The 71,476-nt window shown below is 45.0% G+C and overlaps 2 protein-coding genes across 3 annotated transcripts; both read right to left on the reverse strand.

Annotated features, from left to right (window-relative positions):
• Positions 1 to 19,771: 19,771 nt before the first annotated feature.
• On the reverse strand, positions 19,772 to 36,216 carry LOC111158926 (zinc finger protein 354A). 2 transcript variants are annotated; one of them, XM_022521256.1, is made up of 5 exons: positions 35,057 to 36,216; positions 30,017 to 30,143; positions 29,181 to 29,276; positions 21,025 to 21,700; positions 19,772 to 20,862 (listed from the first exon to the last, which is right to left on the reverse strand). In XM_022521256.1, exons 1-5 carry the CDS (start codon positions 35,087 to 35,089, stop codon positions 20,142 to 20,144), a joined length of 1,653 nt encoding a protein of 550 aa, XP_022376964.1. In that variant the 5' UTR covers positions 35,090 to 36,216; the 3' UTR covers positions 19,772 to 20,141. The 2 variants fall into 2 exon arrangements, with proteins under 2 accessions (XP_022376964.1, XP_022376963.1); XM_022521255.1 differs by having other exon boundaries at positions 19,772 to 21,700.
• Positions 36,217 to 58,721: 22,505 nt separating this feature from the next.
• LOC111158848 (olfactory receptor 1361-like) lies at positions 58,722 to 59,663 on the reverse strand. Its single transcript, XM_022521132.1, has one exon. The coding sequence runs from the start codon at positions 59,661 to 59,663 to the stop codon at positions 58,722 to 58,724; it is 942 nt and encodes a 313-aa protein (XP_022376840.1).
• Positions 59,664 to 71,476: the final 11,813 nt, after the last annotated feature.

A 71,476-nucleotide genomic window follows, 5' to 3' on the forward strand; every position in this document is an offset into this window, starting at 1 on the left:
CACAAGAAGGCAGAGAGAAAGGCAGAGAGAGAGAAGGGGAAGCAGACTCTCCGCCGAGCAGAGAGCCCGATGTGGGGTTCGATCCCAGGACCCTGACATCACGACCTGAGCGGAAGGCAGAAGCTTAACCCACTGAGCCACCCAGGTGCCCCCCACCCTTTTTAAAGATCTTATTAGAGTGTACACAATTGCAAGAAGGGGGAGAGTCAGAGAGAGAGGGAGAAGCAGGGAGCCTGACGTGGGGCTCAATCCCAGGACCCTGGGATCGCGACCTGAGCAGAAGGCAGACACTTAACCTACTGAGCCACCCAGGCGCCCCCAGGTTTGTTTGTTTGTTTGTTTGTTTTTTAAATTCCCTGAGGAACTTCAGGGCTTTATGAAAATCCCACTGCTTGGGGCAGAGTACCTGAGCCTGACCTGGAACCTAAAGATGGACTCTAGAGGGGTGTGTGGATTTGATAATCTGTTCTTCAGATGTCTGTAGGGTGGTCTCCTAGGGGCCATGTGAGGAAAGGCTGTGCTCAGCTTCAAAGCTTACAGAAAAATCATCAACATAGGGGAAATTGTTTCTATCCTTCAGGGTACAGCAACATTGTCAGTGAAATATAATGCAATTAAAAATACTTCGTGGGTAAATCGAAGTTTTTCAGCTGAGCATTAGAAATAGGGACTCTGGTGTTAGTATCTTACAGGCAGAAGTACTTGAAGTGAGTTAACGTGCTAAGTTTTCTTGGAGGAAGATCTTCAGGCATCAGAATTGTGAGTGCCTGGGTGAGCCCCAGGAGAGTTGCTGAAGTGCCATGGAAGTAACTAGAAGTGTTTCCAGAAGTAGATCATCACCTCAGATTCTTGGATGGCATAAAGAAAATTTTAGGAGTGACCTGTCAGAGGGATAGAGATTGGAGCAGAGAGAGAACACAGTGATCGCTGGAATGTTTGAGGCCATTTTAACCCAAATGTGTGAGTAGAGGCTGAGTGTAGTGACATGGGGTCTGGGGAGAGGGGTTCAGACACACAGTTACTAACTGGGTGCTATTGGGGACTCCCCCTGCCCCTCCCACCAGAGGCAGCCTTGCCTCCCCCATTATAGACCTTCCAAGCCCTGGGGTGTCTCTGCTGCCCCCTGGTGGCCGCTGACTCCTCCTGCAGGTCTCTGGGAAAAGCGGGGACCAGGAGGCCCTGATGTCTGCATCTTCCACGTCAGAACCTGGGTTGGAGCGGCTTCATGTTCAGTCCTGTCTTCTCCGATGCTTCCTGAAATCTGAGGGCAGCAAGCTGTCTCTGGAGGCCTCCGAGTGGCTGGGTTGGGGTGTGTCCAGCCTACCGCCACATTACAAGACACCTTTGTCAGACAAAAGAGGGGAACACAGCCCCTGGGGGGCCTGGGGCTGCTGCTGCTTTTCTGTGCCCAGAAGGTGAGGACGTAGAGCCCAGGCATAATCGGGTTCAGGCACCAAGGCCTCTGCTTACCTAAGATGGTGGAGGAGGGAGGAGGGAGTCCAAGATGGGGTGGCTGTGCCTGCGCCTGTGTTGGGCTAATCTGTGGGGTGGATTGCCCATCCCCTCCGGTCTCTCTGCCTGGGCTTTGACCCACAAAATGATGCCTTTCAGGGGTGCCCTCTAGGGACCAGTAAGCCACCTCGGTTCTCCTTTTTTAAATTTTCTTTTAAGATTTTTATTTATTTGTCAGAGAGAGAACACAACTAGGCAGAGCGAGAAGCAGGCTCTCCACTGAGCAAGGAGCTGGATGTGGGACTCAGTCCCAGGACCCTGGGATCATGACTTGAGCTGAAGATGTTAAAAAGAAGTGTTGAAAAGAAAACGCTTAACTGACTGAGCCACCCATCTCCGTTCTTCTAAAGCTTCCATTCCCCACAAAAGGCAATATTCATCAAAGGATAGCACTCCTCCGTATTTTGAATAATCTTATTAGTAAAAGTAGTGTGAATTGTGCATAATAAGTTTTTCTTTTTTTTTTTAAATGATTTTATTTATTTATTTGATAGAGAGAGAGATCACAAGTAGGCAGAGAGGCAGGCAGAGAGAGAGGGGGAAGCACACTCCCTGCTGAGCAGAGAGCCTGATGCAGGGCTTGATCCCAGGACCCTGAGATCATAACCTGAGCCAAAGGTAGAGGTTTAACCCACTGAGCCACCCAGGTACCCCATAATAAGTTTTTTAAGAGAAAGACTGGACTAAGTTGGGATCTACAGTAGAAGACAAAAATTCATCAACTTCTAAGAAATGTGGAGAAAGATGTGACTGAGTGACCCCTTGTACACATAGACTACAAAGAAAATATTCCCCCAAGTCTGACTATTAAAAAACTTCAGCTCAATTTTAGCAGGAGGATGAGGTCCAGTACTGGTCAATTAGCAGACAGCGCTGAGGCAGGGTCGTGGGGATTTGCCTTCAGAAGGGACCTTGTTCACCTTCCTGTCACTGGGACTCTGGGCAAAGAGAGCTCAGGTGCACAGAGCCGTAGGCCTGCCCCCCTCCGCCACCCGGAGTTGCCCTGTGGCCTCGGAGGGGACGTAAAAAACTGGATAACCCCATTGCTAGCTTTCCAAAGATCAGGAATGATTGCTCTATGGACCTGAGAGCCAGTTCTATGAAAGGCAATCGTGGAGGAAGGTTGCGCTTCCAGGAGGGTAGGAGCACACTTGGGCAGGTGCAAGGCTCTGAGTGACAAACCTACCTTTGGTAATAAAGTATTAGAAGTGTTTCTTTGGGGCGCCTGCCTCTCCCTCTCCCACTCTCCCTGCTTGTGTTCCCTCTCTTACTGTGTCTCTCTCTGTCAAATAAATAATATCTTAGAAGGAAGGAAGGAAATTAAAAAAAAAAAAAAGAAAGAAATGTTAAAAGAAAAAAAAGAAATGTTTCCAGAAAATAAATAAATAAATATTTCCTTTGGGTAACAGGAACTAAGAAACCAGTAGCAACCTACTTGCCCAGTGAATTTAAGGTGAGCTCTATGTGGAAAATGGCATGGTCAGGTCTTCCGGCTGGTTGTGGTTTATCTTGCGTATGTGACACCCTGGGTTAGGAGTCCATCTCTGTAATCTTGCTAGTGGATCGTCTTGTGGCTGCCACAGTCTGGTTTAATGATTATTCAATTTTTTTAAAAACCTGTTTTCTTTCTACCTTTGCGGAGGAATTGTTTGGGGTGGCAGGAGATCTTGTTTTTAACCTTTTCCTCCCACAGGAAGTGGGTATCCTTGTGCTAGAGGGAGCCCAAGACTTGACCCACAGAAACCTTTCCCTCCTCCTGCAGTGGCCAACCAGTGCCCAGGATGGGAGGCCACCCCCCCTCCCCCGCAGTGGAGTCTGCTGGATCAGGGACCTCTGGAAGGCAGCCTGGAGCAGCCTGTCCCCTCCTCCTTTCCTGGTTGTTCACCTCTTCCTGCTGCTCTATGGGAGGCCTCTGGGATCATCAGTGTGGTCCCCTTGATTCTTGTGATAACAAGATGCCCCTGCTTCTGTTGCTTATAACTAAACCAGAAAAAAATACTACTGGACAGTGTAAGGGACTTCTACCTGGTTTTGATACTTTTAAAAAAAGATTTTATTTATTTGACAGAGAACACAAGAGAGCACAAGGAGGGAGAGGAGAAGAGGGAGAGGGAGAAGCAGGCTCCCCACTGAACAGGGAGTTCCAACTTGGGGCTTGATCCCAGAACCCTGGGATCATGACCTGGGCCAAAGGCAGATGCTTAACCGACTGAGCCACCCCAGTACTTTTTTTTTTTTTAATTATTATGTATTTATTGGGTTTGCGGATGGGAGAGCAAGTCATTGGGATTGAGAAGTACGACCCTCATTCTCTTTCAAGTGGACTTGGGACCAAAGTCAAAACAGTGTGATGGTTCTGGGTCTGGTTCATGGTTCTGGGGTTCAACCACTGCTGCTGGGAAGAGAGGCCTGCCTGCAGACATTCAGGAAACAAGTTTGGAGGTGACCACAGAGGACTCACAGTCCAGAGCACCCATCCTGGGGCCTGAGCATCCCCAAGGAGCTCTTCAGTGGGAGCACCCACTGCAGCCTCTTGGGGGAGCATGGATGGGCGGGGCTTAGAGCTGGCTCTTGGGAAATGGGGGGAGAGGGAGCTACCTAGAGGAATGCTTTCTAGAACATGTCTGAGGAGGGGTGGCTGGGGTCTGTTGCCTCTGGCTCCTTCTTACCTGCTGGATCCAGGAGGAACTTCCTCATTTCTAGCCTTAGACACATTGGCTGGAACAGAACCCCATTGGAGCCTTCTTGGGGGTATTTTTGGGGATCTCCAGGTTTCCTTCTGGGGCCTTGGGGATAAGTCTCCTGGGAATCCTAGGCTCAGTCACCCAGGAGGCTCCCTCCACCCCTAGGCCCTTTGAGGGCATCTCTCTTAGCAGGGAGTCCAGGCAGCTGGAATTTTCGGGAACAGTAAGCCCTCCCTTTCCTCTCTCCTCATCTTGCTGAGGCCACAGTCTCAAGAGAGCCTGACCCCAAGGTTCCACGCTCCTGCACCCCACCCTCCCATGTTAAAGCCAAGTCCTGGGCGCCACTCCGTTCTGTCCTTTGTCAGGTCCCAGCAAGCCAGTGAGGGACCTTGGGAACAAGCCCCTGTGCACCGGGGACACTCCCAGCTGGCTGGGATCACTTTTCTTGCAGAGCAAAGCCGCTAGCCAAGCAGCAATCCTAGATTCAAATGAGTCCCAGACACCAATAGCCACCAAATCGGACCTTTCTCCAACTTTCCCCCTCATTTTAATGCTAAGAAGCGACTTGTGATGGACCTCTGGACCCTGTCCTTGTTCTGATCGGTTACTAGATGACAAAGAGACTACCATCCTCAGTAGAAACCCCAGACCCCAAGCAAAGAGGAGACACTCTCTCCTTTCCTTTCTGAGTGTCTCAGGTCCTCTGTCTGTCCCTGCACTCTCTATACCTTCGCTAAAGCTGCTCTCACTTCCTCTTGGCTGGAGTTTGATTTCTTTTATTTTATTATTTTATTTTATCTTATTTTGTTTTGTTTGGTTTTGACAGAGAGAGACACAGTGAGAGAGGGAACACAAGCAGGGGGAGTGGCAGAGGGAGAAGCTAGCTCCCCACTGAGCAGGGAGCCTGATGTGGGGCTCCATCCCAGGACTCTGGGATCATGACCGAGCTGAAGGCAGACGATTGACTGAGCCACCCAGGCACCCCTGGAGTTTGATTTCTGTCCTGTGAGAAGCCAAGGGCCCTGTGGGCTGGTCCTGCGGGACCACCTCTGGGTCCTGAGACCCAGCCTGCCTGGATCACTAGACGTGTGAGTCACGCCTTTCCCTTACCTTCCCCAGTAGAGAATTTGGCTCATTCTGGTTCTTGTTTCCAGGTAGGTAGGAGTTCTCTGTTCCTTCTGCACAGGAGGGCAAGGCCCACATATGCACAAAGAGAGGTTAGTAAAATCATCTGGGTGACCTCAAAAAAGAAAAACATTTTGCTAAAGAAATTGCTAGGCTAGGGGCGCCTGGGTGGCTCAGTGGGTTAAAGCCTCTGCCTTCGGCTCAGGTCATGATCCGAGGGCCCTGGGATCTAGCCCCGCATTGGGCTCTCTGCTCAGCAGGGAGCCTGCTTCCCCCCTCTCACTCTGCCTGCCTCTCTGCCTACTTGTGATCTCTCTCTGTCAAATAAATAAATAAAACCTTAAAAAAAAAAAAAAAGAAATTGCTAGGCTAATCAAAGAGCTGAAAGGGCTTCAAATGAACTTGCTGGCTGGCCTCTGGGGCCTGGGAAAGTTCTGGTCCTTTATTCCTCAAGGTTGATGGTCTGTCTGGTGTGGATCAAAGGACTAAGGTCAGCAAGTACGGAAGGTGCTAAGTTGAAGCACGTTAACCCTTAGGACAAGTCAAGGTGCTATTACTCTCCCCCCCTAGAGCAGTAGAACTAAATCACTATTTGGGGGGCTTGCAGGGCTTATATCTGTCTTTGTACTAGTCCTTTTTTCTTATACTCCTCCCTTATGTGACTTTTGTTTTTAAGTGTTTTCTTTTGGATTAACCAAATAGATCGTCTCATTCTATTTTCTTTGTATTCACCTGTCATATATACGTTTCTTTACTATTTTATTTTAAAATATATTCCAAAGAGTTTAGAATCCTAGGACAATAATTCACTTTTAGTACTTTAGTGATGTCTTTTCAATGCTTTTTTTTTTTTTTTTTTTTGGTTTCCCTTTTTCCTTTCAGAAGTTCCCCTGTCTTCAAAATTCGATTCCCCCTTGGTCTTTCTTGTTTCATTGGATTCAATTTAGCACTTATGAGTCATGCTGCAGAAAACACTGGGGTGCGCTTATCTTTTTGAATTATTATTTTCATTTTATTTTGGTAAATAGTAGTAGAATTACTGGATTAGGGGCTCCTGGGTGGCTCAGTTGGTTAAGCATCTGCCTTTGGCTCAGGTCATGATCCCAGGGGCCCAGGATGGAGCCCCCTGTCAGGCTCCTTGCTCAGCAGGGAGCCTGCTTCTGCCTCTGTCTCTGCCCCTTACTTGTGCTCTCTATAACATAAAATCTTTAAAAAAAAAAAAAGATAAAGAGAGAGAGAATTAGTAGATTGCATGGTATTTCTATTAATTTTTTGAGGAAACTCCACACTGTGTTTCCACAATGTTTGCAACAATTTGCATTCCCATTAACTATGCCTAAGGGTTCCTCCCCCACCCCTCCCTGCATCCCTGCCGACATGTGCTATTTCTTGTCTTTGTTGATACTAGGTTTCTTGTCTTTGTTGATACTTTGTTGAAGCAGTAGCTCATTGTAGTTTTGATTTACAGTTCCCTAATGTTGAGTGATGCCGAGCACCTTTTCATGTGTCAGTTGGCTATCTGGGTGTCTTCCGTGGAAAAAGTCTATTCATATCCTCTGCTCATTTAAAAATCAGATTTTTTTTTTTTTTTTTTTTTTTGGTGTTGGACTGTGGAAGTTCTTTATATACTTTGGGTATTAACCTTGTTATTTGATATATCATTAACAAATGTCTCCTCCCACTAAGAGACTAACTTTTTATTTTAAGATTTATTTGACAGAGAGACAGCTAGTGATATTTATATGTTTATATATAAATAAACATTTAACATTTTAATATAAATAGATTTATTATATATTATATATAAAAGAAAAAATAAATAAAAATAATAATCTTCCAATTAAATCTCAGTTTCAAGTCTCAGTTTTAGCGATCCTGTCAGTAGGGCCAGGAGTGACCCAAGTGTTTCCCCAGTGGTATAACTTTTTGCCTCAATGCCCTGTACTCCCCCTACCTGGTTACGGCATTCCCAATCCATTTCCTTGAAGCCCTGATCCCTGTTGACTGTTTTCTCCTCCTTGGTGAGACAGAAAGGTTAGAGGGAGGAATGTTCTTGCCCCAGCCAGCATGAAAGTCTGGTCAACTTTTTCCCCAGGAGTGTAGGGGTTTTTTTTCTAGGTAGATTTCACAACGATGACCCTGCCAGAGCCCTAAGGAGATATTTCTTGGGTTACCACCCTGTAAATCTACATGGATTTCTGGAGCTAATGGCATTGGATATGTGGGGGAACTCTCACTCTCAGGCTAGCCCACACTCAAACCTCCAATAATTCGCCATAAGTATCATTTGAATGTTCTGACATGTTTATGGCTCCAGCAGTTTCTGCTCCGGATAAGCGGACCTCAGCTGTACCTCTCTGGATATGTCTGTCTTTTGAGACCAGTGTTGCAGTATGCCTGGTAACCTCAGTTCTTGGGAAGGGGAAGTATTGATTTTCAGCTTGTGCAGCTTCTTCTTAGAAGTGACGATTTTAAGCTGTTTACAGGTCATAGCTGAAACCGGAAGTTCAAATAAGTTTTTGAATGCTAGGTAACTGAAGAGTGTTGAATAGCAAACAAAGTCACAAAAATTAAAAAAAAAATTTTTTTTTTAAATTAAAATCACAAAAATCCTGTAACTACTCAAGGGTTGCAACCTTTTCCTGAAAATTGCTTCAGTGTCAGTAGCAATGCTATGAGATGTGGCCTGCAGCACTAAGTAGAAATGCAGAATATGGGCAGAACTACCATTGTTTCCACAGAACCCATGATACTTTGTTTCAGTTTTGAAGAAATTATCTGTACTTTCTGCACAAACACTAAAATTTGCATTTGTATTATCTCTACCAAAAGCAGTCCATGTTTCCTTAACTTACTGAGTTTTCCAATTCCAAACTTAGAGTTTCTGCAAACATTTTCTATTTTTGAAGTCTCGCCTGGAAGGGATTTTACTTGCAATCCTTTCTTTTTTAAATTATTTTTTTCAATTAAAAAAAAGATTTTATTTATTTATTTGACAGAGATCACAAGTAGGCAGAGAGGCAGGCGGAGACAGAGAGGAGGAAGCAGGCTCCCCACTGAGCAGAGAGCCTGAGGTGTGACTGGATTCCAGGACCCTGGGATCATGACTTGAGCTGAAGGCAGAGGCTTTAACCCACTGAGCCACCCAGGCGCCCTACTTGCAATACTTTCCAAGCAAGGCTTTTTCACAAGAAACACATTGCACAAGCAAAGGGACTTTTCCCCTGCAATTATGATTATCTGTATCTTGGGCTATGTTGTAACGAGATGAAGCACTTTAGATCTTTAATAAACTCTGAGATAGTAAATACAGCAATTACATTTTCATTACTGGAGTAGTTTATGCGGATACTTGAAAATTCATTTGTAATTTTAGGATCAGAAAAAAACTGGTATGTGCGATCAGTCATTGGTGCTAAAAAGATTGATGATACGGTGTGGATAATCATTACAACCTTTGATTATTTTCATCTGAATTTCTTTTAATCAGAAAATTTGTTACTTTATCCCTTCACAGGTGAGGTGATCATAAATCTCTTATGTTTAGCTTTCAGTATATGCTGGTTTATGGCTTTCTACTAATTTTGATAGTTTCATACTGTGAAATTTTCATTTAAAATTTTTTTCTTTAAAAGAGTGAGAGAGAGCATGTGGAGTTGGGGGGAGGGGAAGGGCAGAGGGAGAGAGGGAATCTTAAGTAGGCCCAGCAAGGAGCCTGATGTGGGGCTCCATCTCACCACCTTGAGATCATGACCTAAGCTGAAATCGAGAGTCAGACACTTAACCCTGTTAAAATTTCAAAAGGACACTTCCTGATTTAATAGACACCTAATATTCTGAGAATAAATGAAATTTACACTTGCATTTGGGTTTCAAATACACAAAACACAGACAACAGCAATCTCTATAAAAATAGGAAAATATTGAATATGATCATCTCATGGCCTCTGTTGGGTGCCCGGCTCCGGGAATTCAGGAGGAACAATAAAAATGGCCGCTGGGCCGTCATCTTCCAGGCCGCCCTCCTCCTTTACCAACGACTCTCCCGCCGGAAGGACATATGCCCAAGACAGGTCACCATACCTACGCAGGAAACAGGAACATCAGGACTCCCCCTACCCTCCAATCAACAAATACCTTACCTTATATGGCTGTGAACCTATGCCCTGTCTTAACCCAAATAAAAGACCCACCCAACCCTTCCCACTCGTGACTTCCCTGACTCTCCCTCCCTCCCCTGCCCAAGGGCACCTTTAATAAACCTTGCCTTGCGCCTATCTCACCTGGTGTGTGTGTGTATCTCACCTGTAAAACCTTACAGCCTCATTAGTGCATTTGTCGCTCATGTGACTCAGGTGGTAACAGCAAAGAGGGGTTGAGCTGTTGAAATGGTGGCAGACTAACAATGGATTGAACTTGACATGTAATGCCGAAAAGGAAAACATGTATGCCTGCTAGGGAAAGCTGTATTTGCAAGAAGAACCTCCCTGAAGAAAGCCAGAGCCAATCTCCTACAACGTTTGGAAAGCTTCATCTAGGGATTGGTAGATTTTCAAAAGTCGGGGTTTATAGATGGACAGACTTTCAACTGTGTTCGCGTGAACCCTGGAATAAGGTTGTTACCGACTGGCATGCTTTCTCTGGCCACTGGAGTGTGGCATTTGCTCATCGACTGTGTAGAGTCAGGAGATGGTCTCTAATTGGTTGACATTCAGAAACTGGGGTCTGTCATTAACTTGCTCACTTTCAGAAACATGGCTGCGTTCCTGATTTTCAGAGCACATGTGCTGACCTAAAGTTATCTTTAAAGATTTTATTTATTTATTTGACAGACAGAGATCACAAATAGGCAGAGAGGCAGGCAGGCAGAGAGAGAGAGGGGGAGGGGGAAGCAGGCTCCCCGATGAGCAGAGAGCCCAATGCGGGGCTTGATCCCATGACCCTGGGATCATGACCCGAGCTAAAGGCAGAGGCTTTAACCCACTGAGCCACCCAGGTGCCCCTAAAGTTATCTTTAATTAACAGTGATTGTTTACAACTTGAGGCTTTGGAAAAAAAAAAAAAAAAAAAAAAAAGTCATAGCCTTCTTTTAAGATAGAAAACAAGACTTGCCATTTTCAGACACCTCCCCCCCACCCCCCTGCGTGGTCTTGCCCCAGCCAAAACCACAGAAGACTTCAAGCATCATTCAGATCTTTCTTTGTGGAGGTATGAGTTTCAGTATTGCCATTGATGTAACTTACATGCCAATAACTGAGGCAGAAAAAGAGCTCTAACTGCTGAATTTTCATTATGGGGAGAAAAAAAATCCCCCACAACTGATTACAATAAGGGCAACCTGCCAAAGGATGCAGGACAAAATCGTTAAATACAAGACATGTCCTGGGACACCTGGGTAGCTCAGTCGGTTAGGTAACTGCCTTTGGCTCAGGTCATGATCCCAGCATCCTGGGATTGAGTCCCACATCGGGCTCCTTGCTTGGCAGGGAGCCTGGTTCTCCCTCTGACTCTCCCTGCCACTCTGTCTGCCTGTGCTTTCTCTGACAAATACATAAAGTCTTAAAAAAAAATACAAGACATGTCCTATATAGACAGCGTATTTGGCACCCCTACCTGGGTCAGCTTAGCCTCTTTGCACTCACCAACATCTATGTGCTGGTGAACACCATGTCTTACTTGTTCAATGCTTTATGGGTCTCCTGTTCTCTGTCCATCTGTCCTGCGTGAGTCTGGTCTCTCATTCATATATCCCTCAAATTACAATAGTCCAGATTTCTAGGCATCCAGCTGCGCAGCTTTCTTCAACCCTCTAAATCCATCTTCTACACTTTGTTGCCAGAACAATTTCCACTAATTTAAGACACGGCTGACTTCTTCACATGGCAAACAAGCCATGACTTATCTGGCATCTGCTTCAACTCAAACCTTAACAGGTCACTCTCCTGCTCACTAGTTCCATCTTGGCATCTTCACGAAGGTGCCATACTGTGATCCTCCTGTACTTTCATGCATACAGTTTCCTCTTACCTAGAATGGTCATTTCGCCCTCTGGAGGGTTCCTGTTCTAAAACCCAGCTTAGCCATATTGCCACCGGATAGCCTGGTTTCCCAGTCTCCTCGGTTAGGCTTGATCTCCTCTTTCCTTATCCTGCGCAAATCCCTAACACTCCCACACCAAGACATGCTGCTCTAACTTACCTCTTTGCTTGTTAAAACCACACTTATATACTGTGATAGAGTAACCGGCTTCCTCACCGCTAGTTCCTCAACTCCATCCCCTTTCCCCAAACTCATGGCTTCTCTAAGGGATCTTTCTTCTTAAGGCTCCTGGTATGCAATATAGCACCTGCCGCTGAGCTAGGGTTAAGAAAAACAAAAATTACTGAGTTTATAACCACTTTTTGTTTTTTTGAAGTCGTGTGACCCATGAGAACACCAAGTAAGGAAAACCTACTTCTTAGTGTTGGGCCGGTGGGGTCAGGGGACCCAGGAGAGACAACAAAATGGTGTCCGATCCTCCATCTTGCCGCCTTCACCCTGGGACTTCCCCCCAGACTTTCTGCCACAAGCGGTTCCCACGTCGAAGGACCACCCAAGGACATGTCATCTGGGGGAAAACAGAAACTGAACCATACCTAACCCCACCCTCACCCTATAAAAACCTGCTTGTATCTACCCTGGGCGCGACTTCCCCGGCCTTGCTCCCTTGTGAGCCCGGGAACCTCGTCCGAGGGTGCTTCCATTAAAGCTTGCCGCAAGCCTACTTGCCTGGCTCCTCACTTCCACTTTCTTACTGCTGACTCAAACCTGACACTTAGGTCATAAAATAATCGATGTACCTTTCAACATTTTGGCACACTTACTAGATTCATTACATTCCTTCTGTTCTGAATGTAAGGGCCTGCTTAGCCAGAGGGAGTCATTTTGTGTTTATGCAGTGAACTTAGATTGACCCTGCCCCTCCCAGAGGAACTTACTTGCAAAGCCTAGATACAAGGGCGGGTCAGGCCAGGTGAAGACATCCAATCAGTGGGGTGTGCATATATCTACTAGGGTAAATTGAAATTCAATTGGCCACACGTGTGTAACCTAGCATGACTGTGCAGTTTTCTGTGTGTTGCAGACCTAGCATGACTGTGTTTTCTCCGTGTATTGCAATCTCATTGGCCACCTGTGTATAGCCAGGCTCAACTACCTCTATAAAAGTTAGTCTGTGAGGCTTGGAGGGGTCGCCTCTTTGTAAGAGATGGCCCCGACCAGTCGGTTTGGTTCTCGACTCTTGGCGCGAAATAAAGCTTTGCTTGACCTTCACTTTGTATCAGTCTCGCTCCTTTGATTACAGACCCTAACACTGGGGGCTCGTCCACGATCAAATGACGAGAACTGAGCCAGCATCAGAATTCCTGGGAAAAGCCTCCGGAGGTAAAATCACAGGATCCTGTCTGTCTGGTTGCGGAGCTCCAGGGTATGGCCCGCCGGGGAGAAGCTGGATGCAGCCATGCTCCCCAGGGCTGGAGTGGATGCGGGGACGCCCCTTCCCTCCACTGGTAAATCGTCAGGGGGTTCGAGTCCCCCTAGAAAGTCCCCACTGGTAGCAGGACCGCTGGGCCTGAGGTTGTCTTTGTCTTGTCTTTTTGTTGTCTGTTGTGTTGTTTGCTGTGTTTGAAGAAATGGGGCAAGCAGAGAGTGAGGGGACTCTGACTTTAATGGCTATAACAGGAGCCAACTGTGGTTAGTCTAACTCGAGACAGAGACTTTAAGGAATATTCCCAAGCAGCTGTCGAAACTCCCTTTGTTTCAGGGAAGTTCCTGTTTTCTCTGGCCTGATATGGACTGCCTAGCCCCTCCCCTTTGCTGGCGGGAAAGCCTGGTGTCTGAAGTGGAGTGGGCCCAGGTGGAATGTGAAATCTGTTAACAAAGAGATGACTAAACTGATGGTTAATTGTCTGTCTCAGGGTTTTAATGGGTAATTGTTAAAGTAGCTCTCAAAGTCTTTGGTAACCTGAAACTATGAAGGGTTGATTGAATGACAAATGGAATTAAATTTGTTGGACATCTAGGTCTTAACCAAATGGGATAAAATGCTAGAGCGTTGGTTGCTGGAACTGGGTTTGTGCTTTTGAAATCTGTAGGTGAACATGTTTTGTGCTTAACTGATTCATAAATTTGCCTTCTAAGAATTCTCTTGTAAAATGACATTCGCCTTAAAGGGAATTCATATGGGGAGACTTTCAGGACAAATACAGGTCTTTGATATGTTCAAATCCTGGAACTGAAATGGGTAAGAATTTCCAGAAGTAAAAGCTGCATTCAGACTAAGCCAGAATTAGTAACATAGGACTAGTTGAACTGAAAGATTGTAATGTTGTATCTCTTGATGTTTTGTCTTATTTTAAACATGACTGGTTCTGTAATGTTTGCTCTTCCAGACTAGGAAAACTTTTTCTTAAGTTATCTGTAATTTACAGAGATGTCAAAGTAGTCATTTGTAAACAAATCAAGGTATTCAACTCTTTCTCTCTCTCTGAACCCTCGGAAACCAAAAGGTCTCAGCAAGTATTCTTTTTTCCATGGCAATCAGTCATTTGCATAAGTTCAATAAGAATCTGTTCTCCTTGTAACAGGACACCATTGGAAACACTGGTTATTTTACCAAGGCTTTGACTGGAATGTCATATTTGAAAAGACTCAGATATGACTAGACAGCTTAAAGGAACTAAGGTTCACTTTATAATACCTGGAACTGTAAAGCCCTTTGGAACTGTTGGCCTGATACCTTGCTTACAGAGTTTCCAGCAGCCTCACCAAGTGAGTAGAGGATGTCACTTCCTGGCAGGTGCAGGAATCTCAGGATACTTTGGGGACCTCAGGAAGAGGAATTCACCCAAATTGACAGGTATTGCAGGCAGGTATGATGGCAACTACATGGCTTGGCTTCTGGCCTGGAGAGGCTACTATAAGTTCAACCTAGAGATTGCTTATAAGAAGTTCCAGCAAAGCAGATACTAAAAGGTCTATATGATCACTCACTGTTCTTGCTGAATTTATGTAAATAATTAGGCCAGGTTTGTTAAAAATGGACTTGTTTTTCAAATAAATTAGTCCTAATTTGGCTATCTCTGGAAAAGGGTTATTTTAGAGAGAAAAATTGTGTTTTAATAACACACCTTTATGGATGTTAAATTCTAGATTTGATTGTCTTTAAATGTTTGTTTACCTAAGCTAGACAACTTGAGGTAAACTTCAGGGAAGTTGCACAATAGCTCCTTTAGACGATCTTGCTTTTGCCAGTCAGTAAGCCCCAGATATAGGGAGGAAACTTCAGAAGATTGAAGGATTTGAAGGGAAGAATCTGACTGAGTTAGTGGGAATAGCAGAAAAGGTGTTTAACAACAGGGATGCACAGGAGGAAGGTTTTGGCATTACATGAGGCAGGGAGGGGATGGTTAATGGAAGGAAAAGCCTAAGCACAGAGAAGGCAGGCAGGAAGACTTAGATTCAGATCAGTGCGCTTACTGTAAGGAAAATGGACATTGGGCCAGGGAGTCCCCAAAAGGAAGACAGCAATGCTGGCCACCAGAGACTGAAGGGGCCATGTTTCGGAGCCCCTCCCTGAACCTCGGGTAAAAATTGAAGTGGAGGGGAAATTAATTGATTTTTTGGTGGACACAGAAGCCCAATTTTCATCATTACTTAAACCTATGGGAAAACTATCTGAAGAGGAAGTCTGGGTACAAGAAGCAAATGGCACAGAGAGACATAAATGGACAACAGAAAGGACTATAAATTTGGCCTTGGGAGTAGTTAAACAACAATTTTTGTCCTCCCTAATGCCCCATATAACTTGATGGGAAGAGATCTCCTCCACAAGTTACAAGTTACAAGTTACTGAACTGGCATTCAGTTCTCGGAAGGAGACATGACTGTAACCTTGGGACAACCCACTGTGCAGGTGTTTATGCCAGCAGTAGATGAATACCTCCTTTACGGGCCAGTCTCAAAACCAGAGGAGACAAAGGGGGGGCACCTTCTCCAAGCCCTACAGGTCGACTTTCCCAAAGTCTGGGCAGAACGGAAGCCCCCTGGCTTGGCCAAGGGACAGCCTCCAGTGGTGGTACAATTAAAAGCGACGGCTACGGCTGTTGCGTCCGGCAGTACTCCCTCCCCCAGGAAGCAAAGGAAGGGATCAGAAAACACATTAACTGCCTCCGAGGAGATGGGATCCTAGCTCCTTGCAAATCTCCATGGAACACACCTTTGCTGCCCATCAAAAAGGCCGAGACTGGGGAGTACCAACCTGTTCAGGACTTGCGGGAAGTTAATAAAAGGGTTGAAGATATCCACCTGATGGTGTCTAACCCCTATATCCTACTCTCCCTCCTGGGCCCCAAAAGAACTGTGTATGCCATCTTAGATCTCAAGGATGCATTTTTCTGCATATCTTTAGCAAGGGAATCTCAGCCCCTTTTTGCTTTTGAGTGGTCCGACCCACAGGAAGTATTCCAAGGCCAGCTCACCTGGACAAGACTTCCCCAAGGATTCAAGAATTCACCCACTATCTTCGACGAGGCCCTACATGAGGATTTGCGTGAGTACAGAACCTCCAATCTGGGAGTCACTCTATTACAGTATGTTGATGACTTGTTGATAGTTGCTGAGGACTGTGAGTCATGCTTGCGGGGGACGAGAGCTCTCTTACAGACTCTGCAGGAAAAAGGGTATCGGGTGTCAGCAAAGAAAGCACAGCTCTGTCAGAGCCACGCCACTTATCTAGGCTTTGATCTCCATGAGGGAATGCGTTCACCGTCTGAGTCCAGGAAACAGGTGATCACCCCATACCCCCGCCCCACCACAACCCGACAAGTGAGGGAGTATCTTGGGACGGTGGGCTACTGTAGGCTGTGGATACGGCCGTTTGCGGAGATTGCCCGACCTCTCTACAAACTGGCAAAAGGGGGGCTCACTATGATAGAGTGGACAGCTGAGGCAGAAGGAGCATTTCGGGAATTACAAACAGCCTTACTGAGTGCCCCAGCATTGGCCATCCCAGATGTTACCAAGCCCTTCCACTTGTATGTGGATGAAAAAGCAGGGGTGGCCAAAGGAGTTTTGACTCAGACTCTGGAGCCTTGGCAAAGGCCAGTAGCCTATCTTAGCAGGAAACTAGATCCGGTAGCAGCTGGGTTCCCCCCTTGCCTCTGCATAATTGCTGCCACGGCCCTCCTGGTCAAGGATGCAAGTAAAATAACTTTGGTCAAAATCTCATCTTGACCACCACCCACGCTATCGAGGGCCTTCTCCGGACTCCACCAGACCGGTGGATGACAAACACCCAAGTGACGGGATATCAGGTCCTCCTCCTCAACGAACCAAGAGTGATCTTATGCCCCCCGGCGGTGCTAAATCCAGCCATGCTGCTGCCAGAGGAGCTGGCTGACCACCCACACGACTGCAGGGAGGTCCTAACCCAAGTCACAGGAGTAAGGCCGGACCTCAGAGACATTCCCCTCCCAGATGCAGAGATGACTCTGTTCACAGATGGGAGTAGCTACATGGTCGATGGAAAGAGGTATGTGGGGGCTGCGGTGGTTTCCCCTGAGCAGGAACTCTGGACGGCAGCCCTGCCACATGGAACATCGGCACAAAAAGCGGAGCTGATTGCACTCACCAAGGCACTGAAAGGTAAAACCGCCAACATCTATATGGACAGCAGGTACGCCTTTACCACTCTCCATATACATGGGGCTATTTATAAAGAAAGGGGCCTATTAACAGCAGAAGGAAAAGGAGTTAAAAACAGAGGAGATATATTGGCTCTCCTCCAAGCTATTTGGGACCCAAAAGAGGTGGCCGTTATGCATTGCCTGGGACACCAAAAGGGGACTGATCTGATTTCAAAAGGAAACCAATTAGCAGATCAAGCTGCAAAGAAGCAGCCTGAGAAACTGCAAGAGCTGGTTACACTCCCAGCTCCAGCCCTACCAGAAAAACTGAACTATTCAGGAGAAGATTTAAAGTGTTTACAGAAATGGGCTAAATTAGACTATGAAGGGAATTGGGCTAAGACCAAAACAGGAAAGTTAATTCTTCCTCGAAAATTAGGTAAGAAGTTAGTAGACCAGATACATCAGGGTACTCATTTGGGGACACGCAAACTCAAGGAGCTTATAGGCAAGCAGTTCCGGGTTTCTAAATTAGGGCGTATGGTTCAGGATGTAGTTGATAGATTTGCTCAATCCCAGGCAGTTAATGTGGGAGGAACTAGAATGGGAAAAGGGAAAAGAGAAAGAGGTAAGGAACCAGGAATTTATTGGGAAATAGATTTTACAGAGATGAAACCCAGAAAATATGGGCACAAGTATACGTTAGTTTCTGTAGATACCTTTTCAGGCTGGGTAGAGGCTTTTCCCACCAAACATGAGATGGCAGGAGTGGTAGCCAAAAAGCTATTAGAAGAAGTAATTCCTAGGTTCGGGCTGCCTCTTGCGATCAGGTCAGATAACAGACCTGCATTTGTGAGTTCAGTCTCACAGGCATTGGCCAAGGCTGTGGGCACTAATTGGAAACTACATTGTGCCTACTGGCCCCAGAGTTCCAGGCAAGTAGAGAGAATGAACCGGACTCTTTTTTTTTTTTTTAATTTATTTATTTGACAGACAGAGATCACAAGTAGTCAGAGAGGCAGGCAGAGAGAGAGGAGGAAGCAGGCTCCCTGCCGAGCAGAGAGCCCGATGTGGGGCTCGATCCCAGGACCCTAGGATCATGACCTGAGCCGAAGGCAGAGGTTTAACCACTGAGCCACCCAGGCGCCCATGAACTGGACTCTTAAAGAGACCTTGACAAAGCTAATTCTGGAGACTGGCGGTGGATGGTTGGATCTCCTTCCTTTCGCCCTCCTCAGGGCACGATGTACACCCTACTTAAGGTGACCCCATTTGAAATAATGTTCAGGAGACACCCCCCCCGGCTCTGCCTCGGGTACAAGAGGTTGTCCTAGCAGAAATGACTTAAGTCTGTACTCCAGTCACTGCAGGCATTATAGTCTGTCTTTAAAAAAGCCCACACAGGTATCCAAACTGCCCACACTGAGACAGAGACGGAGGTGGAGCCACATCCTTACCAACCCAGGGACTTGGTTTGGATACGCCGCCACCAAGTGGGGAACTTGGAGCCTCGCTGGAAGGGACTGTTTACTGTCATCCTGACCACCCCCACAGCAGTAAAATTAGAAGGCATCAGGGCCTGGATTCACACAGGTCACGTCAAAAGAGCCGAGGACGAGGACGCCCCCCAAAGATGGAAGCCGCAGCCAATGGACCCCGCTGACCGTGGACTAAAGCTAAGACTCAAAAGACTATGAGTTCATTGTTGCTCCTATTGTTACCTGTTTGTGTAAGAGCTTCTGAGTCACCTCATAAAACAAAAAAATAGTATAAGTGGGAAATTAGATGAACAGAATTAGGAAAAATGGAAAAGGTTATACAAAGCGGTGAATGGCTAACTCATCAGCCGACTGTGCAGGAGAACATAGAACTAGCTGAAAAGTCAAGGATTTGACTAATCTCCAAAGAAAAGGGGGGACTGTAAGGGCCTGCTTAGCCAGAGGGAGTCATTTTGTGTTTATGCAGTGAACTTAGATGGACCCTGCTCCTCCCAGAGGAACTTACTTGCAAAGCCTAAATACAAGGGCGGGTCAGGCCAGGTGAAGACATCTAATCAGTGGGGCGCGCATATATCTACTAGGGTAAATTGAAATTCAATTGGCCACGCGTGTAACCTAGCATGACTGTGCGGTTTTCTGTGTGTTGCAGACCTAGCATGACTGTGTTCTCTCTGTGTATTGCAATCTCATTGGGCACCTGTGTATAGCCAGGCTCAACTACCTCTATAAAAGTTAGTCTGTGAGGCAGGGAGGGGTCGCCTCTTTGTAAGAGACGGCCCTGACCGGTCAGTTTGATTCTCGATACTTGGTGTGAAATAAAGCTTTGCTTGACCTTCACTTTGTATCAGTCTCGCTCCTTTGATTACGGACCCTAACAGTGAATTTATAGATATTTAATTGCTTTAAACTTGAAATAATTGCCTATTTTTCCATTTAATGTACCTAGGATGACAGCTTATGGTATACAGCTGGTATAACTTTTTCATAAATGACCTCACGGCCAAAGAAATTTCGAGAACAGCACTAACAACTGGTTAAAAATTACCAATTGACAGCAATTACTAGAACACAGGATGAAGAGAACAGATTTTTATTTCTATTTTTAAATGAGATCCATGCACAGAGTTGACATCAGGTTAGGAAAAGGACAAACCCCAGAAACGGAGAGGTAGTTTGCAGCTCTTTTTTAAAAAAATCTTTTATTTGGTCCTTTTCTCTAAAAGTGTATAATTCAATCACATCTTTTATATGCTATTAAATGTTTGTTGTTTAAAAAAAAAAGTATTACTTAGAAACTTAGAAGTTTCTTTTTAATGAGAAATCCAGTGCACACCTCCCCTCACCCAGATGTTTATGACAACCACATATGGTATCTCATGTACACTGCCGTAGAAAGAGAATTATTTTACAAATGCCCAAAGTCCATGTCTCCAGTTGTGAATTTTTCATTTCGGGTTATTTTCAAGAGGGCCTGGCAGGCATGAACACTTTCTACTTTCCTCGTTACCTATTACATAGTCAAGGCTTGTCCTTGGAATCTGGTATCTGGTGAGGCCTACATTATGGAAAGGTTTTTCCTATCCATTACTTTTGTGATACCACTCTTGTGTATTTTGATGAGCTTTGGTTTAAGGCTTTCACACATGCAAATCTACTTCCTAGGGGTTCTCTTCGATATGAATTTTATAATGATTAGTAAGAGATGACCTGTGGTTGAAAAGTTTCCCACAGGTAGTACATTCATAGGGTTTCTCTCCAGTATGAATTCTCTGATGGGCAATACGTGATGAGCTCTGTCTGAAAGTTTTCCCACATGTATTACATTTAAAGGGCTTCTCTCCGGTATGAATTCTCCGATGCTGAATAAGAGCAGAACTTTGGCCGAAAGAGATCCCACATTCCTCACATCGGTATGGTTTCTCTCCTGTGTGGATTCTCTGGTGGTTGCTAAGGGATGAGTTACACCTGAATGTTTTCCCACACTCGTTGCATTTGTAGGGTCTTTCTCCGGTATGCATCCTCTGATGCTGAATGAGAGCTGAACTCTGTCGGAAGGCTTTCCCACACACTTTGCATTTACATGGTTTCTCGCCAGTGTGAATTCTTTCATGAATGATAAGCGTCGAGTGGGAACTTAAGGCTTTACCACACTCATTACAGTTATAAAACTTCTCACCGGTATGAATTATCCGGTGTCTGTTAAGTCGTGAAATAGAAGTAAAACCTTTTCCACATTCGTTACATCGATAGGGCTTTTCTCCAGTGTGAATTCTTTCGTGCTGGATAAGAGACGCGCTCTGACTGAAGGCTCTTCCACATTCACTGCACTTAAAAGGTTTCTCTCCCGTGTGGATCCTCTGATGATAACGAAGGGATGAGCTCGACTTAAAGGTGTTGCCGCATTCATTACATAAATAGGACTTCTTTCTGAGGTGAATTCTCTGACATCCGGGAAGGGATGTGCTGGCTGCCTTCCTACCTGGATTGTATCTATGGGGATTTTCTCCAGCGTGGATTTTTTGATGTATAAAAAGGCCAGACCTTCTGCTGAAGGATTTACCACATTCTTTACATCGATAGGATTTCTCCACAGTGTGGGTTCTTAGGTGTTTGTAAAGGGATGTACTCAGAGTGAAGGCTTTCCCACATTCTTTACATACATAGGGCTTCTCTCCAGTATGAGTTATTTGATGCTGAATGAGAGCTGAACTTTGGTTAAAGGCTTTTGAACATTCTTTGCATTTAAATAATTTCTCTCCACTATGGTTTTTCTCATGTTTGCGAAGGGATGAAGTGTTAATGAAGGTTTTTTCGCATATGCTACATTTATAGCGTTTCTCTGTGGTGTTGATTTTTGGTTGATTAAGCAAATATGGATTCTGTTTGAAGCTGTTTCCTTGTATTTCACATTTTGGTGGTGTTTTTTCTCTGGGAACCATCTGCTGCCTAACAAGGACCGACTTTGGGTTGAAGTTTTGGCCAAAATCATTATTTCTACGGCTTCTTTCTACAATGAGGATTTTTTTGTGGCTGCCTGCAACTGCCTGAATACTTTCTTTTTTCTCCTGCTTTTTCTCTAATCTCTCTTCATAAATGTAGGGTTTTTCTGATTTAAAGTCCCAGGGTCCATTTCTTCTGGATCTTCTCATTATCAGCTCCTGAAAAGAAGAATCTTGTGTCTGAGTTGACTTCGTGGTTTTGTGACTGCTGTTCCATCCTGGAGGGGGAAAAAAAACTAAAGCTGTTTCATGTGATACGGTATTTAGCTACATGGACTAAACATAGAGAATAAGTAAGTATTGATGCTATTTATTTATTTGTCAGAGAGAGAGAGAAAGAGAGAGCACGCACGCACAAGCATGGGGAGTGGCAGACAGAGGGAGAAACAGGGAGCCCAATGTGGGACTCGATCCCAGGACCCCGGGATCATGGCCTGAGCTGAAGCCAGAACTTTAATAACCAACTGAGCCACCCAGGCATCCTAAGTATTGATATTATTTAAATATGGTTTTTATCTGGTCAGCTATAAGAGGAAAACATAAAAGATTTAAGCAAGAGAGAAAGAATCAACGGGAACTGAAGTACTAGGGTGGAGAAAAGATTAGAACAAGCCCATTTAAAGGTGAGTGTCAGAGCAACCAGGGGATCATGAATTGGGAGAGCAGTCTGGGATCAGTCCAAAGCCATCCTGGACTCTGAAATTATTTTCATGATATTTCTCTTCATTGTGTGTAATCTTCCTAATCTGTAAAGTCTTCCCCACCTTCCCTCATGCCCAATTCCTTAGCATCCTTCAGATTCAATTCAAATGGAGTCCCTTCTTGAGTCTGAGTTTCTACAGTCCATTCCCCTTATTATAGCACTTAACCACAATATTTAAAATACGTGTTACGGGGCACCTGGGTGGCTCAGTGGGTTAAGCCTCTGCCTTCAGCTCAGGTCATGGTCTCAGGGTCCTGGGATCAAGCCCCGAATCGGGCTCTCTGCTCAGCAGGGAGCCTGCTTCCCTTCCTCTCTCTCTCTGCCTGCCTCTCTGCATACTTGTGATCTCTGTCAAATAAATAAAATCTTAAAATAAAATAAAATACGTGTTACATACCTTTGTATTATATAATTACATTCCTACCTACATCTAAATATATTAGATTCTCCTTTTCTACCGTAAGTGTTCTTTGCAAGCAGATTATAGCATGCCCTATTCACAGATCCTCTTGACATCACCTGAATTAGACACAAAATGTTTTGTTAATTTCCCTTAATTACTTATATACTCCTAATTTGAACAATGTCAAATAAGTCTCAATTCCTTATTTCTCTCTCTCTCTCACACACACACATGCACACACACACACACACACACACACACGACTGAAACACCCGAGGCTGCCTTCCAGGACCCGACATTACATGAGTGATGGGAGATCACCATATGGGTGATTACAGTCTCGGCAGTTCAAAGAGGAACGAGTTATGGAGCTAATCTAGAGGTGCTGCAGGTAGGCATGAAGCCGACAGGTGCAGGCCGGGAATGGCAGCCTTGCTCATGCATCGAGCAAAAGAAACTATCCAGCAGTGTGGAAAAGAGTTGAAGATAAATGAGATGGGCATAAATATAAAAAGGTAAAAAAGGGCTAGCATGACAGAGTGGTAGAAAACACAACGGAACTCAGTCACTGGGAGAGGATGCAACATATCAACTATTACGTTTTGCCAGGGTAATGCCTGTGTGTGACATGTCCTCCTGCGCTGGAGAGAACCATTTAAAGGGCTCCCCTGCATCTCACTGTGGTGGAGATTCCTGTCGGATGTTCCCTTTCTCTCCTGTGTACGAATTTTCTCTGCTTGGTCAACATACTGTATTCTGCTTTCTCTTTCCTACCAGCTTTCCTTCTCAGTCTCCTTCCTCAATAACTTTTTCTTTTCCCTCTAAAATCTGGAATTTCCCCCTCCACTCTGTACACCCTCCTTGGATCATTTTACATGCACTCATGTCTTTATGATTTTTTAAGATTTTTAAAAAATTTATTCATTTGAGAGACAGCCCATGAGTGAGAGCACGAGCTGGGGGGAGGAGCAGAAAGAAAGGGAGAACCGGACTCCCTGATAAGTGAGGTGACCGATCCTAGAACCCTGGGATCGTGACCTGAGCCAAAGGCAGACACTTGACCAACTGAGCCACCCAGGTGCCCCAGTGTCTTTAATATTTAAGAAAGGAAAGAAGAGTGTTTTACTTTCTGCCCAACACCCTCCTTGTTCCTTCCCCAACCAAGTCTTGCTAACAGGTACAGCTTTAAATCAGCAATCGTACCATTTTATAAAATGTGAGCCCGAAGTAGGCCTGCAGGGCTAACAGGATCCAAAGCTGCGCATACAACAGGTCATTCCTAGCTCCTACCCTGAGAGAGGAAGCACTTCATAGGCGGCCATGGAGAGTTTCAATAGACACCAGGTGACAGGGGCGAAATGATGTGCGCTGTGCAGTCGGAGCGGCCAAGGGAAAACGAGAGGATATACAGAAATGTTTGTATGTGCACAGAAGAGCTACCCTTCTCCACATCCGCTCTTGCTCAGTATCTCACACCAGCTCCCCTCCTCCTGCTCAGCACCCCCTCGGGCCCCCTTCTGGCTCCTGTCGTCAGCCACCCTTGCTAAGGCAGCCATGACCTCCAGGTGGCGGAGACAAAATGCTCTGCGGTTCCCACCGGACCAACCTGTTGGCAGCAGCTCACAGTGACCCCTCGTTTGCCTTGAGCGGCCCTTTTCCTAGGGTCCAGTGCCCCCCTGCTTTGCTCCACATTGCTCTCCCTTCCCACCAGCCTCAGCCTCCTCTGTGCACTCCTGTTCCTCTGCGTGACCTTCAATCATGGGGGGGGTCCCTCAGGGTTTAGTCCTTGGACCCCAATTCCTTTGCTCTGTACTGTTCCCACAGGCCAGCTTTGATTCCAAACATATATGCGAGGCAACACTTCTCTCCACACCAGCCCACTGAAAATAGCAGCTTAGATGTCTTGACAACTCCTCAGATTCAACACACGTAAACGTAACTGAATTTGTGATCACTCCTTACAACCCGTATAACCAAACCCTTGTCTCTAGAATAGCATGAGTTCTGAATCAAAACTCTAAGAGGTGTCCTAAATACCTCTCCCTCAGCCCTCAGCTAATCAATTTCTAAGACTTGTTTATTCCGCCATCTAAATGAGTCACAAACTCCTCTGCTTCTCTCCACCTCTACTGCTCCTATGCCCATTATAAGCCTTGACTTATAAGCCCACAGACCTCCTAATTTTTCCTTCTGCAGGACACCCACTTCTCTTCCCTGTGGGCCCATTTCTCTCTACCTGGCCACAAGATGCCAGAGTTCCTCAAGATTGAGCCCTAGGCTTTTTCTTGCTCTTATGGTATTCTGGACCCACTCTACAGGCTAACTCAAACTCACCCATTACTCTGGACTGACCAGGGTCTCCCACATTCACATTTCACAACCAGTCTGTATTTTGAGGGGAAAGACTCCAAATCTAACCAGAGACTTGACCTCTCCCCTGGGATAAGTGGGTCAACCAAAGACAACTTAATTCACCCAAAACCCAATTTCTACCAACTCCCAAATCTGACCTCCTTGTGGTGTCAGTATCTAAATGAATGAGATCTCTGTCCAACCCAGTACCACAAACCAAGCCCCCTTGATAATGCACCTCCTTTATCTTCATATTAAATCCATCTCTAAGCCCAGCTTTTCTTATCTCCTGAGTATCTCCAAGACAGTTCACTTCTTTCCATCTCCATCACCACCAAACTAGCCAAGTCATTCATGCCCTCATTAACTAAAAGTCTACTCTGACCAGGCACTGTTTTAGGTACTGGGGAAATGGGAACACATCAGACAACCCAGAGATGAGAGAGATAATGAATGAATATATATGATCATGCAGGGACAAGCATCCTGAGGGAAAATAAAGCACGGGGAGGGGACAGAGAATGTGGAAGACGGAGGGCCATGTTTTGGATGAGCTGAATCTGTTTGAGAAGGTACCATCTGAGCAGAAACCTGGGCTACTCAAGTAAAGGTCACACAGGCTCGCGGGTGTCAGGAAGAATAATCAGGGGAGGGAAAGGCAAGCATGGGGGCCCTGAGGTGAGAGTCGGGCTGGCCTGCTGGATTAGAGTGATTAGAGTCCTTGAATGAAGGGATGAGCAGAAGGAGATGAAGAGGGAGACAGGGCCAGACGACGGAGACTCTGGAGGCCACGCTGGGGACTCTGGATTGTGCTCCGTGTGACTGGGGAGCAATCATACAGAGCACAGTTGTGTAGGGGAGTGAGATGACCTGATAAACCTTTTTTTTTTTTTTTTTTTTTTAAAGACTTACTTATTTGTCAGAGAGAGAGAAAGCACAAGCGGGGGACCGGCAGGCAGAGGGAGAAGCAGGCTCCCCACTGAGGAGGGAGCCCGATGTGGGGCTCGATCCCAGGACCCTGGGATCATGACCTGAGCCAAAGGCAGATGTTTAACCAACTGAGCCACCCAGGCGCCCCAGATTTACCTTTTAATAGAGCATTCTTGTAGCTATGGGAACAGAGGGAGGGAGGTGCAGGGCCAGCAAGGGTACTGCTGGGGAGAAGGGGTTAGGGGGCAGGGGAAAAGGACAAGACTGACCAAACACAGTAGAGGCACCTATGAGTACCCGCTCTCCGCTTTCACCTCCTCAGAGATTCCTTCTTAAACCCCCACCTGCTGGGTCGCTGGGCTGCTAAGGGCAGCACCTTTGTGCGAGTTAGAAAGAGAGGCCCCACCCTCTGTGTTGGGCAGCCCCCAGGGACCCCTCCGCTGACCATGCAGCACGGATTCAGTCCCCCCACCAGGCTTCTTGTGCTGAGATGACAAAGGAGGAGAAAATGACAGGAAAGAAAAGCACATTTTCACTGGAAGATAATGGTTTACCCAGATCATCCCCGCATTTTTAAATTTTAGATTTCAGGACTATTTCCGCATTTGGGCATAGAGCTAACTCATGATGTAGCGGCTGGTTTACAACTCTTCTGGCAAAGCCCCCCGACTCCCCTGCAGGTGTGCTCCCTTCTCAGCAAGAGACTCAGAGGAGAGGCACACCCCTCCTGCCAGCGCCTTCCACCTCTCACTTCAAACATCCCCCCATGACCCTTTGTTTTTCTGTTTTTCCTATTTGCGAATAGTTTTGAAATTTAAAAAGAAAAAAAAAAAAAAAGAAAAGAAACTCAGAGGCCGCTAGAGGTGCTAGGAGTCCATGCCTGAGCACAGGCTTTTCGGTCACCAGTTGCGGGAGGGGCAGATTTCAGGTCTGGTCCAGAGTTAACACCTGAGCTACTTCCAGAACGTCCTTCACCTGCGCTCATGGGGAAGTGACCTGCACTCCGGAGGGAAGCTGTTCCAAGGCCCCATTAGTCCGGGCAGATGGAGACCCGCCAGGGGTGCTGGATGGACAGAAACACGCAGGCACTCCCGGGGCACCCCGGGGTGACTGCCATCTCTGCAGGAGAGGAGGTGCATCCTGTCCAGGGACGTGCACATACCGGTCAGCTGCGCTGTCCTTCCTTCCTCCCGGCGCCCGCCCGTGGTCCACCCTCAGGGACATGTCCCTGACGCCGAGAAGGAGGCTGCTGAGGACTCCAGCCCTGCTGCCCGGGGGCCCAACGCCTCTCAACACAGCTCCAGACTCCAGACTCTGGTCACACTTTTACTCCCCGGAACCCACCGATGACTTGCTTCACTCAGAGAGATGCATTCCTGGATGGGAGGCTCCTGAGGCGCGGGGAAAGGGACGGAGCCTTCCTTCTCTTCCTCAGATCTTTCCTGCCAGACTCGGCCCAGACGCCGCCCTGCCGAGCCTCGGCTGATTCACGGACTCCTGCCTGCTCTGGGCACTTGATGGCGGCTTCTACCCACTTCCCAGACCTCGTGTTTTCTCCCAAACCAGAGTAAGATAGACATACAGACACGGGTGGTTCCCACAGCAGAAACCTTAGAGTATGGTGGGAAGAAGGCTCCCTTGGCCTGGGGGCTTGGGGAGGGAGAGCGCCCGGCCTGCAGCTCCTGTGCGGGGCCCACGGAATGAGAGGCCATCACTGACGCATCTGGACCCGACAACAGCGGGGAGTAGCCCTCACTTCCATGCCAACAGGCCCCCCACGGCCTGCAGGCTGCTCTCAGCAGTGTACACCTGGGGCCCTGGTCAGGCTACTTCCCAGTCCCCAGGCTCCTGGTCTGGCTCTCAGACAAGACCAGATCCTGTGTCCAGGCTCCCCTCCCTGGGAGGGATCTGGTCCCCGCAGCGCTCTCCCGGCTCCCGGCAGCACCCACTGGCTTCCTTTCTCTGGACTCAGGCAGCCCTTTCCTGTGGCTGGACTCGGCTCCACATCCTCGGATCCCACCTCCTCGGGAAGCCTCTGCCCACACCACCCCTTCCGCTGTGCACGCACACACACTCTGCAGCCATTGTATGGGGTCATTCTTTCCTAACCCACCTTGTAAATGGTGAGGTTTCCTGGGATTCTGTCCTCTGCTCTGTGCCCTCACCTGGTTAGCTCAAGGTGTCAGATGCCACCATTGTGCAGAGGGCTCCCTGACCTCCCTTCCGAGCTACCAGAGACCTCATACAGCTGTTGACCAGCATCTCTCCCCGAGCATTCCACTCGCTCCCCAGTGAGACCCATCCCATAGCGAACTCGCCCTACACCCTTAACAAGGCGACCCCCTTCCTCCCACTGGACCCCAGTGCCCGTGCCTTTGTCCCGCCCTAGAAACATCTTGCCTACCTTACTGCAAGTGTCTCCGGGAAGATTCCCCATCAGCTTTTCCCTCACTTTCAATCTATCCCCCACCATGCTCCAAAGTGACCATTCTTATTCAACTCAAATTACATAAGGATTTCATCAATCTATTCTTTACGAAACACTAAGATTACATATAACTAAAGACCTCTTTCGTCCTGCCCCTTCTCAATCCCATTCCATGTGGAGCTCCTGGCACCAGCTCAGGTGTGTCCCCCGCCAGCCTCTGTCTGCACTTCCGCACACATTACAAACACACACATAGCCACGTCATCGCCCTTCAGCATCAACAGTGACACAGCAGTAGCTGCCCCCCGCCCCCTGCCAGCTCTGTCCACACCAGCTGCTCTTGTCTCTGACAGTGGCCCTCAATGCCAGAATAGGGGCTTGCTCCAGAGGACATTAACACAGTTTCACATTTAAGCCAATTTTTCTAAAATACCCAGAACTCCAGTCTTCTGCTAAAAATCTTTCATTTCCATGGGACGGTCCCATGCTGGAGACTTGTCAAAGCCCAGTGTAATGCGGCTTTGCTAGCTTTCTGACACCCTTTCCTTCCTCAGCTCTTTTTCTCCTATACCCTGAGCCTTGGTCAGATGGATTCTCTGCCATCCCTTAAATGCACTGTTCACTGACTGAATCCCTGAGGTGCAGCCCTCCTGTGAAAACAGGAACGACTAAGAAAAGCTCCCGAGAGATTCATTTGGTAAGTGATTACCAGAGAATAAAAGGAAGCTCATGTCTGGGGCCTAAGCGTCCCCTCTCCGCCGCTTCTGGAAGACAGAGGCCCTGGAGAAACCTTCCCAATCGACATCTCCGAGCCGCACCATCCACTTACCCCCCAGACTGTTGCCCACACCCACCCACCGCCTCTCGGTCCCACCCACTCACCTAGAGAGGGGCCTCCAGGACTTTCTTTCTCTACCTTCCAGGGATCTTCTCCTTCCTGCAACAGGGAGATCACTCTTGGTTTGGAAAACAGGAGTCCTGCTCAGAGACAAGAAAAAAGAAAAGAGAAAGATAAGACTTGGTTTTCTTTTGACTCAAAGACGCATCATGGATCTGAGTGGAAAACGCACGGGATGGTACAAAGAGCTCCGGTGGGGTGCTCCAGCCGTGCCCCCGCGACGTGAGGGCATGTGTGAGGGGAAAGGCAAGGGGCCTGTAGGGTGTGGCTGTGTGGGAAGCAGCTGTAGGTTAGAGATGCTGGATACACAGGCAGCTCTAGTTACTGGAGTACCCACGGCTTTCCACGGAAGAGGGAACGTGTTAGATTTACAGACTAAATGTTTGTAAACAGGTACCCATACCAAGTGCCCTGTTTAAAATGAGAAAGCACCAACTGACTCCCTTTCAAAGATGGATTATACACATTTGTCAGGCTGGAAGGGAGAGTTGGGAAAGGCTGGCGGCAGGGTAATGAAGACAGCTGAGGGATGCTTTCTGCTGTGAGCTGAGCAAACAAACCACAGAAAATCAAAGCTGGAAAATGTTGCCTGAACTATGAGGGAATTTCCAACACACAAGTATGTCAGCTGTCAATGTGTGGGACAAATCCATGCCTATAGGGGGAAAGAAGCTTTAAATACTTATTTATTTACAATGTGCACAACCCCAAGGCCAAATTCAGCTGAAAGTTCCTGATGCCCCACAGCTTTTATGCAGGGAAGCAGGTGCTGACTTATGCTACTGTCTGACTTTTTAATCTACAGGGAAAATTCCCTTACCCAGTGAGACCAGGTTACTGTAGTTCTCCAGCATCACTTCCTGGTACACGTTTCTCTGAGAAGGACCCAGCTTCCTCCACTCATCCCGTGTAAAGAGCACAGCCACATCCTCGAAGGTCACCGACACCTGTAATGACAAGCCATCCCAGCTCACCCAGGACCTCTCATCGCACAGGGTAAAGGTGGTGGCAGTTGCTGGGGAGGATGGGCTGCCATGAAGCTTCGGGTGTTATTCTGGTTTCTGAAGGTTTCAGGTCATTTGTTTAGTGGACATTGGCCAGTGACAACTAAACAGCATGAAGTCTTACCCAGGCCTTGCATTAACTACCATAAGGAGATGTGGGCAGGAAGTAAGACCGTTGGTAAGAGTATTAGAATTAGAAAAACCTTTGGTAGGTGTGTTAATTAGAAAAATCTTTCTGATGACGATTTGACAATACATATTTAAAGCTTTAAAATGTGCATATTTTGGGGCGCCTGGGTGGCTCAGTGGGTTAAGCCTCTGCCTTCAGCTCAGGTCATGATCTCAGGGTCCTGCGATGGAGCCCTGCATGGGGCTCTCTGCTCAGCAGGGAGCCTGCCCCCTGCCCCCGCCTGCTGCTCTGCCTACTTGTGATCTCTCGCTCTGTCAAATAAATAAGTAAAATCTTAAAAAAAAAAAAAGTTCATATCTTTTGTCAGTTACTATATTTGTATCATAACAAATAGTGCACAAAAACACACATCCAAGGGAATTTATGATAGTGTTAGTGATCAGAAAACAACGAAAACGGAAAACAATGTAAAATCACTGATGCAGGCTAGGTTAGCTAGCTTAAGGCACTCTCTGTGTGCTTATGGAATTAAAATAGCTATCATTTAGGGGTGCCTGGGTGACTCAGTGGGTTAAGCCTCTGCCTTTGGCTCGGGTGATGATCTCACGGTCCTGGGATCAAACCCCACATCGGGCTCTCTGCTTGGCGGGGAGCCTGCTTCCTCCTCTCTCTCTGCCTGCCTCTCTGCCTACTTGTGATCTCTCGCTCTCTGTCAAATAAACAAAAATAAAATCTTATAAAAAATAGCTATCATTTATTGAATGCTTTCTTCGGAACAACTACTGTTTCTAGAGGTTTTTACTAACTGTTACTATAAATATGTATCTTTACAACAATCCTATAAAATAGGTACTATTACTGCCCCCATTTTACACAAGAAGAAACAAAGAGAAATCAGTCCAGGTCAAACAGCTGGTGTACCAGAGACCCCATATATAGGAGGCCCTGTGCATCTCCAGTCTATACTACAATACTCCTTTACTTCTGACCCCAGACATGTGGGTTTTTCACATACCAAGTGGTTGTGTGACACCAGCTAGGTGTCCTACAATTGACCTCAATTCTCATGCCATTGACCTGGAGAGATGGTCGGATCCCACAGGTTAAGGGCTCAGTCCCATAGGACCGCCCCAACTTCAGATGCCAATTTCAAGTCCAAACTGTTACCTATGCTTCCGACCAACTGGCTATGAGTTGGGGAGGTTTCTACAACCCCTACCCTCAGGTTTAATTAACTTGCAAAAGTGGTAAATGCAGGAAAAGTACCACAATGCAGGAAAGCATTTACTTACTAGGTTACTGGTTAATTACAGAAGGAGAGATTGCAGGGACAGCCAGATGGAAGCAATGCATAGGGCAGGCTATGTGGGAAGGGGTGTGGAGCTTCTGTGCCCTTTTGGAATGCACCACTTTCCCCATCTCCAAGTGTTCACCAACCCAGAAGCTCTCTGAACTCTGTTGTTTTGGTTTTTTTTCCCATGACTTCATGACATAAGCACAATGGATTAAATCACTGACCCAGTGTGGGCATGACTGGCCCTTGGGTTGTGGGGGAGAGGGCCCAAAAGGTCCAACCCCTCTAATCCAGATAGGTTCTCCTGCCAACCAGCTCAGATCCTTAGGGATTTTCTAAAAGTCACCTCATTCATATCAAATCCGGCTTGGTTGAAATGGATTGTTATGAATAGCAACACACACCCATTTCACCTTTAATGCTCTTAAGTTTCTTCAAGAACAAAACCCCAATATTACGAATCACTTAGCTTCCAAAACCCTCATAATTTCCTCTGTGCTGGGAACAGTGGTGAAAACCAAATATGTATTTCCTATTATAAATCACAGTGTTGCAGCTGGTCAGGGGTAGAGGTAGAATTTCAGTATGGAGGAGGCCCAAGGCTCCATTCGTAACCACTTGGCAAAATTGCCTCTCAATGCCTACCTCATGGTGTTAAGAAACAAATGAGATCATCTATATGATGGAGACAGGTAGCGGTGACAGCTGTGCAATGATGTGAAGGTACTTAATGCCACTGAGTTCAACGCCCCGAAATGGTTAAAGCGGTGAATGTACGTCATGCTTATTTTATCACCCGAGAAAAGTTAAAATGGTAAAATAAATGTGTACGTATGTGAATATTAATACACATATAAATAAAAAACAAAGATAAATAAATATGAGCCTGATGGACATATACCAAAGCGGGGGACAGTGACTATCTCTAGATACTGCGATAAGAGAGATTTCACTTTCTTCTTTATGTAGATTTTTTTTTTTTAATATTTTATTTATTTGACAGACAGAGATCACAAGTAGGCAGAGAGGCAGGCAGAGAGAGAGGGGAAGCAGGCTCCCTGCTGAACAGAGAGCCCGATGCGGGGCTCGATCCCAGGACCCTGGGATCGTGACCCAAGCCAAAGGCAGATGCTTAACCCACTGAGCCACCCAGGCGCCCTTGTAGATATTTTTTATGCTCTGAATACCTTTTCTTTTTAAAAAAGATTTTACTTATTTATTTGACACAGAGAGAGGCTGTAAGAGAGGGAACAGAAGCAGAGGGAGTGGGAGAGGGAGAAGCAGGCCTCATGCCAAGCAGGGAGCCCTATGCGGGGCTCGATCCCAGGACCCTGGGATCATGACCTGAGCCAAAGACAGATGCTTAACGACTGAGCCACCCAGGTGCCCTGATGCTCTGAATTTTAAACATGAGCAGGTCATACATGTATAACAAAGTAAATTACTCGCATATGAGGGGAATGCAAGAAATAATCTTAGCCCTCAAAATAACATAATTCAACTGGCAGACAAGGTAAACATATGACATAATTTGATCAATGAAAGAAAAATGTGTAGGTGGACAGGACCATATACCATCTCCCAGTTCAATCCGCACTTTATTTTATTATAAAGATTTTATTTATTTATTTGACAGAAAGAGAGGAAGAGTGCAAGTGGGGGAGGGCAGCAGGGAGACAGAGAAGCAGGCTCTCACTGAGCAGGACTCTGGGATCATGACCTGAGCTAAAGGCAGACTCTTAACACACTGAGCCATCCAGGCGCCCATCAATCCTCATTTTAGAGATAAGGACCAGAAGATTCAGGAGGGTCATGAAACCCGGGCCACATACCTTATCGGTGTCAAAGGAAGGACAATAATTAAAGTCTTCTGTTAAGCCAGCACTTGGTATATTCTCTCTCTGGTCTTAAATGCCCATCACTGGGCTTTACCCACAAGCCCATGCAGTAGGGGCACATGGGAGCAGGTGAGGTTAGGGAGAATGCCACATGCATTCACTCCCCTGCAGGGATGGAGAAGATTCTGGGCAAGAGAGCAATGTGGCTCTGTGGGAACAGGAAGGGAAAGCTTTACAAATATGCACTGGCCGGTCCCAGCCCGAAGATCAACCACCACCGTGTTTCGAGGGCCTCAAGACAACACGACAGCGAAAAAGAGCTCTGGGAACACGGGGGCTGGGGCTGCCCTGGGATCCAAAAGAGGCACCAGGGGAATGGCTGCGCAGTGCTGAGCCTGGACCCAGAGGCCAGACACACTGGGGTTTGAATTCAGGTTACTGGACGTCTCTGAGCCTCAGTTTGCTAGTGTGAAACATGGGGATGATCACTGCTGCGCCCGTGTGAGCATGAAAACAAAGGCCACGCCCGCAGGCAGACCCCCAACACTGTGACTGTCAGATGCAGATGAGCAGTGAAAGGACAAGTGCCAGCACCACGGTCCCATCTGTCGGCATGAGTAGTGTCAGCGCTTCAGTAACACCATCCGGCTCCCACGACCACCCCTTGTTGGGCGTCTGCTAGTGCCCAGCCCTGATCCAAACACTTCCCATGCACTGACTTGCGTGACCCTCTCACCTGCCCCATGAGGTCGGCATGTTTGTTGTCCAGGCGAGGAAACGGGCGCATCTGTCCAGGGCCCACAAACAGTAACCAAGGAGATGGGTTCAAGCCCAGCAGTCTGGCTTCAAGCCCCGCTTCCTACCCACCGGAGACCCTGCCTCTCCACTCCTGATATCCTATACACCCCTCCCTGCTCCCTCCGGGGGAGTCTTCTCTCTGCCCTTGGAGGCCAGAGATCTCTCCAGCTGTGTCCCCTCCAATACGGCTATTCCTTGTTCAGGCACTGGCTCACCTGGACCGGGTCCCTCTCCTGTTTCCAACAATGGAAGGATGAAAATAGCAGGCCCAGAACAGTTTTCAAGAGAGTACAGAAACAAGGAACATAATCCACATAGAGGGAGAAAAAAGGGACAATGATGGGTTGGAGTAGCCTAGGGAGGGTATCCTAAAGAAAAACCAAGGGTAGGGAGGGAGACCAGGGTGAGCCAAGGAAACAGGGCCAGAAAGGAGCTGCCGAGTGTGTGTGTGTGTGTGTGTGTGTGTGTGTGTGTGCATGTGTTCTGTCCCCACGTGGCATCTGACTTGTCAAGTTAGTAACCATACACTGAATTGAGATGAATGAATAAAAAGAAGTGTCTGTTAGGAAAAGAAAAGGGAAACACTAGACATGGATTGGCAGGGAGGAGGCAAATATTCCCTACAGAATCCACCCTCCCCCTGGGGATCCACCCTCCCCCTGGGTGGATCGACTCTTGAAGGAGGAAAGGGCTTGGGCTCCAGGTCCTGCAGAAGACTGCATACAGCAGAGCACTTCAGTTTGAGAAGTTAAAAAAAAAAATATGTTTCTAAGACCAAAGATGTCAATGAACTCACTTGAGACGTTGCTTCCCTCGGTCCAATAGCCATATCTTCTTTCTGGGCTCTTCCCTGAGGATAGGTGGGGTCTCCAGAAGGCAGATCTGAAAGAGGAAAAAGGGAGCCAGGACGGAGAAGCCCCTTCTGCTTTCCACCCTTGAGAATCACCAGCTCTGAAATCCTTCCACCACCTGAGACTGAGGCCACGTGCCCTCGGAGAGGGAACTCAGAAGGAGCTGGAGCTGGACAGGCCCAGAGACAAGGGCCAGCCCACAGTGGGCTGGGGCCCAACTCTTCCCCCTCTGGCTCAGAGAAAAAAGACTAGGACTCCAGCTTCAGTAGCAGCAACAACTCACTGAACCTGCCCCAGGGGCCAGGCGCGGCTCACATCATTCAGTCCCGCAGCATAGCTGCCATTGTCCACGCCTATTTTACAGATCAGGAAACTGAGGGCATAGTGGGAGCCACTTGCCCCAGTGCACACAGCCAGTGAGGGTGCACCGGGATCTGTACCGCGCGCCTCCACAGCACGGGCTCTAACCTCACTGCCCGCAGGGGACAACTCTTCTCCACCTCAAGCTGCACCCGCCCCCAACTCCTCCCCCTCCTGTCAAGGAATCTCCTTCCAGGTTTTTAGAGAAAAGTGCTTGGGAAAAGGACGACAGCAGTTTTCCGACGGCGGCCGGAGGGCTGCCGGCTGGAGAAGCAGTCACAGAGACCGAAAACTTGGGTTCCAGTCCAGATTCCAACGTGGGGGGGTGGGGAGCCGGCAACTCACTTCTATCGGAAAACACATCTCCGCGCCTGCAGCCCGGGAAGGCAGTGGCGCCGGGGATGGGTGGAAACACAGTTCCTCACGTTCACTGGCAGCCGGGAGCAAATCCAAACGCCGGCAGGGCCCGTCAGGTAGCGCGCCGGGCACCAGTGCGGAGGGAGTAGGAGTGTGACCAGGGCCTGGGCCGGTGGGGACAGGTGCCCGACCTGCCGCGGTCAGCGGCGCGTCGGCGAGACGGCTCGTGCGGGCCAGGCGGGCACATCGGTGGTGCCGGCCCTTGACCCCCCTGCCTGCGCCCACAAAGCCCCCACTCGCGCCTCTCGGGCCTGTGCCCCGCGCCCCCGCGCCGCATCCTCCCGAGGCCCCGGTCCTCCGTCCGTCCCGCATTCGGCCGACCTTCCGCAGCTCACCTCTCCCAGGCCTCGGGGTTCCGGGGACTGCGCCTCCCCGGCCGTGCTCCGCTGGCGGAGGCTCCGGGACTGCCCCAGTGAACAGCAGCCTGGGGTCGCGAGTCCTCCCCGGGCAATGCACGGGCCGACTTCAAGTCCCTGAACCGCCCGCTCAGGCAGCAGTAGACCGGCGTCCCGCGCAGGTCCGGGGAGGCGGGACGGCAAGCAGGGGAGGACGGCCGCAAAGCCTCTGGTGAATGTAGTCCACGCGGGAACCAAGCATTCTGGGAACTGTAGTTCCCAGCTGTAGCCTGAGAGGCGGGGCCTTGGCGCGCCTGTCCCGTGCTCAGCTCCCCCTTCCGGGCTCGGCGTCACACCCTTTGGGCTACCTGGCGCGTGTCTCCAGGTTCCTCAGGAAGGAGGTGGAGGTTTGCTGAGGACGGTGTGTCATTTAGCTGTGCATTTTCATAAGTGACAGTAAGGCAAGTAGACTACTGCGTAGAACAAACCTATTTCTCCTCCAGTGATTGAATCAAAGTGTAGCAAGCACCTGCTCTGTTCCAAACACTATTATAAGTGGTTGAAAGTATGTCAGTGAACTAAACAAAATTCATTGCTCTTGGTTAACTCTTTGTTTTGTTTTGTTTTTGTTTGGTCAGGGGGCGGTAGAGAGAAGACAATAAGCCACGAATGTAATCAGAGTTTAGAAGGTTAAGTGTTAGGGGAAAAAGTGAAAGAGCATGTTCGGAAGTATTTAGGGTAGATATGGAGGCAGTTTATAGCAAGAAATAGGGTCACAGATCCCCAACCCCGTGTTAGTATGGCAGGAAACGAAATCTTGCTAAGATAAAGTATCCTTCCATGAATTTTTGTTCAAGTGTTTTGGCTATCATCAACCCACATGAATAGTTATCATTATGCCAACTTGTAAATAAAAATGCTGAGGTTTTGGATTAATTGAATCTACAAATTACTTAGAATTGATAGCTTCACAATACTGATTCTTATAATCCTTACTATCGTACTGTCACCGTACACAAAGGATCTGCCCCTTGTCATGGGCATCAGGCAATTAACCAGCCTGAATCTCCTGGTTGGAGCAAAATTACCTGGTGGCAAGCTAGGGGATGGGGAGGTAATTGTCAAAGCATTGTCTCCCCATGGGGTAGTGCAAGAATCTTTTATTCAGGGTGCTAGGGGGCAGGGGTAAGGAGCTGGATACATTAGGGAACTTACACATATTTTGTTAGGCACTTTGCAAATACCTAGCTTGTCAATAGCTTGTCAACATGCTAGTGGATACATTGTATGTTTTTAAAAAATGGCCCAAAACTCTGCCTATAGGATATCTCAGTATTATAATGAGCTAAATATAATTTCAGGCCAACTCAGGGCTTCTGCACAAGTCCTCAGCTCCAAACTGGTTCATGCAAGGCTGTTATATCCGTGGGACACCTGGCCATATGTCTCCTTGGTGGGAGCTGCTTGTTTTCCAAAACAGACACATTCTTTCTCTTCTTTTGTCCTTTCTCCCTCCTCCTCTCTGCAGATAGCTTTCAGCCCTCTGATCTGAGTAACCCTATGGTGTCCTAGCTAAAAGTGTATCTCTGTTTAATTAGGTCTAATAACTCTACAGGTATTTCCTCCATAGCATTGTTGCATATTTTGGGGCTTAATTTTAGATATTTCATGTTTTAAAGCTATTGTAAATGATATCTTCTTAAAAATTTTATTTGCTCGGTATGGGTTTTCTATACAGCTTGCTGCCTAAAGTCTCTTATAAATTACAATAATGAATTTGTTTTTTGGATTTTTATTTAACACAGGAGGGGTACCTGGGTGGCAGTGGGTTAAGTGTCTGCCTTTGCCCCAGGGTTCTGGCTTAGCGGGAACTCAGCTTCTCCCTCTGCCCAGCCCCCCCTCCACCATGTTCTCTCGTGCTCTCTCTCTCTCTCTCTCTCTCATATAAATATATAAAATCTACGTTTTTATCAAATAAATAAAATCTATATAAATATATATACATATGACATATGGATGACAATTTTACTTCTTTTTAAAAAATATATTTTCTATAATCACCATATTGAGTGATCTATGATTTTTAGTCAAAGTCAAAGGAGTCAACAAAACGACACAGTAAAAACTCAAAGCCCTGGGGCACCTGGGTGGCTCAGTGGGTTAAACTTCTGCCTTCAGCTCACTTCATGGTCTCAGGGTCCTGGCATCAAGCTCCATATCCGGCTCTCTGCTTGGTGAGGAGCCTGCTTCCCTCCCTCTCTCTCTCTCCTTGTAATCTGTCAAATAAATAAATAAAATCTTTAAAAAAAAAAAGCTCCAAGCTCTCAGTCCTCTTTGGAAGCATCAACAAAATAGACACACAACCCCCCCTCTCCCCGGGCCGAAAACACCAGAAACTAGCTTAGAAAAGCTCTGGAAAACAATAAAAAGATCTACAGCAACCAAACACTCAAAGTAAAAACCACATTTGAAATTGTGGGAAGTTTTGTGGCATTTGTAACTTGTGCTCGCCCCTTCCTTTCTGCCAGTGCATGTCTTGGTCTGGAGAGGAGGCAGTAGGGTTCCCGATTCCTTCTCTCCATCAGGAAGAGAACAGAGCAGCCTTTATTTGTAAAGTTTTAGCGTGTTTGGGGGCTGCCAGAAGCACTGGGCTCTGTCTTGCCTCACTCAGATCTCAAGTAGGGAGAAGCAGCGAGCATTGCTCATGAAAATTGTAGGTAGACTTCGGTCCCACTGATACCTGAGGCAAGAAATGAAGGATACAGACGAGATAGATTGTCTCTGGCCCCCAGGAGAGGCTTGGGGTGAGACTCTCGGAGAAATCCAGACATTTAAAAGCAGCTGAAAAAGCAACATGAGGCCCGTCCAAGGTCTGCAGTTCAGAAAAGAACAAAGAGATCTTAAGTTTTTCCCTCTATCTGACCCCTAGGCTGAAAACAAGCCAGCCAATTACTAAAGAACTGCTATAGCTCAGAGCCAGTCTGCAAAGACTGGGAGAGGTGAATCGTTTGTTTTGTTTTAAAGAAAGATTATTTTTTTAGAGCAATTTTAGGTCACAGCAAAATTGGCGAAAGTACAGAATTGAGATTTCCTACATACTTGCTGCCCCAACATGGGGATAGCCTCCTCAATTATCAACATTACTCACCAGCTCGATACACTAGTTACAAAGAATGAACCTGCATCGATGCATTGCAGTTACCCATATTCTACAGCTGACTTTGAGGTTTCACTTTTGGTGTTGTACATTCTATAGGTTTGGACAAATATATAATGAATAACACACGTAGGCCATTCTAGGATGGTTTCACTGCCCTACAATCCCCCTGTGCTCTGCCTGTTCCTTAGCCCTGACAACCACTGGTGTTTTTCCTGCCTCAAGAGTTCATCCTTTTGCAGAAGGTCATGTAGTTGAAATCATACACCATAGAACTTTTTCAGATTGGCTTCTTTCACTTTGTAATACGCATTTAAGTTTCCTCCATGTCCTTGCATGCCTGGATAGCTCACTTCTTTTTAGTGCTGAATAATGTTCATTGTCTGGATGGACCACGGTTTATCCATTCAGTTACTGAAGGACATCTAGGTTCTTCCAAGTTTTGGCAATGAGGAATCAAGCTTCTGCAAACATTCATGTGTGGGTTTTTGTGTGGACATAAGTTATAAATTCTTTTGAGTGTGATTGCTGGAATGTGCAGTAAGGGGATGTTTATTTTCATCAGGAACTGCCAAACCGTCTTCCAAAGTGGCTCTATCATTTTGCATTTCCCATCAAGAATGAGTGAGTGTTTCTGTTGCTCCAAATCCTCATCAGCATTTGCTACTGTCAGCGTTCTGGATTTTGGACATTCTACTAGACATGTAGAGGCGTCTCATTATTGTTGTTGTTGTTTTTTTTAAAGATTTTATTTATTTGTTTGACAGACAGAAATCACAAGTAGGCAGAGAGGCAGGCACAGAGAGAGGGTGAGGCAGGCTTCCTGCCGAGCAGAGAACCCGATGCGGGGCTTGATCCCAGGACCCTGGGATCATGACCTGAGCCGAAGGCAGAGGCTTTAAACCACTGAGCCACCCAGGTGCCCCTCATTGTTGTTTTAATTTGTGTATTTCTTTGACAATATATAATGTGAAGGATCTTTGCATGTGCTTTTTTGCCCTCTGTAGATCTTCCTGAGTGAGGTGTCTATTGAGGTCTTTGGCCCAATTTTTAATCCAGTTCTTTGTTTTCTTCCTATTGAGCTTTCAGAGTTCTTTGAATATTTTGAATCTTTTATATTTTCAGATATATTCTTTTGCAAATTTTTGTTCCAGTCTGTGGCTTGTCTTCTCATTCTCTTGACAGTGTACGTTACAGAGCAAAAGTTTTAAGTTTTAATCAAATCCAGCTTATCAAATATTTCTTTTCTCCATCATGGTTTTGATATTGTATCTAAAAAGTCATCACCATGAGGCCCTTGGGTAGTTTAGTCAGTTAAGCATCTGCCTTCGGCTCAGGTCATGATCCCAGGGTCCTGAGATTGTTGTGCCCGAGTTTTCGCGTCCGAGAGACCACCAAGGAGCCAACACCGATGTAATCACACAAGGGTTTATTTGACTTAAGTTTATTTGACTTAAGCTTGGGCCCAAGTATACCCGACGTAGCGGAGTAGGGACTTGGACCCCGAACCAGATTACAGGCAGAGTTTTTAAAGGCAGAGTAGGGTGGACTCGGCGGTGGGTGAGGACAAAGGGGATATTCAGAAGGGCTATCAGGGTAAAGAAGACTGTCAGGATATTGCAGGCCTGGTTACTATCAAGCCAAGGCCGTTTTTCCCTCAAATGAGGCACTAACATGAAGACAGTTGGGAGTTTCCTGGTGGAATGTCACATTCCTCCTATCAAGCATCCTTGTTAGTGAGATTTAGCACTGGGACATATGTAAACCGAGGGAGACTCCTGTCTTGCAGGATTGTGATTTCTGCAAGTTAACTATTTGTTCACACATACTACCGAGGGGAGGGGAGCAGGTGGAGAGGGGGTGCAAGGTGCCAGCTTTTGCTTTGTCAAGATGGCTGTACTTATGTCAGGGCTAGACTCGAGGTGGGTACAGCCTTGTTTTTCTTGGCCTCCACAGAGATGAAGTCCTGCATTGAGCTCCCTGCCCTGAGGGGAGCCTGCTTCTCCCTCTGCTTCTGCCTCTCACTCTCTCTCATGAATGAATAAATAAATAAATAAGTAAACAAACAAATTTTAAAAATCTTAAAAAAAAATTAACATACCCAAGGTCAGCAACTTTCCTCCTATGTTATCTTTCTATTTATTTATTTATTTAAAGATTTTATTTTTTTGAGTAATCTCTACCCCCAATGTAGGGCCTGACCTCTCAACCTGGAGACCAAGAGTCACATGCTCTATTGAATGAGCCAGCCAGGTGACCTCCTATGTTATCTTTTGAAGTTTTCTCATTGTGTGTTTTACATTGAACTCTGTGAAACCCGTTGTGAGTTGATGTTTGTGAAGGGCGTAAGGTGTGCCCCTAGATTCATCATTTTGCATGTGGATGGTCAAATGTTGTAGCAGTCTTTGCTAAAGACGCTGTCTTTGCTCCATTGTCTTGCCTGGCTCTTTGTTAAAGATTGGTTGGCTATATTTATGTGGGTCTGTATCTGGGATCTGTCTTCTGTTCCATTGATCTATTTTGTCTGTTCTTTTACCAACACCGTATTATCTTGATCATTGTCATTTTATAGTAAATCTTGAAATTAAGTAGCATCTTTGTTCCAACTTGGTCCCTCTTTGTTATTTTGTTGGCTAATCTGGGTCTTTCACTTCTGCATATAAACTTTAGAATAAATTTGTCAATACCCACAAAATAATTTGATTGGGATTTTATTGAATCTATGGACTAATTTGGGAAGTGCTGACATTTTGACAATATTGAGTCTCCCTCCCCTTGAACATGGAATATTTCTCCATTTATTTAGTTCTCCATTGATTTTGTTCATTTTGTTCAGTTTTATAGTTTTCTTCATATAGATCTTGTACATATTTTATTAGATTTATAGCTAAATATTTCATTTTGGGGGGTGTTAAGGTAAATGCTATTGTGTTATTTTATTTTTTTTCTTATTTTTTTAAATTAATATATAATGTATTATTTGCCCCAGGGGTACAGGTCTGTGATTCATCAGGCTTACACATTTCACAACATTCACCATAGCACATACCCTCCCCAATCTCAAATGCCCCTTGTTGACTGCTGCTATAGAGGAAGTTGTCTGAGTTTTGTGTATTAGCCATGTAGCCTTCAACCTTGCTGTAATCGCTTAGTAGTTCTAGGAATTTCTTGGTCAGTTCTTTTGGGTTTTCTGTATAGATTATCATGTCATTGCTGGAGGAGGTCTTCGAGAGGACATGGCCGCTGGTTGACTCATGAGCTGGACCAAGGCAACAAGAGGCGCCTTACCCCTTTCTTCCCTTTAAATATATGTTCTGCCTGCTATTTCCACACTCAGCCATTTCCAGTACCTAGCCTTGAGAGAGCAATGTGTTGTTGAGACCCTCTGGACCTGGTACGTGACTAAACCCTGTTAAGACCTGTATGTAAACTTTTTAAGATTTTGGCTGATAGATACAGAAATCTGCTAGTCTTATGGCTGCCCAAGACATGCCTAGTATGTAAGTTACCTTGCTTCTTCAGATCAGACCGCCACCAACCAGTCTGGAGTGGTCTGCTCTCTTCTGTCTGTCCTTGCCCTTCATGTAAGGAGTTTCATACCTCACGTGGGGAACTCCTGAAGTTGTAAATCAACACTCATCTGTGAACAAGACAGTTTTACTCCTCTCAAATCTGTATGCCTTTTATCTCCTTTTCTTGTCTTTTGTATTAACTACCATTTCCCATACAATGTTGAAAAACAGTAGTATGGAAGAGACATCTTGGTCTTGATCCTGAGAAAGCTTTGAGTTTCTCACCATTAAGTGAATTATAGGGAATATATAGATACTCTTTTTTTTAAGATTTTATTTATTTATTTGACAGAGAGAGATCACAAGTAGGCAAAGAGGCAGGCAGAGAGAGGGGAGGAAGCAGGCTCCCCGCTGAGCAGAGAGCCTGATGCAGGACTCGATCCCAGGACCCTGAGATCATGACCTGAGCTGAAAGCAGCGGCTTAACCCACTGAGCCACCCAGGCACCCCTAGATACTCTTTATCAAAGTGAGGGAGTCTTCTATTACTAGTTTGGTGATAGTTTTTATCATGAATGAGTATTGGCTTTTGTCAAATGCATTTCCTGCTTCTATTGATATGCTCATGTGACTTTTCTTTAGACTGTTGATACGATGAATTACATTAATTGATTTTCAGCTGTTGAACTAGCTAGCCTTGCATATCTGGGATAAATCCCACTTGGTCGTGGTGTGTAACTCTTTTCATACATTGTTGGATTAGATTTCCTGTATTTTGTTGAGGATTTTACATTTATCGTCATGAGAAATATTGGTCTGTAGTTTGTTTTCTCATATTTTCTTTGTGGGTTTCTTTGTGGGTATCGTGATAATGGTGTCTTTATAAAATGAATTCCAAAGTATATTCTCTGCTTCTATATTCTGATAGAGATTGTAGAGAATTGGTATATTTCTTCCTTCACTGTGTGGTACAACCCATCCAGGCCTGGTACTTTCCATTCTAGAAGCTTCTTAATTATTGATCAGTTTCTTTAATAAATGCAGACCTATTCAGATTGTTTCTTCTTGCATGAGTTTTAGTTGATTGTAACTTTCAAGGAATTGGTTGATTTCTTCTAGGTTATCAATCTAGTTTGCATAGAGTTATTTAAAATTTAAAATTTCCATTTTTATTATACTTTTATTTTATAAATAAAAGTTTTAGAGTGATGTCCCCTCCTCCGTATCCCATGTGATAAATCCATGTTTTATCTTTTTTTCTTAATTAGCCTGGCTGGAGGCTTTGTGATATTATTGATCTTTTCAAAGAACCAGGTACTGGTTTTGTCGATTTTTGCTATTGATTTCCTGTTTTCATCTTCATTCTACTCGAATTTTTATTTTTTTCTTCTGTTTACTTTGGACTTAACTTGCTCTTTGTTTCCTAGTTTCCTAAGCTTGGATTAGTAATTTAGATCTTTCTTCTCTCTTTCTCTCTTTTTTAAAAGATTTTATTTATTTATTTGGCAAAGAGAGAGAGAGATCACAAGTAGGCAGAGAGGCAGGCGGTGGGGTGGGGAGGAAGCAGGCTCCCCACCTAGCAGAGAGCCCGATGCGGGGCTCCATGCGGAGCTTGATCCCAGGACCCAGAGTCTATGACCCGAGGTGAAGGCAGAGGCCTAACCCACTGAGCCACCCAGGTGCCCCTTTCTTCTCTTCTTACGTATGTATTCAATGCTATAAATTTCCTTTTAAGTACCAGTTTCACTACACTCAACAAATTTTGATAAGTTGTGTTTTCATTTTCATTTAGTTCAAAATATTTAAAAATTTATTTTGAGATTTCTTTGACCTATGTGATATTTAGAAGTTTATTATTTCATCTCCAAGAATTTTGGGATTTTCTAGCTATCTTTCTGTCATTGATTTCCAGTTTAATTTCATTGTGAGTCTTGGAAGAGCAACTATTGTTTGGTATTATTTTAAATTTGTTAAGATGTGTTTTATGGCCCAGAATGTGGTCTATTTTGTTTTTCTTAAGACTTTATTTATTTGACAGAGAGAGAGAGATCACAAGTAGGCAGAGCAGCAGGCAGAGAGAGGGGGAAGCAGGATCCCCATTGAGCAGAGAGCCCAATGCAGGGCTTGATCCCAGGACCCTGAGATCATGACCTGAGCTAAAAGCAGAGGCTTAACCCACTAAACCACCCAGGTGCCCCCAGAATGTGGTATATCTTGATAAATATTCCATGTGGGCTTGAGAAGAATGTGTATTTGTTGTTGGATGAAGTAGTCTATAGATGTCCATTATATCTTGACTGATGGTGTTATTGAGTTCAATTACGTCCTTACTGGCTTTCTGTCTGTTGGATCTATCAGTTCCTGATAGAGGGGTGTTGAAGTTTCCAGGTATAATAGTTGATTCTTCTGTTTCTCCTTACAGTTCTGTTGATTTTTGCCTCATGCAATTTGATGATCATTTTTAGGCATGTACGCACTTAAGATTATTGTCTTACTGGAGAATTGACCTCTTTATCATTATATAATTTGCTTCTTTATCCCTGATAATTTTCTTTGCTTTAATCACTTGTTCTTTCTGAAATTAATAGAGCTATCCCAACTTTCTTTGGTTTGTGGTAGCATAGTCTATTTTCTCCATTTGTTTTTATTCTGTGTCTTTATATTTAAAATGAATATCTTGTAGACAATGTATGGTTGAATATTTTTTGATCCATCTGATAGTCTTTAAATTGGTGCATTTAAACTATTGATATTCAAAGTGATTATTGATATAGTTGAATTAATATTAGCATGTTTGTTACTGTTTTCTATTTGTTGTCCTTGTTCTTTGTTCCTATATTTGTTTTCCATTCTCTTTTTGCCTTTGAGCTTTTAATTGAGCATTCCAGGGGCACCTGTGTGGCTCAGTCATTAAGCATCTGCCTTCTGCTCAGGTCAGGATCCCAGGGTCCTGGGATTAAGCCTCGCTTCAGGCTTGTTGCTCAGCAGGAAGCCTGATTCTCCCTCTTCCACTCCACCTGGTTATGTTCCCTCTCTTGGTGTGTGTCTCTCTGTCAAATAAATAAATAAAAATCTTCAATAATTGAGCATTTCATATGATTCCTTTTACTCTCCTTTCTTAGCATATACACTTCTTTTTGTTACTTTCTTTAGTGGTTGCCCTTGAGTTTGCAATACATTTACAATTAATGTAAGTCCACTTTCAAGTAACACTATACCATTTCATGGGTTTTGTGAGTACCTTATAATAGCAAAATAATCCTAATCCTGCCCTCTTGTGCCATGTATCATTGCTGTTTTTCATTTCACTTTTACATAAGCGTATATATATGTATATATATACATATGTATATATATGTATATATACATATTTATGAGGTGTGTGTAAGCATATATAATCAAATATGTTGTTTCTGTTAATTTGAACAAACTGTTATCCCTTAGGTCAGTTAAATTTAAGAGAGATAAAAGTTTTAACTTTACTTACTCCTTTGATGCTTTCCCTTTCTTTGTGAAGATCTCAGTTTCTGACATATTATTATTTTCCTTCTCTCTAAAGAACTTCTTTTAACCTTTCTTGCAAGGCAGATATACTAGCAACAACTTCCCTTAATTGTTGTTTGTCTGATAAAACCTTTATTTCTCCTTCACTTTTCAAGGATAATTTTGCAGGGTACAGAATTATAGGTTGGTGGTGTTTTTTCCCCCCAACACATTAAATATTTCACTCCACTCCCTTCTTGCTTGCATGGTTTCTGAAGAGATGTTGGATGTATGGTGGCCTTATAAATCGTGGGTGTCGTAGTGGCCTTCTTATCTTTGTTCCTCTATAGGTAAGTATTTTTCCCTCTGGCTTCTTCTTTTTTTTTTTTTAAGACTTTATTTATTTATTTGACACAGAGACACAGCAAGAGAGGGAATACAAGCAAGTGGAGTGGGAGAGGGAGAAGCAGGCTTCCTGCTCAGCAGGGAGCCTGATTCGGGGCTTGATCCCAGGACCCTGGGATCATGACCTGAGCTGAAAGCAGATGCATAACCGACTGAGCCACCCAGGCACCGCTCCCTCTGGCTTCTTTTAGAATATTTTCTTAGCTTTGATTTTCAATAATTTAAAAATGATATGCCTAGGTGTAGTGTTTTAGTATTTTTAGAATTCATCCTGAACTTCTCTGAACTTCTGGGATCTGTGATTTGGTGTCTGACATTAATTTGGGAAGATGCTCAGTTATTACTCTTTCAAATCTCCTGTTCATTTCTTCCCCTTCTGGTATTCCCATTACCTGTATATTATACCTTATGTAGTTGTCCCACAGTCCCTGGATATTGCCTTTTCTTTGTTTTCCAGTTTTGGAGGTTTCTATTGAGATGTCCTCAAGTTCAGAGAGTCTTTTCTCAGCCATGTTCAGTCTACTAGTAAGTCCATCAAAAACACTCTTCGTATCTGTTATAGTGTTTTTGATCTCTAGAATTATTTTTGTTCTTTTTTGGATTTCTGTCTCCCTCCTTACATTGTCAAAACGTTCTTTTGTACTGTCTGCTTTATCCATTCGCACTCTTAGTGTATTGATCATGGTTGTTTTAAATTCCTTGTCTTAAAATTGCAACTTCTCTGCCATGTCTGGGTCTGATGCTTTCTCTGTCTCTTCAACTTGTGTTTTCTGACTTTTGGCGTGCATTGTATTTTCTTCTTGGTAGATGGAGATGATGCTGGGCAAAAGGAATTGCTGTAAATGGGCCTTTAGTAATGTGGTGGTAAAGTGTGAGTAGCAGGAAATTTTTCGATAGTTCTATGATGTGTGTCAGTCTTTTAGTAAGCTTCTGCCTCCTGACTGAACTTGATTTGTGTTTTAAAATCTCCTTTTTTTCTAGTTTTGTCAGTGGGTTGGGTGGCAAGGATATGCTAGAGTTGGTATTTCTTCTCCCATGTGGAAGGGTAGGGCTGAGTTGGGTTGGCTATTTCCCTTCCCCCAGAACAGTTAGGCTTTGATAATACTCCAGCAGATTAGGTTCTGATTAACTAGTTTCTTCTGAGAGCAAGCCTTGTTAAGAACAGAATGCTATCTTATATTTCATGATGGTTCCTTTTCCTCTCTCCTTCCTAGAAACATGAGGAGATTTTCTTCCAGTATTTATGGAGGAAACCTCATTGAGCTCCTGAAAATAAATCTAACAAAATTTTGGTAACCAACCCTCTTGTAATGAGGTCCCCTGGAGTTTTGTTTTTGTTTTTTAATATTTTATTTATTTATTTTGACAGACAGAGATCACAGGTAGGCAGAGAGGCAGGAAGAGAGAGAGAGGGGAAGCAGACTCCCACTGAGTGGAGAGCCTGATGTGGGGCTCGATCACAAGACCCTGATATCATGACCTGAGCCGAAGGCAGAGGCTCAACCCATTGAGCCACCCATGCGCCCCTCCCCTGGAGTTTTTAACTCTTAGAGTTGTTCACACCTGCAGTAATTGCCAATTACTATTGGGTTTTCCTACCCCAGCACTTGTTCCTACAGCAGTTTCGGCTGGCGAGTCTCTGCTCCAATAAGTTATTTTCCGTAATCCCCTGTTGGTCTCTCCAGTCTTGGGGGGTAATGGTTTGCCCTGTGTTCCCACCTGTCTTGCAGATCCTAGAAGAATTGTTGATTTTTCTGTCTGTTCAGCTTTTTACTTGCTGTTAGGATGGAATGTCAACTTCCAAGGTCTTTTCATGTAGATCCAGAAACTATGTCCATGTGACTTTTTTCAAGAGTCCAATTTTCAATAGCAACAACAATGAAATCACAAGACATATAAAGAAACAAGAAAATATGGCCCATTCAAAGGAAGAAAATAAATTGGCAATGTTATGGGACTGATATGTGTCCCCCCCATTCATATTTGAATTCAGATCCCCAATATGAAGGTGTTGGAGGTGGGGACTTTGGACAATAATTAAGTCTAGATGAGGCCATGGGAGTGGGACTCCCTTGATGGGACTGGTATCCTTACAAGAAGAGGAAGAGAGGGGCACCTGGGTGGCTCAGTGGATTAAGCTGCTGCCTTCGGCTCAGGTCATGATCTCAGCATCCTGGGATCAAGCCCCGCATCGGGCTCTCTGCTCAGCAGGGAGCCTGCTTCCCCCTCTCTCTCTGCCTGACTCTCTGCCTACTTGTGATCTCTCTCTCTGTCAAATAAATAAATAAAATCTTAAAAAAAAAAGAAGAGGAAGAGAGATCAGAGCTTTCTCTCCACCATGTGAAGACACAGCAAGAAGGTAGAATCTGCAAGCCACAGAGAGGGCCCTCACAAGTAAATGAATCTGCTGGAACATTAAACTTGGACTTCCCAACCTCCACAACCTTGAGAAATACATGTTTGTTGTTTAGGCCACCCAGTCTATAGAATTTTGGTGTAACAGCTTGACCAGACTAAGGCTTCAGAAACTGTTCTTGGAGAAACACAGACATCAGACAGGTGAAAACTTTTAAAAAAATTGTCTTAAATATGCTCAAAGAGCTAAAGGAAAATATGGACAAAGAACTAAAGGAAATAAGGAAAATGATCTAGCAAAATATGATAATATCAACAAAAAGATAACAGTTATAAAAAGGAACCAAACAGGGGAGCCTGGGTGGCTCAGTGAGTTGGGCCTCTGTCTTTGGCTCAGGTCATGGTCCCGGAGTCCTGGGATCGAGTCCCGCATCGGGCTCTCCGCTCGTCAGGGAGCCTGCTTCCTCCTCTCTCTCTCTCTCTCTCTGTCTACTTGTGATTTCTCTCTGTCAAATAAATAAATAAAATCTTAAAAAAAAAAAAAAAAGGAACCAAACAATTTCTGGAGCTTAAAAAGAAAGTAACTGAATTGAAAATGCTGTAGAGGGATTCAACCCCAGATTTCAGCAAGCAGAAGAAAGAATTGGCAAATGTGAAGATAGAACATTTGAGATTACTAGCAAGTGGGTCAGCATATTCACTATGGGAGTCTCAGAAGAAAAAGAGAGAAAGAGGCAGATTATTGGAAGAAATAATGGCTGAAAACTCCCCAAATTTGGTTAAAGACATGAATTTGCAAATTCACGGAACTCAGCAAACTCTATGTAGGGCAAACTCACAGAAAGCTAAGAATAGAGAATTTTGGAAAGCAGCAAGAAAGAAGGGATGATTCATCAAAACGAGAGATTTACGATAAGATTATCAGCTAATTTCTCAGTAGAAATTTTGGAGTCCAGAAGGCAGGGACAAGATATTTAAAGTGCTGGAAGAAGAAACCTGTCAGATGAGATTTTTATATGCTGCAAAACAGTCCTTCAAAAATGAGAGAGAGATGAAGACATTCCCAGATAAATAAAAGCTAAGGGAGTTTATTATCACAACATCTGCTCTACAAGAAATGCTGTGCTAACAGGGAAATTGAAATTACATTAAAAAAGAAGAAAAAGGGGCACCTGATTGGCTAAATCAGTTGTGTTCAACTCTTGATTTTGGCTCGAGTCATGATCTCAGAGTCATGAGATTGAACTCTGGGCCCTGTGCTAGGTGTGGAGTCTGCTTAAGATACTCTCTCTCTCTCCTCTCCCACTCCTCACTCTCAAGCTTGTTCTCTCTTAAAAAATAAAAAATAAAAAAATAAAGAGAATTTAAAAAGAATTAAAAATGGGGTGCCTGGGTGGCTCAGTGAGTTAAAGCCTTTGCCTTTGGTTCAGGTCATGATCTTAGGGTCCTGGAATTGAGCCCTGTATCGGGCTTTCTGCTCAGCAGGGAGCCTGCTTCCTCCTCTCCTTCTGCCTACCTCTCTACCTACTTGTGATCTCTCTCTGTCAAATAAATAAATAAAATCTTAAAAAAAAAAGAAAAAATGGGAGAAAGATCTTAAAATAACAACTTTGTACTTTAAGGAAAGCAGAACAATTTAAACCCAACATTAGCAGAAGAAAAGAAATAGTGAGGATGAGGTTGGGCATAAATAAAATAGAGAATAGAGAAACAGTAGAGAAAATCAATGTAGCCAAATTTGTTCTTTAAAAAGAGCAATACAACTGAGTAATCTTTAGTTAGATTGACTATGAAAGAAAGAAGGAAGACTCAAATACTAAAATCAGAAATGAAAATGGGGGAAAAAGTAAAAAAAATGGGGATATTACTACTGATTTTACTAATAAAGATTATAATACAATACTGCAAACAATTGTTCACCAATAAATTGGATAACCTAATCAACAGTCTAATCCCTAGAAAGATAATGCCCACCAAGACTGAATCGTAAAGAAATCAATCTTAACAGACTTATAATAAGGAGATGAAATCAGTGACCAAAACTTCCTAACAAAGAAAAACCCTGGACCAAATGGCTTCACCAGTGAATATAACCAACTGTTTAAAAGAATTAACACCCATCCTATCAAGACCTTGTAAAAAATGAAAAGGATGGAGTACTTCCAACCTCATTTTATAAGGCTAGCACTACCCTGATAGAAAAACCAAAGACAATATAAGAAAAATACAAACCAATATTCCTTATGAGAATAAATGCAAAACCTCAATAAAATAATAGACCAAATTCAGTAGGATATTGAAAGGATTAGACACCATAGCCAAGCAGTATTAATTTCTTATGAAAATCAGCCAGTATAATAAACCACATGATTATCACAGTTGATAAAGGAAATGCATTTGACAAAATTCAACACCCCTTCATGATGGGGAAAAATAGTGAACAAAGTAGGAATAGAAGAAAATGTCATTAATGAAATGACGTCAGTGAAAAAAAACACAAATAATATCGTGCTCAGTGGTGAACAACCAAAAGCTTTTCTCCTATGATCAGGAACAAGACAAAGATGCCCATTTTTTAAAAAGATTTTTTAAAGGGGCGCCTGGGTGGCTCAGTGGGTTAAGCCGCTGCCTTCGGCTCAGGTCATGATCTCAGGGTCCTGGGATCGAGTCCCGCATCAGGCTCTCTGCTCAGCAGGGAGCCTGCTTCCCTCTCTCTCTCTCTCTCTCTGCCTGCCTCTCTGTCTACTTGTGATCTCTGTCAAATAAATAAATAAAATCTTAAAAAAAAAGATTTTTTAAAAAAATTTATTTGACAGACAGAGATCACAAGTAGGCAGAGAGGCAGGCAGAGAGAGAGAGAGAGAGGAGAAAGTAGGCTCCCCACTGAGCAGAGAGCCCAATGTGGGGCTCAATCCCAGGACCCTGAGATCATGACCTGAGCTGAAAGCAGAGGCTTAACCCACTGAGCCACCCAGGTGCCCCAAAGATGCCCATTTTTGCCACTTGTATTCAATATAGTGCTGGAAGTCCTAGCCAGAGCAATTAAACAAGAAAAAGAAATAAACAACATCCAAACTGAAGGAAGAAGTAAAATTTTCTTTGTTCACAGATGAGGCAATCTTCTATATAGAAAGCCCTGAGGATTCCACTGAAACTATTAAAAATTCAGCAATGTTGCAGGATTGAAAATCAGCGTGTAAAGATCAACTGAGTTTCTATTTACTAACAATGAACAATCCAAAAACAAAATTAAAAACTCAACTTACAGTATCATTGAAAAAATAAAGTATTTAGAAACAAACTTATCCAGGAAGGTGGAAGATTTGTACATGAAAAAATATAAAACATTGGTGAAGGTAATTAGACAAGATATAAATATATGTAAGGCATCTTGTGTGTGGACACAAGACTTAAGTCTTCTATTAATAGAGTTATTAATAGAGTTAAGATATAAGTACTACCCAAAGTGATCTACAGATTCAGTGCAATTTAATCAACATCCAGTGGCTGCTTTTTTTTTTTTCTTCCCAAAATAGAAGAGTCCATCCTAAAATTCATATCAAGGGATCTCAAATAGCCAAAATGTCTTAAAAAATTGGCAGGCTCATACTTCCTGATTTAAAAACTTACTGCAAGGTACAGTAATCAAAACGGTGTTTTAGTGGCATAAAGTCAGTAGTGTTGTACAATGGAATAGAGAGTCCAGACATAAACCCTCACATATATGGTCAAATGATTTTCTGCAGCAGTGTCAAGATCAATGGAGAAAGGACAATACTTTCATAGAGGGTGCTGAGACACTAGATATCCACATGCAAAAGAATGAGATGGGACCCTTACCTCACACCATATATAAAAGTTAACTCAAAATGGACAAAAGACCTAAATATAAGACCTAAAATTATAAAACTAATAGAGTAAAATATAGAGGAAAAGCTTCACAACATTGGATTTGGCAGTGATTTCCTGGATATGACACCAAAGCCCGGGTAGTGGAGGGAAAAAAATAAATTGGACTTCTTCAAAATTAAACTTTTGTGCTTCCAAGGATACTGTTGAGAGAACAAAAAAGCAACCCCCAGAGTGGGAGAAAATATTTAAAATGACATATTGGATAAGGGATTAATATTCAGAATATATAAAAACTCTACAACCCAACAACAACAAACACACATTCCCACTTCAGAAATTGCAGAGGACTTGAGTAGACATTTCTCCAGAGAAGGTGTACAAATGGCTAGTGAGCACATGAAAGGATGATGATCATCACCAATCATTAGGGAAATTTGAGTCAAAACTACAGTGAGATGAGCACCAGGTGTTGTACAAGCGATGACACCAAATTCTACTCCAGAAAGAAAAAAATTATCTGATTCTTTTTGTAGTCACCCCTTAGTCATCAATGCTTTCCATTTTAAATTGATTGTTGAAAAAAAAAGAAAGAAAAGAAGTAAAAATTCATCGTTGAGAACTTTTGGCGATAAATACAATTCTCAGAGAAGGAAAAAAAATCCCTGCACTTTCAGTGTCCCGCACAATGCCTGGCACATAGTCAGTGGTCAGTTAACATTTGTTGAATGAATATTGAATATATACATCAGTTAATTTGGCATCGGCTTTAGCTTGATGCTAAGCCAGTTTCTAGGGATTATTGTCACTGCTTCAGTTTGCCTTAAGGATGACCAGAACTGCCTCCTTTCGTGGTCTGAACTTGGTCAGATATTGTAAGCTGTATTCATCACTTAATCTTAAAAGGAAGAATATATAAAGTTCTTTTGGGGAAAAACAAACAAAACCCCCCAAAACAAAAACACCAAGAAACCCCCAAACCACGGTGAGATACTACTGCAACCAGAGGGAAAGAGCACCTGGCTCTGGGGGTCCCAAACAGACCAGGTTTGGCCACTGGCCACTGACAAAATCCAATGGCAGAGAGACAAGTGTTAGCCAGTACAGGGAGATATTGGAGCCTGTGAGCACTGCTGGTGGGAACGTAAAATGGCGTAGCCACTGTGCCAAAGTTTGGGAGATTCCTCAAAAAATGAAGCAGAATTATCAAATAGTCCAGCAATTTCACTTCTTGGGATGTACCCCTAAGAACTGAAAATAAGGACTGGAAAAGATACCAGAGTTCATAGCAGCATTATTCAAAATAGCCAAAAGGTGGAGCCAATTCAGACATCCAAAGAGATGAATGTGGGAATCATGTGCAATGGGAAATGATTGTGCCTTGAAAAGAATGGAATTTTGAGACATGCCATAATGTGGATGAACCTGACAATGTCATGCTCTGTCAAATAAGCTGGACACAAAAGGGCAAATATTGTATCATTCCCCTTATATGAGGTTCCTAGGATAATCAAATGTTAAGAGACAAAGTAGAATTGTGATTATTAGGGGTTGAGCTAAGGGGACAATGGAATTATTCTTTTTAGAGCCTTAAAAAAACATGCATTTGGGGCACCTGGGTGGCTCAGAGGGTTAAAGCCTCTGCCTTCAGCTCAGGTCATGATCCCAGCGTCCTGGGATCGAGCCCCGCATCGGGCTCTCTGCTCAGCAGGGAGCCTGCATTCTCCTCTCTCTCTGCCTGCTTCTCTGCCTACTTGTGATCTCTGTCTGTCCAATAAATAAATAAAATCTTTAAAAAAAAAAACATGCATTTGTCTTAAAGAGAGAGAGAATGTGGGGAGGAGCAGAGGGAGAGAGACAAGCAGACTTGGGGCTCCATCTTACAACCCTGAGATCATGACCTGAGCTGAAATCAAGAGTCCAACACTCAATCGTCTGAGCCCCACCCCAGGTGCCCTAATATTATTCTTTAATGGGTACAGAGTTTAAGCTTGTAATATTTTATAAACATTTCATTTTTAAATGTTTATGTCATTAGATCAATTCCTTTCTTTCATGCTTTCAGATTTGGTGACATGCTTAAAATGGCCTTCCCCCAAGATCTGCACTTCTGTTGTGTTCTAGAACTTCTTTGGTTTTATTTCTTACTCTTCAGTATTTAGCACATCCAGAGTAATGTTATGAGATAAAAAATAAACACTTTTTACTTAACGTTAGATAGCCAATTTTGATAAGAATCTTTGTTAAATAATCTCTTCTTCCTTCTGCTAATTAGATTTGTCATCTTTGTAATACAGTAGCTGATGTGAGAAACAAAGGCAGAAGAGAAATTATTAAGTTTCCTTACTACCTACAGTCCATTGACAAGTCCCTGAAATAGGCAGAGTGACATTCCTCTAGGGACACAAGGTCCTCGATGTTGACAACTTGATAAGGGCAAAAGGCAATCTTAGCTCAACCCCAGGACCCTGTGAGTCTACTTTAACATATAAAAATTCCTTTAGAAATTTCTTTTATCTCTAAACCCCCAAGATACGTGTTGACAAACCCTCAAAGCATATGGCTAACTGATATACATCTGAAGGGTCTTACGACTAAGGTTTTACTAGATAGTAATGAATGGCTTTTTTTCCAATAACAGCTAGCCCACTGAAGTCCTGGAAACCTTGCTTCCAAAATTCTTTGGAGACTCAAGCTATCCCTAACTCCCTCCCAACTTGAAAGTATATAATGGACCTCTCCTCTTGACCCCAGTACAGCTCTCTCTGCCCACTGGTCCTGTCTCTGTGCTTTAATAAAACCACCTTTCCCCAACAAAGATGTCTCAGGAATTCTTTATTGGCTTTTGGCTTTGAATCCTAACATCTTTCCTACATCAGTAAATTTTCGTATTCTGGCCTTCTTTACAGATGATTCTGTGTGATAGGCATGCACCACCTGTAAGTGGAGAGCTACGGACTACAGCCTCTCTCTGGGATGTCCTTGAAGGACAGTGGTGAGAGGAGATCTTTCCAGTAAGTGGAACTTTTATACTCGTCATGAGTCTTTCCTTCTTATTTTGTGACGAATAGGTTTGTATATATACACGCACGTATATTAAGGAAATATCTGTGTTCTCTTCATTCCCTTATTCTCTTATCATGTAACATAAGACATACGGACTTTGTGTATTTATTAATTTTACATCATGGTATTTAAGCTGTGAGATATCAAGAGAAAACACCTTTGGAGTTTACCTGATTTTCTAGGGAAGGGATTAGCATGTTTTGCCTTGTAAGCGGCATAGTTTTATCGCCTACGGATGTCACTGTTACGCAAAAAGGAAGGGAATTTAAAAGTGTGGAAGACTCTTGGCCCATCCATCTTGAAACGAATGAGAAAGCCTGTTTGGGCGAGAACACTATGTGTGGCCAAGTTTTGATAAGGAGATTGGTATGGAACAGCCCTCTGAACAGAGGCCAAGAGTGGAAGATGACCATGTTTTCTTATTACTGTTGCTGTTCTCTGCCACTTTTATTTATGTGCGTGTGTGTGTGTGTGTGTGTGTGTGTGTGTGTGTGTGTAGGTGTAATAACCTTCCATCATGTAACTTGCTCATGTTCTTTCTTGTCATTCATCCTTTCACTTCTGTGGTAGGCTTTTATTCTATTAATTTTTCTGTAAAGAAGTCTCAGGCAGTCAGGTCCCTCAATAATTTGTATGTTCTAGGCCGTGGCCTTTTATTTTATTTATTTATTTTAAAAAAGATTTTATTTATTTATCTGACACAGAGAGAGAGAGATCACAAGTAGGCAGAATAGCAGGTAAAGGGAAAGGGAGAGAAGCAGGCTGTCCACTGAATGGTAGCCCAATGCAGGGCTTGATCCCAGGACTCTAGGATCATGAACTGAGCTGAAGGCAGATGCTTAACTGACTGGGCCACCCAGGCACCCCTAGGCCTTGTCCTTTTAGGGGGTATCTGTTGTGGGGGTACCTGGGTTGTGGGGGTTGTGGGGGTACCTGGGTTGTGGGGGTTGTGGGGGTACCTGGGTTAAGCGGTGGACTCTTCACTTGATCTTAGCAGAAAGGCCAAGAAGCGATAAGCCGTTAACTCTTAATTTCAGCTCAGGTCATGATCTCTGGGTCCCGGAATCCAGCAGTGTAGGGTTCCCTACTCAGCTTGGAGTCCGCTTGTCCCTCTCCCTCACCCTGCTTACACACTCTCTCTCCCTCGCTATGTCTCTCTCTCTCTCAAGTAAATAAAATCTTTAAAGAAAACCCTAGCTGTTGCTACTGTATTCTATATCTGTCTTATTTATTTAAAATATTTTGTGCTCTAACACGCACATATATCAATATAATATTGTGCAAAGTTTGAACAATATGAATTTTCTCCTGTAATTTTAAAAAATAAAACTGCTGGTTAGTTTCCCAGCAAAAATGGGTTTAACAGAGAATTGCAATCTGGGATAAGCAAGCTATGGCAAAACCATAGGCAAGTCTGGGGAACAAAGGAAAGGAAGGCTGTTCTATATAGAAAACGGGGAGATGGGGGCCTCTTGTAAACACAAAGTCCATTGGGTTAAACTGGGAGTTGGAAGCATGGTGGCTTCTCATTGGCTGAGCTGTGACAGTCTCTCATTGGCTGGGTTGTTGCTGGGGCTGGAGGAAAATCTTTGTTCCTCCAGTGGGCACTAAAGTAGTAGTTAAAGTACTAGGGGCTGCAGGTGTAGGGTGTGAGCGCGTCCCCTGCTGGCCTGCGGACTTTTTTTTTTTTTTTTTTTTTTTTTTTTTTAATAGGCTCTGTGCCCAGTGTGAAGCAGAGCCTGGGGCTTGAACGCACAAACTTGAGATCAAGACCAGAGCTAAGATCAAAAGTCAGCTGCTTGACCGGCTGAGCCACCCAGACGCACCAACCGCCCCCATGCCATTTTAAATGAGGTTTCCTTTTATAAATTTTTACACTTCCAATATTAATTTTCAACAATGCAGAAAACATTCAAGATGAAATATAAACCATCTCCTTGGGAAAAATTAAAGTCTCACAATAACTGAATGCCATGAACTCTCCTTTCAATTTCACTCATACTGCTGTGCACCCCGCAGAAGGACCTCTCTCTGATGTGTGGGAGAATTGAGGATCCTTCTGCTAATGTCATAGCCTCAGCAGTGTGGGAGCATATCAGGTGTTTCTCCTGACACACAGTCCCTGTCCAGAGGGGACCAATGTATAAAACACAGGTTTATTTTCCTAAAATAACTGTGTGGCTTCGTATCTATAAAATGTGGCAAAATAAGTCTTGAGTATTGTTGCACAACTGCCCATTGTCTGTCCGTTATTCCTCCCCTCTTCCTTTCTAAGAGAACCCAGCCTGCCTTGCAATTGAGGGGAGACCTTTGAGAAATGAACAGAAGCAGCTGTGTGGGGTTTCTGAGAGAGCCCTTGCAAGTGGCAAGTCTTTTGGCTCTGCTGTCTTCTTCCTGCCTGCCTGGGATAGGAAGAGATGGATGGAGCCCCAGCAGCCATCTTAGAAGCATGGGGATGATAGCTCCCAACCTAGAGATGGTAGAGGAGAGAGCTGGAAGGATTTGAGTTTCTCAGAGATAGAATGCATTGAAAAGTCCTCTAATTTCAGGCTTCTTCTCAGAAAATAATCTGTCAGTGTGTGGAAGTGGATGTTGTTGAGCCAATGGCAGAACTGTGTTCCATTTCCTGATATCCTGGACCCCCTCCAGATAGCAGCCTGGTACTCACACCGCTAAGAGGATTTGGAGCCCCTGCCAAAGAGTCTTCTTACAGCCTTCTTCATGTCCTGGTTCCTCAGGCTGTAGATGAAGGGGTTTAGCATGGGGGTCACCACCGTGTACATGATGGTTGCTACTGTGTCCTGGGCTGAGAAGGAGTTGTGGGGTCGTACGTATACCCCCAGGACAGTTCCATAGAACAAGTTGACCACGGACAGATGGGAGCTGCACGTGGAAAATGCCTTGCGCCTTCCTGGGGCGGAGGGGATGCGGAGAACAGCTGCAGCTATGCGGAGGTAGGAGACCACAATGAGTGCACAGGGGGCCACGAACAGGACTACGGCCCCTAGGAACACGTGCTCATTGACCCGCGTGTCCGAACAAGCAATCTTCATCAGCAGGTAGGCGCCGCAGTAGAAGTGGGCGATCTCCCGGGTGGAGGAGCAGAAGGTCAGTCTGTCCATGAGGAGTGTGTGGACCAGGGAGATGATGCCCGAACATGTCCACGTGAGTGTGGCCAGTCCCCTACAGAGCTGGGGGGTGATGATGGTGTGGTACTGCAGGGGGTGGCAGATGGCCACATAACGGTCCAGTGCCATGGCTGCCAGCAGGAAGGTATCCAGGTTGGCAAAGGAGATGAGGAAGTACATCTGGGTCAGGCAGTGGGGGTAAGAGATAGTCCACGTTCCTGCCACGTGGCTGGCCAGCAGCTTGGGGATCAGGTTAGTGGTGAAGCAGATGTCAACAAAGGAGAGATTGGTGAGGAAGAAGTACATGGGGGTGTGCAGGTGGGGATCAGAGCCAATGACCAGGATGATGAGAGTGTTCCCGGCCACGGTGACCAGGTACGTACACAGGAAGAGCCAGAAGAGGGCTTGACACTGCTCCGGGTCCCTGGTGATGCCAAGCAGGAGGAACTCGGTGACTCCTGTCCCATTTTCCTTCCCTCTGGACATCCCACTGTGGCTTGGGGAGGTGACAGGCTGCACACACAAGGGAGAGGACAAAATCCCAGCAGAACCTGGTCTTGCTCTAGAAAGAAATGAGATCAGAGGTCATTTGTGATCAGATTCATGACCAGAAGTTGTTTTTTTTTTTTTTTTTTAAAGATTTTATTTATTTATTTGACACAGAGAGAGAGAGATCACAAGTAGGCAGAGCGGCAGGCTCGGGGGTGGGGAGCAGGCTCCCCGCTGAGCAGAGAGCCCCATGCAGGGCTTGATCGCAGGACCCTGAGATTGTGACCCGAGCTGAAGGCAGAGGCTTAACCCACTGGGCCCCCAGGCTCCCCATGACCAGAGTTTTGTACCTATGGTAACTGCTGCTTTTTTTTTTGTTTTTTTTTTAAAAATTTTTATTTATTTATTTGACAGAGAGATCACAAGCAGGCAGAGAGGCAGGCAGAGAGAGAGGAGGAAGCAGGCTCCCCGAGAGAGCAGAGAGCCCGTTGCGGGGCTCGATCCCAGGACTCTGAGATCATGACCTGAGCCGAAGGCAGCGGCCTAACCCACTGAGCCACCCAGGCGCCCCGTAACTGCTGCTTTTAATCAAGGACTTCTCACGTGCCACTGTGCTAAGGAGTCTACGTGCACGATCTCTCTTAATTGCCACAAAATAGGTACTTTTATGATTCCTGGTTTTTTGGGTGAAATAGCTGAGATGGAGTAGTTTCCTCGACCGTGTGGGTGGGAAGTGGCAAAGGAGACTGGGAACCCACGGTCTGAGCCCAGAGCCTGTGCCTCACCCATCCTTCTACAGAGGACCCGCCTCGTTCCTCCGGTGCTGCATACTGAGGGCAGTGTCCTGAATCTTCGAGCTCAATTCAGCCAGCATGTCCTCTTTAGAAAGGACTTGATGCCTTGGTTCTTGCCTACTTATCTGACTGCACGTCCTGCCAGCCACCTGGGACTGTGTGCCTTACCTGCCTCAGAACAGGGCCTTTGCATGGGCTGTTCTGGGCTTGGTGTTCTCTCCACCTGGACCTTCATGTGGTGATTTGTCACCTTTGTATCTCTGTGGGAGGTTATGTCAACTGTGAACTAGTTTATGGTGGGTTTTCCCTATGAGACCATTCCCTCCTGAGAACAGGGTTGTGTCGACGCTGTTCTCTGTCGTGTGCCCAGTGCCCGGAACAATCCGCAGCACATGGTCAGTCCTCAACAGTGCTGTCAAAGGGAAGAATGAACTGTCACAAATGTACTGCATACCAAAATTGACCCATAGAAAACACGCAGACACCACACTGAATGAGAAATGTTCTGTTGTGATTAATGAATGCATTTAGCAAAAAAAGTTTTGGCTTATAGCATAAATTCCAGGTGTTTGTTTGTTTCTTCCTTTTTAAAGATTTTATTTATTTATTTAAGAGAGAGAGCGAGAGAGAGAGAGCTCATGCAGAGGAGAAGCAGACTCCCGGTTGAGTGGGGAGCCTAACATAGGGCTCAAAGCCAGGATCCCGGAATCATGACCTGAGCTGCAGGCAGATGCTTAACTGACTCAGCCCCACAAGGCACCTCTGCAGGTGTTTCTAAGAGCAGAGTGAAAGGCAGGCAGGCTTGAGCCTGGCTCTGTGTCAATAGGAATTTCCTAGAATATATGAGTGAGGAGTGATTATGTATCCAGTTCATGTGATCCAGGACCTGTGACCACTGTAGACCAGAGGAAGAAACCAGACACTGCCTGCAGTTGTATTTATTTGGTTTAAACCCTTAATGATCTACAGGATATTTCCTATTTGCTGACATTTTAAAAATCAAGGATCATGGAGTGCCTGGCCTGGGTGGCTCAGTCGATTAAGCATCTGCCTTCGGCTCAGGTCATGATCCCTTGGTCTTGGCATTGATCCCTGCATTGGGTTCCCTGCTCAGCAGGAAGTCTGCTTCTTTCTCTCTCCCTCCCTCTCTCTCCCTCTGTCTCTCAAATAAATACATAAGTAAATATTTTAAAAAATCAAGGATTTCGTATAAAATCTGGATTCTGCCTCTTCTTTTTTTTTTTTTTTCAAAGATTTTATTTATTTATTTCACAAAGAGAGATCACAAGTAGGCAGAGATGCAGGCAGAGAGAGAGAGGAGGAGGAAGCAGGCTCTCTGCAGAGAGCCTGATGCGGGGCTCAAACCCAGGACCCTGAGATCATGACCTGAGCCGAAGGCAGAGGTTTTAACCCACTGAGCCACCCAGGCACCCCTCTGCCTCTTCTTGAAAAATCAGCTGACCTGGAGACATTTTGGCCAGCAGCAATCAGCTGGGGAAGGTGAACAGCTAATACTTGCCAAGTACTCCTTGTGCTTAGTGCTGTACACAGATACCTCTGGTATCCCTCAGAGCCCTCCTCTGCAGTCATTCTCTAAATGTCCCTGTTCCACATGAGGCAGGGGATGCACAACAGAATTAAGCGATGCTCCCAGAGCCACAGAGCTAGTGGCCTTCCTCCCCAGGCTGCCCTGTGTTAGCTGATTTTCATCACCGTGGTTGTCTCCTGTTTCCACCCCTGGAATCACTCGGGGCAAGTCTATGCACTTTCTATGTGCCATCCTCTCTCCTATCTTCTAGAAGCTATCATTTCTCGAGATTGCCTTATCCCCAGGAAATCTAAATTCTGAAGGATTTTTCGAAAGCTAGGATGAAGAATTTGCACAAAATGTAGCTGCTTATGGGAATCTAATTTTAGGTGCAGAGTTGTTCATGTCCGCCACATTTTTTTTAAGATTTTATTCTCTATTATTTGAGAGAGAGAGAGAGAGAGAGAGAGAGAGAGAGAGAGAGAACACGAGAGGAGAGAGGTCAGCAGGAGAAGCAGACTCCCTGTCAAGCAAGGAGCCCGATTCGGGACTTGATCCTGGGACTCCAGGATCATGACCTAAGCCTAAGGCAATCGCTTAACCAACTAAGCCACCCAGGTGCCCCTCCACCAAATTTTTAACAGAAAACCAAATGAAGTATTTCTTCAGGACCTTAACCTAACACTGTCAGCATTATACCCTGTTCCTGTCCCATTCCTCCTGGTCCTCTACTTCATGCTTCATGTAGTAGATAAGTCAGAGTAATTTATTTACCCATTGGCTTCAAATGATTTCTTTACCAAAATCTTAACATTGGATATGATTTCTCAAGACTAAGTTTTGCCTCATTATGACAAATTTTAAGGATGTAGCTGAATTTTTTTTATCATAGAAATTTCTGGCACTGACTGGATCCCCGGGTAGTGCTTTGGTCCCATCATGTTCTACAGAGAATTTGTGTTGTAATCATGCTTTGTATTGTGGGATTTGATCTGTAGCATGGATTCTGAATTCTTAAGGGACATCTGCAGCTACTTTCATATAACTTGAAGTAAAGCAAAATGGCAGAAATGAGGAGACTTTCATCCATCTGCTCATGCCATTATCAGTTGGGTGGGTGTGGAGCACTCATCTCGTCCCTATGGGGCCACCAGTGAAGAGTGTTCAATAGACCCTGTGTTCTGGGAACACTACTGCCATTCAGAAAGCACTTACTAAACTCAAAAACTGGTATGTTTAAAGCCAATGAGGAGTAGAATTGAGATGTATTGGGAACTCGTGATAAAGTGGAAAGGAAAATGGTGCCTGGTGTGTTGGGGAGAATACTAGGAAACATAAGACAATAAAGACCGCCTCCTCAATATTTTCTTTAAAGTTCCACATTGCCTAGTGTTTGGTTCGGGAGCCTTAAATGGAAACATCAAAAAATCCATTCTGTTTGTGTAGGACTTTGCACCATGTGGGCCCATGTCCCATTCTCTAGAATTCTCTGCTGCTCACTGGGCAAGATGGGTGACACTGATGCTCTGGCTCACCTTTTGTCTTGAAGTGGATTTGACTGCTTGTTCTCCTTTTCCTTCTCTGAACAATGGGGATGGCCTGTGAGGATGAGAGAGAGGGTGACTGAAAGTGCCTGGCACAGTCCTTCCATGTCACGTGGAAGTCTGTGGGCAGCAGCTCCCTATTGAGCTGTTACATCCTTTCCTCAGAACCATATTAGATGTCATGCAGAACGCTGACAGAGGGACACCCAGAGGCCAGACCCTCTCCTCCCTTAGAGGAGCTGTTAGATGAAAGGTCATGTAACACCACATGTGAATCTGATAACCTCACATTGAGGGTGTCTGTGTCTGAGCTTCTCCTCTGTTCCAGCTTCCCTGGGTCCCACCTGGCTGCCCGTGCTGATCTCCGTTCCTTCCCTATATTGCAGTCTGGCCTTCACTTCTCTCCTCCGGGACTGGCGGCAGATTCCGTGACTGCCCCACTTGGAACAGGATCAAGGGAAACAGGTCTGTGGCAGGTGGAATGGACTGCTGCAGCCTCCCACCTACAGGAGAAACTGGCCTGGAGCACCTCTGGAAGTGAGAGTGCTCCCACTACATGCTCTCCCTCAGTGGGGGGCACCTGCTCCTTCCCAGAGTAGCTTGCTTCTCTTTGAACCCTTTGGTTAAAAATTTCTATAGATTAGGAATTTAGGGTGACCCCAAGGTCTTATTTGTGGGACTGTGGGGTGTCGTTTGAAGCAGACAATCGTGCCATTGTGCAGAAGGTGAGGTCCTGGTTTGGGAACAGGGGACCCGCAGTTGCTTGAGCCCAGGGCATAGAGCCGTCCTATGAGTTACCAGTGTGACTAAATTTTGCACTTTGTAGTTTCTAATGGGGTTAGCCAATAGCATTCTCAAGCTGTGATTCAATAACATCTGAAAGAGTTATGGTGATTCAGGGGCACCTGGGTGGTTCAGTCGGTTGAATGTCTTGACTCCTAATTTTGACTAAGGTCATGATCTCTGAGTTATGGGATCGAGCTCTGCCTTGGGCTCTGTGCTCAGTGGGGAGTCTGCATGTTTCTCTCTCTCTGCTCCTCCCTGTGCTTGCTCTCCCTCCCTCTCTCTCTCTCAAATAAAAAAATTAGATCTCCAAAGAAAAAGAGTTATATTGACTCAAATGTATAAAGACCTTCCCTATACATGACCTGACTTACCTATCTGCAGCCCTATGAAGTAGCTGAGTCAGATGGCAAGTGTGATCACTCCATGGATAATTACAGTTAAATATGCACAAGTCTGGGAAGTATGCTTGTGGACTTATGGGTAGCAACCTACACAAATCTCACTGCTCGGGGGCACAGGGACAATACCTGGGGTCTGGGGCAGCACGGCCAGTTCTCTTATCCTCTAGGCTGGAACACTGTTCCTACTATTGGAGGGATTTTATGGTCCCCACCAAAGTGAATGCCCAATGCTCCTGATTATAGGCAATCCACAGGGAATTTGTCCATGTTCTGCAGATCACAAACAAATCACCTACCCCAGGGGCTAAAGTGGAAAGAAAGAGGATTGCATTCATATTGTAGGTCAGAGACGTAAGAGCTTTTCCTGTTGGGAATCTTCCAGGTTAGCTCAAGACCCAGCTGGAGTGTGGGCCTCCACAGATGCACATTCCCTGAAGAGGGCTAGCCATGTCCTTCCTCAGAACTCTCTGGCCTCTTTTGCCTTCATCAGAGGACTGAGAGTTGACAGATCTAGGTTGTAATTTGGAACAGACCCATCTTATCCTTTGATTATTCTGAATATATATTTCAGGGATTGGTTAGAATGGCACAAGATGTTGGAGAACCATCTGTGATGTGACAGGGTGGAAAATGCCAGAAAACAGAGTTCGGGTAGTAGGCTGTGTCATGCTGCATCTGAGTGTTTGGGGATTAAGGTTCCTAATCTCCATGTTGTCGTTGGGGTGGTGGGATGGTTGGATGCTGGGGATGATCTTGGCAGTCATCATGATTATATCTGTGATTGTGCTGAGGGAGGTACCAGGGTCCGTCATGGAGCAGAGCCTGGAACTCTTGTGTCCCACATCTCTCCAGCCTCATCTGTACCGTTTGTAAAATGATGTTGTTGGTCTAATTGCCAACATTCCTTCTCTGGTTATAGGATTTATTTAGTCAGTATTTATTGGACACTTGCTGTATTATAGGGAGAGTTCCAGTTCTATAGGAGAGAGAAATGGGATGGAGTAGGCCTGCATTCACACTGCTTTCACCCTAGTTGAGGAGAGAGCACAGCTTCCCATGCATAAATGGTTGGAATAAAATCAACACTTGCCTTATGTCATGTCTCTGCCTACAATTTCTGGAAACTGCACTTTCTATCAAATTCTAAAAGGTATTAAATGAACTGTTGTATTGGATGAACCGATGTATGTGAACATCAGTTATGGGAAGTCTGGATTGTGCTCATGACACTTGGCTCAAAAGTGATTTATCTGTCTATATACAAAGACCCAAGAAAAAGCACAAATGATCTGCATCCTTCTTGGCAAATACGTCAAAAAAACAAGAGCCCAACCCAGTAGTTTTTGTGTGTGTGTTTTTTTTTATTTTATTTTTTATAAACATATAATATATTTTTATCCCTAGGGGTACAGGTCTGTGAATCGCCAGGTTTACACACTTCACAGCACTCACCATAGCACATACCCTCCCCAATGTCCATAATCCCACCCCCCCAACCCCCCTCCCCCCATCAACCCTCAGTTTGTTTTGTGAGATTAAGAGTCACTTATGGTTTGTCTCCCTCCCAATTCCATCTTGTTTCATTTACTCTTCTCCTACCCCCTTAACCCCCCATGTTGCATCTCCTCTCCCTCATATCAGGGAGATCATATGATAGTTGTCTTTCTCCGATTGACTTATTTCGCTAAGCATGATACCCTCTAGTTCCATCCATGTCGTCGCAAATGGCAAGATTTCATTTCTTTTGATGGCTGCATAGTATTCCATTGTGTATATATACCACATCTTCTTTATCCATTCATCTGTTGATGGACATCTAGGTTCTTTCCATAGTTTGGCTATTGTAGACATTGCTGCTATAAACATTCGGGTGCACGTGCCCCTTCGGATCACTACGTTTGTATCTTTAGGGTAAATACCCAGCAGTGCAATTGCTGGGTCATAGGGTAGTTCTATTTTCAACATTTTGAGGAACCTCCATGCTGTTTTCCAGAGTGACAACCCAGTAGTTTTTGACTTACAACATGAGATGCCTAAAGTTTTGGGCAAATAGAAGATGGCCTGTTCTGAAAATGGGTTTGGCAAGACCCTGATGACCTCTGTGTGGCTCACACATGAAAAGTCAGTCTAGATAATGATTTTTAGGGTTCAGAGTTCATCAGTTAGACAACACCAACTTTCATTGACAAAAGGTAAATACAACAGAAGGTCAGCAGCCAAAACGAGTCATCTGCTGAAGGCCGGTTGACGTTGTGAGGCAAAGTCCATGGGAAACTTAGCTTCTGCCCACAAGCATATGGGAGACAAGATACTGCAGGCAGGACAGTGACTTGCAATCCCCTGGGAAAGGCTTCAGCTCCTAAGAGATGATACCAGGCCCTCCTGGAAGAATCCATGGTTGGCATGGTCTTAGAGTAGATACTTAAAGCACAAGTTGGAGGGAGATGATTCTGTGAACCTGGAAGACATCTCATTGCAATGGCAATGGCACTGAGTGGTCCCTGCTCCCCTGGGGAGAGCAGTGTCTGAGGAAATCTGCTGGGAAGAGGGATGAGCCTCTCTTTCGACATTCTCTGCAAGTTGTTTCAACTGCCTGTGAAGAGTTGGCCCCTAGTGGCTCATTAGTGCTACATGGAAGTTGCCTCTGAGGAAGGGGGATGGTGTCTGTTGGGAGCCCCAGCTGCAGAGAGCAGGCCCTGGAGGGTGAATTCCCAGACACAGTCCTGATTTCCTGGTTGCTCCCAGGGAGGACTCTGCCAGCCTGGCCCTGCGTCTGTTTCCATCGGGAAGAGGTCCCTAGAGGTCCCCAGTGATGCTGAGTTTTAATTTATGATCCGTTCATGTCCTGTTGAGTGCTTCATGTGCAGGAAAACACAACCAGAAATGAGTCACCAGTTCTCACCATGGAGCCTGTAGCAAATCTCAACACGCCTGTTTGTTTCTTTAGCTCAGCTCATTATAAGTTATCATTATCCATAGGAGCCCAGAACCTCCATCTTTATTATCTGCTTCTGTGCCCAATTGAGGATACCTTGATTTTTTATTTTTTTGCTTCCCCTCCCCCCAATTTCTTTTATTGTGGTAAAATACACATGACCTGAAATTTACATCTTGACCATTTTGAAGTATACATTTCAGTGGAATTAAATATATTAAATATATTCATTGTGTTGTGCAGCCGTCCACACCATCATCTCCACAGTGCTTTTCATCTTGTATCATTGAAATTCCAACCATTAAACACTAACTCTGCATTTTCCCTCCCCCATCCCATTTCACTTTCGTCTTTATGATTTTGATTTCTTGAAGTCTTTCATAAGAGTGAAATCATACAGTGTTTGTTTTCTTATGACTGGTTTATTAGCATAACGTCCTCAAGGTTCATCCATGTTGTAGCATGCTGCAGAATTTTCTCCCATAAGTCTGAATGATATTCCATTGTATATGTATGTGCATAATTTTGCTTATGCATTCATCCTTTGATGGACACTTGCATTGCTTCCATGATTTAGCTGTTCTGAATGAGGTTGTTGCTGTGAACCCAGGTGTACAAATATCTCTCTGAGTCCTTATTTTCAAATCTTTTGGGTAAACACCCAGAAGCAGAATTGCTGAATCATATGGTAGTTATGTTTTAAGTTCTGTACAGTGGCTGCACCATTTTACCTTCCCACCAATGGTGCCCAAGTGTTCCAATATCTCCATATTCTTGCCAATGCTTATTTTTAAAAAAGATTTTGTTTATTCATTTGACAGAGAGAGATAATGAGAGCAGGAACACAAGCAGGGGGAGTGAGAGAGGGAGAAGCAGGTTCCCCACGGAGTAGGGAGCCAAGGCAATGCAGGGCTCCATCCCAGGACCCTGGGATCATGACCTGAGCTGAAGGCAGATGCCCAACCGACTGAGCCACCCAGGTTCCCCTATGCTATTGTTTTCTGTGTGTTTGTTTCTGTTTTGTTTTGTTATTTTGGATAGTAGCCATCCTAACTGGTATAAAGTGGTATCTTACAGGGTTTTTTTCCCCCTAATGATTAGGGATGTTGAACCTCTTTTCATGTGCTTATTAGCCATTTGTGTAAGCTCTTTGGAAAAATGTCTGTTCAAGTCACCTGTCCATTTTTGAATGGGCTTGTTTGGGCTGGTTTCTCCCAGAGCTTGCAGAGGGCCAGTCGGGAGGGTCTGTGGTTCTTCCCTGCTCTGTAGCCCCTCAGAGTCAGTCCTCAACTCTTTGCACCTAACAGGAATTCAGACTGTCCCATTCCCCTCCTGGCTCTTTTAATAGTGGCTCTGTTTCCTTCTCTATGACCAGCATTAGAATAGCCTGTGAAGCCAACCATGAGGTTCTAGGGCAGCGCTCCCTTGTGCTGAACATCAGCAACCCTCCCATCCCCTGCTAAGCCTCTGGACTCCGTGCTGGGGTGCTGGGCGGCAGGAGGGGAGCCAGCTGCTGGGTGATGGCTGTTGTGGGCAGCCATATGTAAAGTCACATGCAGATGGCTTACCTCATTCCTTCCGGGTGGTGAAAGGATCTGATTATAATGGTGTTTATTGACTTGCATGGAGTAGGCTAGGATCAGTCTGTGTTGCTAGCCCAGCTTCTGATGATAAAGGTGTGGTGTTGTGATGTAGAGTAGGAAATATATGTTTGGTCTTCCTCCCAGTTTCTGGCAAAGAGCTCTTAAAATACTTGGAATTTCCTGTGAGGAGGGAGTTATGAACAGACATTTCTGCAAAGAAGACATCCAGATGGCTAATAGACACATGAAAAAGTACTCAATATCACTTGGCATCAGGGAAATACAAATCAAAACCACAGTGAGATACCACCTCACACCAGTCAGAATGGCTAAAATTAAGTCAGGAAATGACAGGTGTTGGAGAGGATGCGGAGAAAGGGGAACCCTCCTACACTGTTGGTGGGAACGCAAGCTGGTGCAGCCACTTTGGAAAACAGCATGGAGGTTCCTCAAAGAGTTGTAAATAGAGCTACCCTATGACCCAGCAATCGCACTACCTGGGTATTTACCCTAAAGATACAAATGTAGGGATCCGAAGGGGCATGTGTACCTGAATGTTTATAGCAGCAATGTCCAGAATAGCCAAACTATGGAAAGAGCCTAAATGTCCATCAACAGATGAATGGATAAGGAAGATGTGGTATATATATACAATGGAATACTATGCAACCACCAAAAGAAATGAAATCTTGCCATTTGCAACGATGTGGATGGAACTAGAGGGTGTTATGATAAGCGAAATAAGTCAGTCAGAGAAAGAGAATTATCATATGATCTCACTGATAAGAGGAATTTGAGAAACAAGACAGAGGATCATAGGGGACGGGAGGGAAATATGAAACAGGACAAAACCAGAGAGGGAGACAAACCGTAAGAGACTCTCAATCTCAGGAAACAAACTGAGGGTTTCAGGAGGGGCAAGGGGTGGAGGGATGGGGTAACTGGGTGATGGACATTGGGGAGGGTATGTGTTGTAATGTGTTTTATAAGACTGATGAATCACAGACCTGCACTTCTGAAACAAATAATATATGTTAATTAATTGAATTTAAATTAAAAAAAATCCTTGGAATTTCCTGTGAGGAGGGAGCTATAAAGATGTCTTTTGTTAATGAATGGCTTTGGGATGCACCTGAGGGTGGGGTGATGGGTACCTTTGGAGCCTAACAAGTGATTAAAGGGTTGGAGATTTTAGCCTCACCCTCTCCCTCTAACTGATCTGGGGAGGAGGAGCAGAGTGCTGGAGATTGGGTCCAGTCACTAATGGCCAGTGAGTTAATCAAACATGCCTATGTCACGAAACCTCCCTAAGAACCCCAAAAGGCGGGGCTTGGAGACCTTCCAGGCCAGCTAACACATGGAGGTATGGGGAGAGTGCAGGGAAGGTCTATGCCTTTTTCCCATACCTTGCTCCTACATCTGTCCACCCAAATAAAGAGGTAAACTGAGACAAGCTCCAGAAATCGAGTTTGTTCAAGAACAGCAGAGGGACTGCAATTCAGGAAATGCAAGCTGCAGGTGAGTCTGCTGAGGGTTTGGGTGGGCGGTGTTTATGGGCAAGGAGCGCCAAGAAGGGGAGACCTGTCAGAGTCCCACCAGGGAGTCCACTGGCTTGAGGATGGGGAGAGAGTCTTGGCAGAGAGTCATCAGTCGAGGAGGTAAGTTTCAGTCTTCTGTAAATCAGGCATTTACAGCAAATCAGTGTCTCTGTTAAGTTTTGTTATGCTGAGGGCACCTGTATGAGATTCTCCATTTCATACCTCCTTTTAGACTGAAATCCTTACACACCTATCTTCCAGTTGGCACCACCTGATTTCTATCCTATTACAATCAGCTGGTGATCTACTAAGTAAAATGTTCTCCGAGTTCTTCGAGCTGCTCTGGCAAATGAACAGAACCTGAGGAGGGTGTCCTCACAACCTCCAGTTTAAAGCTGATTAGTCAGAAGCATAGGGAGCAACCTGGATTTATCACTGGTGGCTCAAGGAGGGAGAGTCTTGTAGGACGAGGTCCTTACCCTGGGGGTTCTGAAGCTACCTCTGGGTAGAAGCTGTCAGAATTGAGTCGAATTGTAGAAACATCCAGCGGGTGTTGGATTAAACCCTTGCATTGGCGTTGGGTAGTGAGTTGGAAAGGGGCAGGCGCATTTGGCTGTGGCTCGGCCCAGTTGCTAATCACCACTGTTGAGGTAAAAGACTTGCCAGTTATTTGCTGAGTAATTTTGACATGTTGGGGCGTG

The sequence above is a fragment of the Enhydra lutris genome, unplaced genomic scaffold (assembly GCF_002288905.1).
Source record: "Enhydra lutris kenyoni isolate GAN:26980312 unplaced genomic scaffold, ASM228890v2 scaffoldscaffold64, whole genome shotgun sequence".
NCBI lineage: Eukaryota > Metazoa > Chordata > Mammalia > Carnivora > Mustelidae > Enhydra > Enhydra lutris.

Bases quoted from the DNA above. Each gene is read 5' to 3' on its own strand.
- LOC111158926 (XM_022521255.1), bottom strand. From the start codon at position 35,089: ATGGCTATTGGACCGAGGGAAGCAACGTCTCAA. The intron at 29,277-30,016 runs GTAAGGGAATTT...GTCTCTGAGCAG, and splicing joins CAGTAACCTGGTCTCACTGG to GACTCCTGTTTTCCAAACCA. The intron at 21,701-29,180 runs GTGAGTGGGTGG...TTCCCCCTCCAG, and splicing joins TCCTGGAGGCCCCTCTCTAG to GATGGAACAGCAGTCACAAA.
- LOC111158848 (XM_022521132.1), bottom strand. From the start codon at position 59,663: ATGTCCAGAGGGAAGGAAAATGGGACAGGAGTCACCGAGTTCCTCCTG.